The sequence below is a fragment of the Tachyglossus aculeatus genome, chromosome 12 (assembly GCF_015852505.1).
Source record: "Tachyglossus aculeatus isolate mTacAcu1 chromosome 12, mTacAcu1.pri, whole genome shotgun sequence".
Classification (NCBI taxonomy): Eukaryota; Metazoa; Chordata; class Mammalia; order Monotremata; family Tachyglossidae; genus Tachyglossus; species Tachyglossus aculeatus.
In genome coordinates this window covers 9,462,214-9,534,302 of record NC_052077.1, presented here as the reverse complement: position 1 = coordinate 9,534,302, position 72,089 = coordinate 9,462,214, and the positions used below count along the sequence as shown (strand labels likewise).

The window sequence follows — 72,089 nt, the reverse complement described above, 5'->3', positions numbered from 1 at the left end:
TGGTCTTAAATAATCATATGTAAATGTGGCAAATTATGCTATTTGATACAGGTGGTCTCTAATTCTCTAACATTCATTCATTCAATTGTATTTATTGAGCACTTACTGTGTTCAGAGCACTGTACTAAGCGCTTGGGAAGTACCATTCAACAACATATAGAGACGGTCCCTATCCAACAACGGGCTATGGCTTTAAATGTAAAACATATAATAAATAATCTAAAGACAGTGAAGCGACTATATCTCCGCAATTCCAAGGGTAGGAGAAAAATATTTCTGATGTTAATATCAAGTTTCATGACAGTAACTTCAATGAAGTAATCCAAACATCAGTGAAAAATGTACTTTCCTGGTAACTGTCCAACTTAGTCTAAGTTAACTAGGAAGATAATGTTCTGTCCATTTTGGGAAGAAGGCTCTGAATATTTTTTAGTTTCAATGGCCAGAAATTGAAAGTGGAAAAAAAATCATAAGCATAAATCAATCATATTTTGATAAATCAATCATATTTATAGAACTCTTAATACGTGTAGAGGACTTTACTAAGCACTGGGAGAGTCAATGCAACAGAGTTTGGTAGACACATTCCCTGCCAACAATGAGCTTTCAGTCTAGAGAATTAGAAAAGTTTTTGAAATTTGTAGTCCAAGTTACTTTAAATGCATTATCTTTGTGTAGCATCCAGTCATAGTTGCAGAAATGAAATATCTTGAAGATCTGAAAACAAAAAGAGCAACATTAGGATTTCCCAATTTGGACAAGAGTTCTTGTTCTGAATTTTTTTAAGATTTGCATTTGTTCCAATGTCATAGAAAAACAGTTGACTTTGTGTGTGAAATTTAACTACTTCCTCTGAGGTTGGAAAGAAAACAATGCAGAACGTTAATTTGTTATACCAGTGGCCTCTGTTGACCAATAAGAATATCCAAGCAGTTAGTACAGTGCTCTGCACATAGTAAGCACTCATTAAATGCTATTGATTGAATCACTGATTGATCCATTTCCAGGGTATGCTTTCTGAAAATGAGATTGCTTCCAAATCAATGGACTGTAATAACATTAGCTATTGACTTAGAGTGTTGTTCCTTTGCTTCTTATTGAATTAAAAATCTTCTGGGAATTTATGATAGAAGATATCACACCAGCTAAAGCTGCATCATGTAATAGAAAAAAGCCCTCTTCGGAATATCAAGGACTTTTTCTACTGCCAATATTTATTTGCTTTGGACCTTAGGCAAGACACAGTTTCTCTCTGTTTCTTCCCACCCGTAAAGTAGATCTAGTATTCCTCATGGAAATCCTTTGAGAACTAATCAGGAAATAGAAGTGAAAGAATCAGAGTCCCTTTGAAGAAAGGCAACCTGTCAACTGAAGGCACTATCAATCTCATTTATAATGTTAACTATAAAGGTGATATGAAAATTCATATACCAAATCAGGAAATACTTGGAATAAATAAAATTTCCCTACCAAAGTGGTATTCTGCAATCACCTTCTTAGAATGAATGCTTCCATGTCTGTCTCTTTCTCCTAGGGATACAAGAATGTATTGCAAAATAGTCCATTTCAGCTTTATCATAGAGTAAAAATATTTCAAAAGTGAAAAATATGCACTTTTTCCCCAAAGGACTTGCGGTATAGGATCAGTATCTTCAACTATTTCCCACATCTTTCAATCTCTATGTAAAAGTTGTCAAGATAAACATACCTTTTATTACTAATAATTTATTTATGTTAGAACACAAAGAAAATAAATCCCTACTGAGGTATGTGTGTATTGAAACTCCTTGTTTGTTTATGGATGAGTATAAATCTTGACTATCCTAGGTTTTTTATTGAATAAATTGATTTAATACCATCCCAGTTGTCAGAGGAATTAAACTCTTCATTGAGAAACACAGAGATTTCTCAAGAGTTTTTTGGACCACAGTTATTTTATTATGGGAGGAAAGTCCAAGATGGTAGAAGATGGTTACAATTAGAAACTAATTTAACTCTCAGATTTGTTCACATTTATTGCATGCCAACTTGGTGTATAGCATTGTTATAAGGCGTCTGGGAGAGGTGTAAAAGATATGTAAAAGAAAGTAAAAGATATGATCCCTACCCTTAGAGAGCTTACAGTCCTAATGGGGGAGATCATCTAATAAATTGAGAGTAGATGAAGGAGGAAAAAAAGATACAACTGGTGAACTTCATTCATTCATTCGTTCGTATGAATGGAGTGCTTACTATGTGCAGACCACTGTACTAAGTGCTTGGGAGAGTACAGCACAACAATAAACAGGCTGATTACGGGGCAGGGAACATGTCTGCTAATTCTGTTGTGCTGTATGCTCCCAAGTGCTTAGTACAGTGCTCTGCACATAGTAAGCACTCAGTGAATGCCATCAATTGACTGATTGAACTGGTTGTAACAGGGACTATGTCATCTAATATAAACGTGTGTGTGTGTGTGTGTGTGTTAGGGTGGCAGTTGTGTGTTGAATAACATCAACGGGAGCAGTGAGAAAAAATTGGCTAATGCCTTCTAGAGAAGGTGGAATTTCAGGAGGGCTTTGAAGAGGAAGAGAGGAGCAGCTGCTGAGTGGAAGAGTTGGGATTAGAACCCAGATCTCCAGACCTTTGCACTTTCCACTATAGTTTATCCAACAGTAATCTACCCCTGTAAATTTCAAGATGTCTACTCCTTCCTTTTCACCTTTTAATTTTAAATGCAGAATATGTGAAAAGCACAAGGTATGGCTAGATCCATCCAGTCAACAATAGAATCAGATATAGGAGTAAAACTTCTCACTGGATTAAAAGCCCTAATGATGCCATTCTGTCCCCCATTCTGGTCCCCAGTCCAGGCTGTACACAGGATACACTCTCTGATTCCTATTGAATGAGTTTGGCCTTGACCACTGTTCAAAACCTGTGAAACTGCTAGAACCAAAACCAGCAATGTAAATTCAACATTAATGAATTTCAATCTTCAGGAGTTACTTACTATATAAAAAATGATTTCCTAATTTCTTATCCAACATGTTCTATGTTTCGCGTTCTACTAACATGCTATTTAATATCCTCAGATCTCTGCAGTCTGATTTTACCATTTACAAATGAGTGATATGACAGGCTTTGATATACAGATATTGTTACATTCTTATCTGACCTTCCACAGTGAAATAATAAACAAGATTATCCCAATTCTAAATTTCTTCCAGTTGATTGATCAGGGAAACACATTAGCTTGGGTAACTAGAATATTATTTACTTCATTAATACTTGATTTATTGCTAGGAAGTGCAGATAATGAATGAACATTAATGAGGCAATTGAATATGTAATTGGAGGTTATGCTAGTGGATTGTAACGATAGGCCCAATAAATGTTCTTAAAATTGTATAACAATTTAGTCTCCATTTGCTAGTCAGTTAATTGATTAAAGTCATATAAATAAGAACCCAAACAAAAACTCCTCACCATTGGCTTTAAAGCACTCTACCACCTTGTGCCCTCCTACCTTACCTTGCTTCTCTCCTACAACCCAGCCCATACACTTTGCTTCTCTAGTTTGAACTACCTTGATCTTGCCTGTCTTGCCTCCAACCTCTGGCCCATGTCCTGCCGCTGGCCCAGAATGTCCTCCTTCCTCAAATCTGCCAGACAATTACTCTCCCCACCTTCAAAGCCTTATTTGAAGGCCCATCTCCTCCAAGAGGCCTTCCCAAACTAAGCCTCACTTTTCCTCATCACCCATCCCTTTCTGCATTGTCCTGACCTGCTCCCTTTCTCTCCCCTGCCCTCCCAGCCCCACAGCACTTATGTATAAATCTATAATTTCATTTATTTATACCAATATCTGTGTATTTGTATCAATGTCTGTCTCCTCCTCTCTAGAATGTGAGCTCATTGTGGGCAGGGAATGTCACTGTTTATTGTTGTATTGTACTCTCCCAAGAGCTTAGTATAGTACTCTGTACACAGCGTGGCTCAGTGGAAAGAGCCCGGGCTTTGGAGTCAGAGGTCAGGGGTTCAAATCCCGGCTCTGCCAATTGTCAGCTGTGTGACTTTGGGCAAGTCACTTCACTTCTCTGTGCCTCAGTTACCTCATCTGTAAAATGGGGATTAAGACTGTGAGCCCCCCCCGTGGGACAACCTGATCACCTTGTAAGCTCCCCAGCACTTAGAACAGTGCTTTGCACATCGTAAGCACTTAATAAATGCCATCATCATTATTAAGTGCTTAACAAATGATTGAGTGAATGGTGCCCCTCTTACCTTCTCTAGACAGCGACATTTCCATCTTTTCTCTCTCTCTCTCTCTCTCTACACACACACACACACACACACACACACACACACACACTTTTTTTTTTGGCTTTCAGCTCTGGGCTAGAACAGCTATCTCAATCTCACTACTATGGCATTACCCGAAACCAACCAATGGTATTTATTGAACATTTATTGCGGGTTGATCACTGTACTCCACACTTGGAAATGTACAATGTACTGCCAAGTGGAATCATTATCTGAGGGCCTAGAATCTCAAATTCTCAATCCCCTGGCTGCATCCTGGATTTGCCAGAGTCCTATTTATTCCCCAGGGGGATGTAGATCATGTCTTGTTTTGGAATCCCATAATGGGGGGTAGGGGGCCGGGGGTTACTGGGATCATTTTCAGGGAGTGGTGCTGCATCTAGGAGGATCAGTGTTTGACACAGAGTAAACACTTAACAGATACCATCATCATTATTATCAGTCCCTTGTGGGAACTTCAGTAATGGACCTGATCCCTGCCCTGCCATAAAATCCCAGGTTACTACCAAGCAGTGTGACCACAGTGTGGCCTAGTAGAAAGATCATGGGGCTGGATACCAGGAAATGTGGGTTCTAGTCCTTGTATTCCTACTTGCCTGCTGTATTTCACAGTTTCCTTGTCTTTTAATTGAAAATGAAATATCTGCTCTCTTAGGTAGCAAGCCCCATGTGGGACAGGGACTGTGTCTGATCTGATGGTCTTCCCTAGAATTTGACACAGACCTTGGCACATATTAAGGGTTTAATAAGTACCATAACTAACTTCCAAGAAATACAGACCCCTTCCACCCAGCCCCCACCCCTCGAGGCCACTCTAAGACAATCCTGGGATTTATGATGCAGTATTGGGCCTGCCAGGAGCTCAGGGACACTCTGGTGAAGATCCTGTCAGGGATGCAGAGGGAGTGGAGAACGGCCTGCTGTCTTTTCCAGAGAAGCAGACACTGGTCTCTTGATGGGAATGCAGCTTCACTGAAAATCTCCAAGGGGTGCGGATTACTTCTGAGAGAGTCGTCCTGTTATCAAAAGCCACAACCCTGCCAACAGTGAAAACCTATCGTGCTCATTTAAGATAATCCACTAGGTTCATTCAATCATATTTATTGAGTGCTTACTCTGTGAAAAGCACTCTGTGAAAAGCACTGTACTAAGCACTAGGTGATTAAAGTAGGGCAAGCAGTTATTTTCCCACATTTTGGAGTGTGTAAATGCAGCTCTCTGACCACTATGTTGTAGCTTAATACAGTTCTCCCTCACAGGACCCCTTTCAAAGTCTAGGAGATTCAGCTCAGTGATTTGGAGATGTCTTCCAATATATTTTCTAGCAGGAAAGAGTGTATACTGACTGGTACTTTTGGTGTGGAATTACACTTTTGAGTAGCCCTCAATTTTGGAATTCTTCTGAAATAGTTTATAGACTGTAAGATCTTAGTGGGCAGGGACCAAGTCTACCAATTTTGTTGAATTGTACTCTCCCAAGCACTTAGTGCAGTGTTCTGCAAATAGTAAGTATTCAGTAAATACTACTGATTGACTGATAACATTGTTGGTATTTGTGAATATTTGGAATTTTCAAGCACAGGATGCCCACTGGCTAGAGGTAATAGTGGAGAACAGAAAATTCTCAGTCACACACCCCATCCCAGTTAAGCCTCAGTTCCCACTGGACCTGAACTTGGGAATGCCAGGAACTAGGTCCACTAGAGGAGTGGCCAGTGTGCTACCATATTGTTCTGCAAGGGCCAGACTAGTGTCGACTCGAGACTGTAAGCTCATTGTGGGCAGGGAATGTGTGTTTGTAGTTATATTGTACTCACCCAAGTGCTTAATACAGTGCTCTGCACACAGTAAGCACTCAATAAATATTTGAATGACTGAATGAATGACCTACTTTCAAACCTTTTATTCATTCATTCATTCAATCGTATTTATTGAGCACTTACTGTATGCAGAGCACTGTACTAAGCACTTGGGAAGTACAAGCCAGCAACATATTGAGATGGTCCCTACCCAACAACGGGATCACAGTCTAGAAGGGGGTGACAGACAACAAGACAAAACATGTAGACAGATGTCAAAATCATCAGAATAAATAGAATTATAGCTATATGCACATCATTAACAAAATAAAGTAGTAAATATGTACAAGTAAAATAAATAGAGTAATAAATCTGTACAAATATATACAAGTGCTGTGGGGAGGGGAAGGAAGTAGGGCAGAAGGGGGAGATGGGGAGGAGGAGAGGAAAAAGGGGGCTCAGTCTGGGAAGGCCTCCTGGAGGAGGTGAGCTCTCAGTAGGGCTTTGAAGGGAGGAAGAGAGCTAGTTTGGTGGATGTGTGGAGGGAGGGCATTCCAGGCCAGGGGAAGGACGTGGGCTGGGGGTCGATGGTGGGACAGGTGAGAACGAGGCACAGTGAGGAGGTTAGCGGCAGAGGAGTGAGACCACCACCTGCAGTCCCCCATTTCAGACACAGAGCCATCAATCAATCAACCACATTTATTGAGTGTTTACTGTGTGCAGAGCACTGTATTAAGCACTTATGGGAAGCAACGTGGCCTAGTGGAAAGAGCAGGGGTTTGGGAGTCAGAGGTCATGGGGGAGTAGAACCCAGCCCCCCCACTTGTCAGCTGTGTGACTTTGCACAAGTTGCTTAACTTCTCTGTGTCTCAGTTACCTCATCTGTAAAATGGGGATTAAGACTGTGAGCCCCAATGGGGACAACCTGATTACCTTGTATCTACCCCAATGCTTAGAACAGTGCTGGGCACATAGTATGTGCTTAACAAATACTATTATTATTATTATTATTATTATGATTATTGTTACTTGGGAAAGTACAACACAACAGGGTTGGTAGACATGTTCTCTATCCACAGGGAGCTCACATCTAGAGGGGGGAACAGATACTGAAATAAATTGTGGGTATGTACATAAGTGCTGTGGGGCTGAGGGTTGAATGAATAAAGGGGTACAAATCCAAGTGCAAGGGAGACACAGAAGGGAGAGGGAGTAGGGGAAATGAGGGCTTAGGGAAGGCCTATTGGAGGAAATGTGATTTTAATAAGGCTTTGAAGGTGGGAAGAATGATGGTCTGTCAGATATGAAGGGAAGGGAGTTCCAGACCAGAGGCAGGATGTGGGCGAGGGGTCAGCCATGAGATGATATCAAGGTACAGTGAGTAGGTTGTTGTTAGCAGAGTGAAGTGAACATGCTGGGTTGTAGTAGAAAAATCAGTGAGGTAAGGTAGGAAAGGGCAAGTGGATTGAATGCTTGCCTAGGTGGGTGCCAGATCAAATGGCATAGTGATTCAAGCATGGTCACGGGAGTCACAGGATCATGGGTTGTAATTCTGGCTCAGCCACTTGTCTGCTGTGACCTTGGGCAATCAATCAATCAATCAATCGTATTTATTGAGCACTTACTATGTGCAGAGCACTGTACTAAGCGCTTGGGAAGTACAAATTGGCATCACATAGAGACAGTCCCTACCCAACAGTGGGCTCACAGTCTAAAAGAGTGGGCTCACAGTCTAAAAGTCACTTCACTTCTCTGTGCCTGTTACCTCATCTTTAAAATGAGGTTTAAGTCTGTGAGCCCCATGTGGGACAAGGGACTGTGTCCAACCTGGCTTGCTTGTATTTACTCCAGTGCTTAGTACAGTGACTGGCACATAGTAAGCACTTAGCAAATACCATAATTATTATTACTTTATTATTATCAAACTAGAAATGGTCTAGAAATAACTTTTGAGGGATCTTTTCGGCATGCCACAGTTGCTGTGTTCTATTGGGCCCTAGGAAAGCTGAATTAAGATGATTTCTGGGGATCCGGCCCATGAAACGTTCTGTTCTGTCATTCTCTCATGGTGGGTTTGTATATGCACAGCTGTCCCCATGGCTACCATTTTCTTTCTGCACAGAAAAGTGTTGTGCTACATGGTTCTAGATTATGCTTCACTATGCATTTAAATCGTTAGGGAACTTGGCATAATGCAGGGAATGTGTCTGTTTTACTGTACTCTCACAAGCACTTAGTATACTGTAAAGTGCTCAATAAATGCGATTGATTGATTAGTAGGATGGATGTCAGAGACAGAAACCATTACATGGCATCTTCTTGCCACTTTTGGATGCAACTGTTTTCTGGATGATTTTTGTTTGACCCAGTAATGGTGCTGCTTATGGTCTTATGTTGGGTCCCAAGTTCCTCACAAGTTTCATCCTGCAAAACTACATTCCCATGAATATTATTTTTGTACTACTGAACTATGTTCCACCATCTCATTGCTGATGATCCTTATCTTGCTATTTGGCATTTAAGCTTGGTTCAGAAGTGAGAGGAAGGAAGAAATTCTTCTAGTATTATAACCAACACAGCTTTTGTAGCATTTTCAATCATTTTCTTTTTTTTCGTGAACTCAATTTCTCTCCCTCCATTGTCCATAGCAGGCCTATTAGCTTTGAATGCATGCTAACTTTAGGGGGATACATTTTTTGCTAAATTTTCTGTTTGGTTCCCCCATCTTCAGTTTTGTACATATTTTTCTGTTAGTGTTTTGTTAAATGCTTTCATTGTATTGCTCTTCACTGTTTCAGGCATAGAAATGAGAGAGGATTGAGGAGTACAAAGTACAGAGAGAGGAGGGTGAGTTGCTGTTGCTGTCTTTTGCTGTTGAGTCTTGTCCGACCCATAGCGATGCCACTGACACATCTCTCCCAAAACGCCCCACTTCCATCTACAATCGTTCTGGTAGTGTGTTCATAGTGTTTTCTTGGTAAAAATACAGAAGTGGTTTACCACTGTCTCCTTCTGCACAGTAAACTTGAGTCTCTGCCCTCGGCTCCCCCCGATGCCACTACTGCCCAGCATGGGTGAGTTTTGACTTGTGGCAGATTGCCTTCCACTAGGTAGCCACTGGCCAAGCTAGGAATGGAATGGGTAGGTCTTTGCTTGACTCTCCCTCCCATAGACGTGACTGACAGAGTACTGGCAACTCTCCAGATGTGACCCTGAGAGGGGAGGAGGGTATCTGCTTTCTATTTCTCTAACACTGATTTTATGACACAGGTTTTGTTTTGCAAAGGATAGAACCAGGGAACCTGGGAACTGGGCTGGTTTGCCAAAACATTGCACAGGCACAGCTACCCTTAGCTCAACCCCAATCTTGACTCCTTACCTAACCTCAATCTTCCACCTTTTTGGATTTTCCCTCAGAGCTAACTCAATCGATCAATGGCATTTAATGAGTGCTTACTATGTGCAGAGCACTGTACTCATCATTTAGGAGGGTACAATTCAAAAGAATTAGCCGACATGTTCCCTTCCCATAATGAGAATACAAAGATCTAGGGTAATGACAACCCAACAGGTCTAACACTAGGTTATGAGGGGCTGGAAAATGGCCACCATGAGAGCGATGGGTGAAGTGAGAGGGAGAGGGAAACCTTCCCATCTGGCCTGCCAAACTCCAGTTAAGGGGCCAGTTACTCTGGCTGTAAATATTTTTGTCTGCCTCTGCCTTTAAAGTGTAAACTCCTCATGGGTGGGAATGTGTCACTCCTTTACTCAGTACTTCCCAAACACCTATTGGGGGGGTCTAGTAGGGAAGGGAGAGGGAGGGAAGGAAAAAGAAGGGGAAGAGAAAGGAAAGGAAGGGAAAAGAAAGGGAGGGGAAGGGAAGGAAAAAGAAGGGAAGGGAAGGAAAAAGGGGGAGGGGAAAGGAAAGGAAGGGAAAAGAAGGGGAAGGGAAGAAAAGGAAAAAGTAGGGGAAGGGAAGGGAAAAGTAGGGGAAGGGAAGGGAAAAGAAGGGAAGGGAAAAGGAGAAGGAGAAGGGAAGGGAAGGGAAAAGGAGAAGGGAAGGGAAAAGGAGAAGGGAAGGGAAAAGGAGAAGGGAAGGGAAGGGAAAAGGAGAAGGGAAGGGAAGGGAAAAGGAGAAGGGAAGGGAAAAGGAGAAGGGAAGGGAAAAGGAGAAGGGAAAAGGAGAAGGGAAGGGAAGGGAAAAGGAGAAGGGAAGGGAAAAGGAGAAGGGAAGGGAAAAGGGGAAGGGAAGGGAAAAGGGGAAGGGAAGGGAAAAGGAGAAGGGAAGGGAAAAGGAGAAGGGAAGGGAAAAGGAGAAGGGAAGGGAAAAGGAGAAGGGAAGGGAAAAGGAGAAGAGAAGGGAAAAGGAGAAGAGAAGGGAAAAGGAGAAGGGAAGGGAAAAGAAGGGTAGGGGAAGGGAAAAGAAGGAGAAGGGAAGGGAAAAGAAGGAGAAGGGAAGGGAAAAGAAGGAGAAGGGAAGGGAAAAGAAGGAGAAGGGAAGGGAAAAGAAGGAGAGGGGAAGGGAAAAGAAGGGGAGGGGAAGGGAAAAGAAGGGGAGGGGAAGGGAAAAGAAGGGGAGGGGAAGGGAAAAGAAGGGGAGGGGAGGGGAAGGGGAAAAGAAGGGGAGGGGAAGGGAAAAGAAGGGGAGGGGAAGGGAAAAGAAGGGGAGGGGAAGGGAAAAGAAGGGGAGGGGAAGGGAAAAGAAGGGGAGGGGAAGGGAAAAGAAGGGGAGGGGAAGGGAAAAAGAAGGGGAGGGGAAGGGAAAAGAAGGGGAGGGGAAGGGGAAAAGAAGGGGAGGGGAAGGGGAAAAGAAGGGGAGGGGAAGGGGAAAAGAAGGGGAGGGGAAGGGGAAAAGAAGGGGAGGGGAAGGGGAAAAGAAGGGGAGGGGAAGGGGAAAAGAAGGGGAGGGGAAGGGGAAAAGAAGGGGAGGGGAAGGGGAAAAGAAGGGGAGGGGAAGGGGAAAAGAAGGGGAGGGGAAGGGGAAAAGAAGGGGAGGGGAAGGGGAAAAGAAGGGGAGGGGAAGGGGAAAAGAAGGGGAGGGGAAGGGGAAAAGAAGGGGAGGGGAAGGGGAAAAGAAGGGGAGGGGAAGGGGAGGGGAAGGGGAGGGGAAGGGGAAAAGAAGGGGAGGGGAAGGGGAAAAGAAGGGGAGGGGAAGGGGAAAAGAAGGGGAGGGGAAGTGGAAAAGAAGGGGAGGGGAAGGGAAAAGTAGGGGAAGGGAAGGGAAAAGAAGGGGAGGGGAAGGGAAAAGGCGGGGCAAAGAAAGAGAAGGGCAAAGAAGGGGGAGGGGAGGGCAGAGGAAGGAGGTTCCCGCTGGCCCCGGCGGGGATCACGGGGCAGGGTCGGGGACCCCTGCCGGACCCACGCCCGCCCAGCCCAGACGTGCCAAGGAGCATCCAGCCACTCCGCCCTTAACTCAGCCCCGGACCCCAGCCCCTTCCCACGGCCCCCCACCCCCGGCTCCACACCCCTAGCCCCTCCCCCCCGGCCCCGGGATGAACTGTACTTTCCAAGCGCTTAGTACAGTGCTCTGCACACAGCGTTCAATAAATATGAATGAATGAGAAGGGGAAACCCCTTCCCTGTCTCGCAGCCCATCCTCCTCCTCCTCCTCCTCGTCGGGGCCTCTGCTTCTAGGAGGGGAGGGGGCGGTGGAGGGGGCGGGGGAACAGGTGGGCGTCCAGGGGGAGGGACAAGCTTGGCCTCCTCCCTCCCGAGCTGCCCATGCATCCCTCCCTTCGAGGGGAGGAAGACAAAGTTGTGGAAGTTGGCGGGAGCCGGGATGAGCGCACCGTTCCCTCAGGGGCCCGGGCGAGGAAGACCCTGAAGGCCCAGCAGTGAAGCAGCGGCGGCAGGGGGAGGAAGAGGGAGAGAAGCAGCAGCAGGGGGATCAGGAGGAGCAGGCCAGCAGCACGGGGATCAGGAACAGCAGCAGGAGAAGCAGCAGCAGGGGGATCAGGAGCAGAAACAGCAACAGCAGGGGCAGCTGGAGTAGGGGGGTCAGCAGGAGAAGGAGCAGGGGGATCAGGAGCAGCAGCAGGAGGATCAGGAGCAGCAGAAGCATCAGCAGAAGAAGCAGCATCAGCAGAAGAAGGAGAAGCAGGAGCAACAGCAGGGGGGTCAGCAGCAGAAGTTGCAAGGAGATCAGCAGCAGCAGGAGTAGCAGCAGGGGGATCAGCAGCAGGAGGAGCAGCAGCAGCAGGGGGATCAGGAGCAGCAGAAACAGAAGAAGAAGCAGGAGAAGCAGCATCAGGAGAAGAAGGAGAAGCAGGAGCAACAGCAGCAGGGGGATCAGCAGTAGAAGCAGCAAGGAGATCAGCAGCAGCAGCAGCAGCAGGGGGATCAGGAGCAGCAGAAGCATCAGCAGAAGAAGAAGAAGGAGAAGCAGCATCAGCAGAAGAAGGAGAAGCAGGAGCAACAGCAGGGGGATCAGGAGAAGCAGCAGTAGGGGGATCAGCAGGGGGATCAGCAGCAGAAGCAGCAAGGAGATCAGCAGCGGCAAGAGAAGCAGCAGCAGGGGGATCAGCAGCAGCAGGAGTAGCAGCAGGGGGATCAGCTGCAGGAGGAGAAGCAGCAGCAGTAGGGGGAGCAGGAGCAGCAGAAGCAGCAGCAGGAGGAGTAGCAGGGGGATCAGCAGCAGGAGGAGCAGCAGCGGGAGCAGGACCAGCAGCAGCAGGGGGGATCAGGAGCAGAAGCAGCAGGAGGTGGAGAGAAGGAGGAGAAGGGGCGAGGGTGCATGGCCCCCGGGGTCTGCTCGGGGCCTCCGCCGCCCTGGCTGGGCCAGGGGAAGATGCTGGCCGTGGGTGCCCTGGCGGGCTTCTCCGTGTTCAGCCTGCTCACCTACGGGTACCTCACCTGGCACCGCGGGCCGGAGGAGGAGGAGGAGGCGGGGGCAGGGCCAGGACCAGGGCCAGGGCCCGGGGAGGGTCCGGAGCCCAGCAAGCCCCCCGCCTCCCAGCCCCACCTCGTGTTCATCCTGGCCGACGACCAGGGCTTCCGCGACGTGGGCTACCACGGGTCCGAGATCAGGACCCCGACCCTCGACCAGCTGGCGGCCGAGGGGGTCAAGCTGGAGAACTACTACGTCCAGCCCATCTGCACGCCGTCCCGGAGCCAGCTGATCACCGGAAAGTAAGTGGGACCGCTCGGGGTTATTTCTCCCACGCCGGGACGGGTCGGGGGGATGGGGGTGGGGGTCCCGAAGCCTCAGGCGGAAAAGAAACAAACTAAAAACTTTGAGGAAGGGCTCTCGCTTTGACCTGCTTTAGGGGTTTGCGGTTTTAGGATTTGGAAATGCCTTTACAACAGACAGGAGCACTCCCCTCCTATTTCCCCCCACTAAGCCCCCAGCCCACCCTTCCTACCCCACCATCCTTCTCCTTCCTCTCCCACAAGACAGAAGTACTCCCCTTCCCTCCCAAAAAAAACCCAGCCCACCCATTCTACCCCACAATCCTCCTCCTTCCTCTCCCATAAGACAGAAATACTCCCCTTCCCCCTCAAAAAAACCCCCAGCCCACCCATTGTACCCCACCATCCTCCTCCTTCCTCTCCCACAAGACAGAAGTACTCCCCTTCCCCCTTGCAAAGCCCCCAGCTCACCCATCCTACCCTACCGTCCTCCTCCTTTCTCTCCCCCATTCTGCCTCTTCCACTCTCCTCTCTCTTAGCCAGCCCCCTGCCAGGCTGTGGTGCATGCCCATTCATCAAGTTCCCGAGATGTGGAAGGTCCAGATCTCTCTACCCAGGAAAGGAGAATTCGGGGAAGAGAACCCCAAGATGCCACCCGGAGGGAAGAGTAAGGGACAAGCCAGACAGGCGTTGGGCATGGTCCAGAGGAGAAGGGAGAGGGGTGGCACATTGGTGGCATCTTCGTTTCTTTTCTCTGGGTTTGAGAAATGGACCCACGGGGATACAAAGTTCTCTTCATGGATGACAGTTTCTCCTCCACTCATGGGCCTACTGCCTTGCTACTCCCCAGCCACGGTTTAACCTAAATCTCTCAGGGAGACTAGTGGTTCTTGTTCTTCCTCTGCTCCCTGCCTCATGCCCCAGACTTAAAAAGCGGGCACTCTGATACCTCAGGTAGTCCTGCCAACAGCCAGGTGTGGGCTCAATAGAGCAGATTCCAGGTCAAACTTCCTGACTCTGATTGCCTCTCACTCAAGACCTTCCATATCCTCCACATTGCCCGGAAAATAGTTGTCTTATAGTATTTGTGACACTGTTACAATTTGGACGCTCTCTATTCGTCATCCTGCAGCCTATCAGATGCTGAATCACAAAGAGCCAGTTTTGAAGGAGTGTCTCGTTTTGCACATTTGTTTATAAATACGATGGGTTGCCACAATAGTTTGAAGTAACTCAGGCTTTGGTAACTGGGCAACAAAGTGGCAGTGAAGTAGAAGGGTTTGTTTTTTTAATATACTTTGGATTTATGGGTGAAAGCCATAAATAGAACATCTAGTTTTAGAATAAAAAAGAACAAAAGTCCCAGAATGGTTCAGCCTCTCTGTCATGTGATCACCATTGCAGTGAACTTTTGCTTTCAGTGAAGTTGTTCTTGGAATTGAATCCTCTAAGAGTGGCCAGTATCCACTGGAAAAAATAAGGCTTATTTTGAAGGAATCTATGACCTGCAAAATCCTTTTGCTTTCAACATGATTTCCACCTCATAGCAGTTTCTTTTCTACTAGAAAACTAGCAGTTTCTCTTCTTTTTCCTTCTCCCCGGAGAAATGTGCAGAAATTTCACTTAAAATTTGTGATAATTGAACAAGTTTACACATTTTCTTAAAAAGGCCAAGGGATGTGGTAAAATACAGAGAGTATGTATTGGCTGGAAATTTAAAAAGTGTTTTCTGTAGTCAGATACCAAAGTTCTGTATTTCTATAAAGTTCTATATTTATTTTGCTGACCATTGCAAAAGTCCTCAATAGAAAACATGTGGACTTCAAAAGGAATGCCACATATTCCTGAAATAAGAGTACGAACCCTCTAGTTGATTAGGGAATTGAGATCCACCAAATGATTTTTTAGCTGGACTAAGACAACAGGGTTGATGGGTGGGCATTTTTCATTCTAGACATAGCCTTAAGTTTCTTTCAGGAACAACAGCAAAAAGAGAATAAATTACTAGCAGAGTTTACGAACAGTATCTTTTGATGCTTAAGTGCCTAAGAATCAGAGTGGTAAACTCTTATAGAACTATTATGTACAACAGCATACAAATGTGTATTTTAATAACTGGGAAGTAAAAGTTACTCTAGTAAAACAAATTTAAGTTCACCCGCTCTCAATTAGATTGTCAAAAATTATTCTTTTCCTACTAAAAGTGTTACATCCTCCCAAAATGCCCACATCACTCTTTTGGGATGAAAAGTACAACATTAATCATTTGCCATTTAAACTTATTTATTTCTCAGTATTTGATTGCATGAAGACTTTTGTTTTTTGCTCTTCCCCTTTAAGACAATCTGCTGAAAGGGAAATTTTCCTTTACATGAATAACGAAAGGAAGTGGTTAGGGAAGGCTAGTTCTGGGCAGAATATTAATATTACAGAGCCAAAAGATTATTGTCATGTGTCCTTTCCATGAGGTGTCAGAAGTGGTTTATGCTTTCCGGCTCCTGCCAAGGCAGAAAGGCAATGAAAATATAACATCTGAATTATGCTGATGAAAAGTGAAGCAGGTAAAGAGAACTTTTCTCAAACAAAAACAAATATCTTCTAAGCCTGCCATAGTATAGTGTAAATTTTTGAAACTGAAGTTATAATTTTCTATATATTTGGTTAATTGCATTTGCTAAGCTCTTACTATGTGCCAAACAAAACTTCCTCCATGCTGAGAAATACTGTCATCCACTTACCAACTCCCTTGTCTTCAGTCCCCTCTTATCACTACCAGTTTCAACAGTCTTAGTCCAAACAGGTCTATGTCACTGAAGAGGGGTTGGACAGATTCCAGATTAGATCTAACTATTTAGATCAATTCAGCCACATGAGTGATTAAGACAAAGCTTTGTCAGTGGATCTTGTTGCTGAACAGTTCGAGGTTTCATTTTCATTAGTCACAACTGAAGTTGCGTCCTCACCTTGATTTTCATTCATGAAGTCTGTAAATAATGAAATGAAAAGTCAGTCAATGGTCAGTCATTCAGTCAGTGGTATTTATGGACTGCTTACTGTGTGCAGGACACTGTACTAAGCACTTGGGAGAGTACAGTGCAACAAAGTTGGTAGACATGCTCCCAGCCCAAAACAGAAAGAAAACTTGGTTGTTGTTTTTTTCTTTTTAGTAAACTTTATTCAGTTCATGTTTCCTTTCCAGAAAGCAGTGGGATTTTGTCTGAAGTAGGGGAATTGTTAAAGAGGTAAGAGGGGAAGTTTTTGACAGACAGCAGCCTAACAGCATCAAATACGATTGAATAAATATGATTGAATTTCAGGCCGGAAGAAAGTTAGGAACCTGGGTTGAATTTGGAAGACTTGGCAGTGGTTTCCAACTTCCTCTTTGTGATTCAGATTTCCTAATTTAAAAAAAAACTATGGAAGGGTCAAGTCAAAGTCACCTCCCTGATTACCTATTACAACCCAGCCTGCACACTTCACTCCTGTAATTCCAATATACTCACTTTACCTTGAACTTGTCTATCTCACTTCTGACCTCTCATCCACATCCTGCCTCTCGCCTGGAATGCCCTCCCTCTTCATATCTGACAAACCATCACTCTCCCCACCTTCAAAGCCTAATTAAAAGCACACCTCCTCCAAGAGGTCTTCCCAACCAAGCCTTCATTTTTTCTTTTCCCATCCCCTTCTGCATCTCCCTTGCACTCTGATTTGCACCCCTTATCCTCCTCTCCCTCGGCCCCAAAGCACTGAAGTACATATCTGTAATTTATTGTTTATATTACTGTCTGTCTCTCCCTGTAGACTGCAAGCTCACGGTAGACTGGGGAATGTAGCTACCAACTGTGTAACATTGTATTCTCCCATGTGCAGAACATTATACTAAGTGCTTGAGAGAGCACAATACAAGAGTTTTCAGCCAATGGTGAGTTTTCAGTCTCCAAACTCCAAAGGGTGTGGTCCACAGTGCTTCCTAGCAGCTAGGAAGTCTAGGAGGATTAGGAAGAAGAAGCAGAGAAATAAAAACATGAGAAATTTATACATCTTGCGATAAAATGGATTTGTGGGGACTGCCTTCCTTAAGCCCTGAAAATTATTTGGGTCTCTAGTGTGGTGAAGACGGTAATGCCCTTAGGAAGATATTAGAGGAAAGCCTCTAAGGTTTATAGCTATATTTCAAACAGAACAATTCAGAAGTCAATATTATTCCTCGAAAAATTGCTTATTTAGAGATCGAATCATGTGTGTTTCAATGACTGTGGAGTCGTGGACACACAAGTAATTGAAAGACTTGTGTGATCAAAGCCTCAGGATTGAAACTTCTTTCTGCTTTGAAGTGAATCATATTCAGGTGATTCTGTTCTACATCTAGAAAGAGACATGTTTATCCAGGTGTAAGGAGCTGGAAACTATTCATTGTTCCCCCCAAAAATATCCCCCTAAGATCAAAGCTGGTTTAGGGACTTGAGGATATTAATCTGCACAAGGAGTTCAGTTTCAAAGCTGGCCTTCTGTGAAAGTCCTGTTTGAACTTTTGTAATTTAAATGAAATAAAACATTCTACATGTAAATTTTGTTTTCACCCTTAGTTTCCTGTGTGTGTAGAATCTACTTGTTTCTAATTTGCAGCTTCAGGTTAGTTTCCCCAGTTCCTGAGGCCCCCAGAGACCACAAGTCAACAATCAAGTGCTTGCTCTTTTTTGTAAATCCTTAAGTGTTTCCTTCTTGTGTCCCTAAATTTTGTCTCTTGTTTATTTCTGTCAAAAAAAAGTCAAGGTCTACTAAGGGACAAAGTTCAGTTTTAAGCTTATTATTCTTATCATTACTACTAATAACTGTGGAATTATTGTGTGCCAAGCACTGTTCTGCACCCCTTTTTCAGGACAGTAATCTCTGCTGACTTGAGAAGTGAAGGGCAAAAGAGTAGGGGGTTTAGCTATGTGTTTCCAGAATTTCTTAGTTAAAAAAAGATGAAAGGGTCAGAAGAGATTTGTATCATTTCTTTAGATCGAACAGCACTGCCTGACTTTGTCCCTCGCAAATATGCTCTCCAAAGGTTCCTGCAGGCAATATTAGTCACCTCTGATGGCAAGTGCTCTGAGAATTGAAAACACCTTGTGAAATTGCATTAGACATTGTCAGAGTGCATCTCTGACATTTCGTAGGGATATTTTTGCTTTTTATTCAGTGGTCAGTGAAGTGCTTTACAACTTTTGAAGGACAAGTATATAGTTTACAGTTAATCAATGGTATTTATAGAGCACTTAATGCAGAACACTGTACTAAGTGCTTGCCATACCAAGTGCTTGCCAAAGTTCCATTCAACAGAGACATAATCACTACCCACAAGGAGCTTACGGTCTACAGTGGGATTCTTAATGGTGGGGATCATATAAAATAGAGTGCTCTTCTGTTGTACTGTCCCAAGCACTTAGTATAATGCTCAACACAGAGTAAGCACTACTTACATGTTATCGATTTATTGATTCAATCTGCTTTCAGCCAAGGGAGCCAAGGATCAATCATATCAAAGCTGCATGTCATTTCTGCTAGGAAATAGGTGCTGTTTCACTTGGATTATCTTTCAATGTGGATTTTCTCTGACTCCTTTCAGATTACACTGAGAAGTATTAGAACTAACCTAACAATAAGCAGGCATATAGCTAGAAAACAGTGGTGAATTTTTTCCTGCTCAGTGGCTGTATTACCTGGCATAATCCTCTGCAGTGCAATGAACTCACTAGACTGTTTCTCTATTAAAGATCTGCTTCTCCTCTGTGAAAAATCAGTGAATCAAACAATAGTATTTACTGAGCGTTATACTGAGCACTTGGAAGAGAACAATACAACAGAATTAGCAGACACCTTCCCTGTCTGTAATGAATAATAATAATAGTATTTGTATGTGCTTACTATGTGCCAGGCACTGTACTAAGCGCTGGGGTGGATACAAGCAAATCGAGTTGGACCAAGTCCCTGTCCCATGTGGGGCTCCCAGTCTCAATCCCCATTTTACAGACAAGAGAACTGAGTCCTGGAGAAGTGAAGTGGCTTGCCCAAGGTCCCACAGCAGACAAGTGGCAGAGCCGGAATTAGAACCCATGACCTTCTGACTCCCAGGCTCCTGCTGTGTCGGCTGTGTCATGCTCAAAAACACAAGTACAGCTGCATTTACTTAATGAATTAATTGATTAGTCAAATAGTACTTATTGAGTGCTTTATCGTGTGCTCAAAACTGTGTACTAAGCACTTGAAGGAGTGCAGTAGAGTTAAGACATGATGCCTGTCCTCAGACCAGGTAACCTAGGGCAGGAGAAGGGGGAGGCTGACCCAAGGAAATTACAAATAGAAGGAAGAAGGTAATAATGTGGGTGAGTAATTGCTTAAAGAACAGAATAAGTAAGTCAAATGCTACAGGTGTTTTGTAAGTGTAAAACTGTTGAAGTGGTAGTTGGGAGGGTGTTACCTGGAGAGAAGAAACCACAGTGGGGAATGCCTTCTGGAGGTAGTGTGATTTCAGAAGGGATTTGAAGATGGTCTCTGAAAGTTTAATGGCTTCAATCCAAAGCTTGTCTCTTTCCCAGAAAAGGTGGGTGATCAGATGGACAGGGTAGGTAAGAGCTACATAGAGAAACCTCTTGTGAAATCTCTAAGGCTTTTTGGCTTCTCCGGGTGGTCTTAGTCATTCCTTTCAGTCTTATCATCTCTCTAGCTGTCTCTCACTGAACTAAATATTGGATTGCTTTTGAGGATTTTAATAAAACAACTCTTACTTACCGTGCATTGACTAGAAAACCTCAATTGTCAGGAGTGAAAGAAGGCTGAAATTTTGGCATCGGTGAAGGTATGTAAGTGTTGTAGGGTGAGGTTGGGGTGCTTAAAGCACCCCAAGAGAAGCAGCGTGGCTCTGCGGAAAGAGCGTGGGCTTGGGAGTCAGAGATCATGGGTTCTAATTCCAGCTCTGCCACTTATCAGCTGTGTGACTTTGGACAAGTCGCTTAACTTCTCTGTGCCTCAGTTGCCACATCTGGAAAGTGGGGATTGAGACTGTGAGCCCCATGTGGGACAATCTGATCACTTTGTATCTCCCTCAGCACTTAGAACAGTGCTTGGCACATAGTAAGAGCTTAACAAATACCAAAATTATTATTATTATTATTCAGTGACAGCATCGATCATGCCAGTGGAATGCTCTGAAGTGGGATTTTGTGATTCTTGTGTTTTCACTTTTCTGTTCTGTGCTTTGTCAGCTGTATATTCCATATCTTTTTTATGGTTATCTTTTTTCTGTTTCTCCCCTAATAGAATGTAAGTTCCCCAAAGACAAACTGGCCCATGTCTCACTTTTCCTTTGTAACTCTCTTCAGCACTCAGAACAGATTTGAGCGATAGCGAGCATGTAACCCCTCAGGTTAATTGACTGGTTCCTATATAGAATTTCTCCCCGATACACTCTCTCTAAGTACTGATCAGGTCTACTAACTCTGATGTTCCCTCCCAAATGCTTGGTACTGTGCTTTGCACAGTATGACCTCAGTGATGTTTGGTTTGAGCTGTGTGGAGCCTGAAATCCTCTTGCTCCTCACATGTTTGTCTTTTATATTTTTGCTCACCTTCCCTTACCTGTCTGTTGCCAATACAATATGGTCCCTTTCCCTCCCCACTCCCGCTCCACGTCAAGGATTGGTTGCTTATCTCATGTTATGTATTTCTTTCCCAGAGCCGAGTATAGTGTTTTGTATATATTAAGTGCTAAATCAAGATCATGAGTGCTGTGTGACTCAGTGGAAAGAGCACAGGCTTTGGAGTCAGAGGCTGTGAGTTCATATCCTGGCTCTGCCAATTGTCAGCTGTGTGACTTTGGGCAAGTCACTTAACTTCTCTGTGCCTCAGTTCCCTCATCTGTAAAATGGGGATTAAGACTGTGAGCCCCATGTGGGACAACCTGATCACCTTGTATCCCCCCAGCGCTTAGAACAGTGCTTTGCACATAGTAAGCACTTAACAAATACCAAACTTATTATTATTATTATTACTAGCATGAACCGCTTACTCTTTGTGGAGCACTCTAATAGATATAATAATAATGATTGTGGTACTTGTGAAGTGCTTTAATATGTGCCAGGCTCTGTACTAAGTGCTGTGGTAGATACAAGGTGATTATTTTGGACACAGTCCCTGTCCCACATGGGGCTCACAGTCTCAATCTTCATTTTACAGATGAGGTAACTGAGGCAAAGAGAAGTGAAATGACATACCCAAGGTCACACAGCAGACAAGTGGGGGAGCTGGACACAGGTCCTTCTGACTCTCAGGCCTATGCTCTTTCCACTGGGCCACTGTACTAAAAGCTGGGAAAGAGTACACAGGTGGGGAATAGACATGGTCCCTGTCTCTCAGGAAGCTCACAGTCTATGATTCATAAATACTATTGATAGATTCAAATTTTCTTTCCTTTGCTGTAGGTGTAATATATTCCTTATTTTTTTAAAAAAGCAATAGAAAAATTCCCTGAATGAAGTGTAACTCATTTCTCTAACACAGGCTGGCACCTGGTGAGTCCCATTTCAGACTGCCTCAAGAAGAGAGTTTAATCTGTCTTAAATTATTATGAAGTTGTAAACCATTATTTTCCTTAACATTTTAGATAGTCACATTTCTCACTAGCCAAGAAGAATTTCTCCAGTTGAATTACAAGACCTTCTGATCCAGGGCCCTTGTAAGCTTCTTTAGAGCAGAGTCCACATCCAGTACAGTGCTTTGCACACAGGGTCCTGAGGGCTTGCACTGTGCCAAGTACTTAATAAATCTAATAAACCATTTTTGTTCTGGGCAAGGGAGAAAAATAAAAGTGCTTTACTACATGCCAATCATTGTGCTAAAGAACTGGGTTAAATCCATGATAATCTAATCAGACATAATTCCTGCCTCCCATCATATTCACAATCTGAGATATTTTATCTCCGTTTTACAGATGATTAAATTGAGGCACAGAGAGGTCTCATTTCTTTCTCAAGGTCATATAGAATGCCAGTGGTAGATCTGGGATTAGAACGTAGGTCTCGTCACTCCCATTCATATGCACTTTCCATTAGACTACCCTGCCTGTAGACTGTAAGCTTATTTTAGGCAGGGAACGTGTCTACTGACTCTATTATATTGTACTCTCCTAAGCACTTAGTACAGTGCTCTGCACACAGTAAGTGGTCAATAAATACAATTGATTGATTGATAGATTGCCTCCTGATTTAAATCCCTAAGAGACAATGGGTCCGGTTCACATTCCAGTAGACTGTAAGGTCCTAGAGAACAGGGATTGTGTCTACAACTCTATTGTATCATATTCTACCAAGTGCTTAATACAGTGCTCTGCACACAATGCACGCACAATAAATACCGCTGAATGATTGACCACCAACATACGAGAACTCAAACACATGTCCTAGGTCTAGAAGCATGACATTGAAGGTTTGGCAGCACTGAATTTTGTTGGAGGGAATTTAAGGAATCTAGCCACAGGAGATCTCTACAAATAGGAATCATTCTCATCTGTCTGGTTTGGTTTATTGGACATCATGCCTAGAGCACAAGGATGCAACAAGATGACCTCTCCAATCCTGACATTTGATTCAGTGAATCACCGTGGCGAAGAGCTTAGCTTGTAGAGGTAAAAAAGAGGTAATAAGAACAGGAGATAGTGGAGTTCACCCTCCAGACTGTGAGCTCATTGTAAGCAAGGAATATGTCTACCAATTCTGTTATATTGTATATTGTGCTCTCCCAAGTGCTTAGTATAGTGCACTGCACTCACTAAACACTCAGTAAATATGATTGAGTTGCAAGATAACTCTGGTCTTGTCCTAAACCACTGTTTCTCAAAATAAAATTTAAACACACAAAATGCTTGAAAAAAAATTCAGAGCCTTCTAATTTTGTTAGCATAAATCCTAGTGGTTAAACAAAAACCCTCAAACTTAAATTCAAGAAGGATTAGTTGAGTTTGTCTTAAACCAACTTGTTGATGTTCATGTCCTGGAATTACTATGTCCATCGTGTCTGCTGATCCCTACTTCATTGACATTAGTGTGTTGAGGGAGCGGGACGAGGAAGAAGGAAGGAAGGTCGGGAAACCTGTTAGATTTTGGTGCTTCTTAAGAAATCAGAGGTTTGAGTTATGTCTTCTGTGTCCTGGACTCCCCAGCTTGCAAACAATAAATGTTTTTTGTTAGGTTTGACACATCAGGGACTACCCGTGTTCCATTAGCCAGGTGGGGCTTGTCGTGTAATGGTAAGGGACCCATTTGAACATGCTTCTCAGCAGGACTGTTTTTCCATCACAGATCCCTTGTCTGTGCCATTCTTGTTACCCCTGGAATGTCATCAAGGGGCATTCTGAGGAAGTGAGACCATGGAAACCTACCCGGATTTTGAGGAGATTTCAATGCTTCTTTCACCATTGAGAGTAGGCCTCCAGGAAAATAGTTCAATGTAACTTGACCTCAAAGCATCTCTAAGTAAATTCTTGCAGGTTTTGGTTCTGGCAGTCTCTTTAAGCATTTCTTAAATATTTTTAAAATCAACAAAGCCAGCTGATAGGAATGCTGTACTGTTTAATTTCAGTGTATGTTTTTTTTTAACTGATTGTGTAGTTTTCCTTCTTCATATTTGTAAATCATTTGAGGGTTCATCTCCCCTGCTAGATTGTAAGTTTCTTGGAGACAGGGACTCTGATCCAAGTATTATACTCTCCCAATAGCTAAGCGCAGTGCTCAATAAACTCTTTTGATTAATTCTTCCCTTAAACTCTAGTTATTGTTAGTTCCCAGCCCCTCTGTTTGTGCCAGAAGAATGTTAGTGGTGCCATACTTCTGCACTAATCAGTCAACCAATAAATGGTATTTACTGAGTGCTAATTATGTGCAGAGCACTGTTGTAAGTGCTTGGGAGAGTACAATACAGCAGAATTAGCAGACACATTCCCTGTCCATAATGAGCTTACAGCCTAGAGGGATAGTGCAGAAAGTCCCTGCTAGGGGTTGGACATTCTTGTGATCATTCTGGTAAATGTTCCCACATTAATCCCTGAGGAAGACACTCCCCACCTGGGAGAGAACTCCTTCCATACAAGGGCTTTCTCTCCAATCCCTCCCTGTCCCCCTGAATGGAGGGAGAAGAGCTGGACAGGAAAGCTCACTAATTCTTGCTCCGACAAATCAGTTAATGGTATTATTGAGTGCTTATTGTGTAATGAGAACTGCATTAAGCCCTTGGGATAATACAGTACAATTGAATTGGCAGACACATTCCCTATCCACAAGGAAATTAACAGTCTAGCCCTGCTAGGATGTGTGACACGTGGAAATACACTGACTAAAACACCAGGTACTTGCCATTGACTGGCCATAAGGCACCTGATAACTTTGGTGGTGGCAACGATGCCATCAGAATTTTAATTATTTCCATTTCCCTCCACAAGTTCCCATCTTGCCAGAAAAGCTGTAAAGGCTGACCACCAAGCCAGCATATAATCAATGTGGGTTTTCAGTGGTATTAGGGTTTGCCTTACAATTAGCTATTTTTCTTTGATTTATTGTTTGTGCTTTACTGCAAAGGCAAAAAAGATTTGATCCAAATATCTGTCTTAAGTTGTTTTATATTTTTTTGGATTATCCCCAGTTCCAAGATCCTCTCTAAACAACTTACATTCCACACTTCAAATTTTCAGATTGTTTGGTCTCTGTGCTTACTTTCTCCCCTGAGACCAAGCTTCTCTGATTCTGTATGCACTATAATTTCAGTCTGGTTTTTTGTGGTATTTGTTAAGTGCTTGCTATGTGGCAAACACTGTACTAAATGCTAGGGTAGGTAATCAGGTTGAATACAGTCATATGTCCCACATGGGTCTCATAGTCTCAATCCCCATTTTACAGATGTGGTAACTGAGGCACAGAGAAGTGAAGTGACCTGCCCAAGCGGCTCACAGCAGACAAGTGGCAGAGGTGGAATTAGAACCCAGATCCCTCTGAGTTCCAGGCCCATGCTCTATCCACTGGACCACACTGCTCTTTTTTATCATTTCCATCTAGTTCAGCCCAGTCCAACTATCTTACTAAATCATTCGGACACTTGTTTTTGTTATATCATTTACAGAATTGTCCAGGGAAATAATTATAATTACTTGGGGCACTGGGGTTGTTAGTATGCTTGCACTTGAGGTGACAGAAGAACTGAGAAGTTCAGTGGTACAGTGAGTACAGTTAAGGGCTATAAAGTATGTAGAAATTTGTGGTAGCAATTCTGAGCAACTCTTTCCTTTATATTTTACCTTTACTCAACAAAGCCAAGATGCCCCACTGGGCAAATGAATTTGTAGAGTGTGCAGGTAAACCCACATGCATGCGCATGCACACACACACACACAATTTTGATTTTTAGTTTACCCTTCTTCTTTGAATAAGCAGGCAGCCTATTCTCTGTACCGGGACTCCCTCCCCCCCTCCCCCGCCCCCGTCCCCTTACACAACTGTTGGAGCATTTTTTTCCATTAATTCAATTGACGTCTAATGCCTGTGTTATTTTCAGAGGGGCTTGGCCCTTGGTTGGCATCAATCATGCTGAGACAATCTCGGGGATGTCTTAGGGTTCTTGGTGTCAGCACTGATCACCACCATTGGGCTGGAGGAACTCTGACCAGAGCCTAGCATTTTAAATTCATTAGCCCCCCCACATCACAAATGCTGGCCTCCCATTCCTAGTGATTTCTCAAGGGGGTGAAGAACATGAGAACCAGAGCAGGACATGAGGACAAAGATGTGCTCATCTGATTTTTTTTTTTTTTTACGGCCTTAGTTGTCGAATTCTCTCCCAGAAAGATTTCAAAAATACCACCAACAACCCAAAACAATGATGGGGGAAAGCCCAGCTGTTTTATTTCAATAAATTCAGCCTTTTTTTTTTTCCAACTCAGAACACTAACTTCTCTTTATTCCCAGCCCCCAAAAAATCAGTAAACAGTTTCCAACAGTTGGAATGTCAGATCCCTGCTGTTGCTGCACCAGCGGCTGCTAATAACTGTGGTGCCAAGATTTCCACATCTGTACTGATATCATTGATGATTTTATCAAGGGAGAGGGGCCTTTTATTGCATTTACATTAGTTATTACCCTTTAAATCATAGAGGTGGTAGAACATCTGGATGTTTTAACATTTTAGTCCAAGACTTCCCTTAAGGGGCTTTTTAAAGGACATTCATTATTCAATTCTGGTCAATTACTTACTTTCGATCGTTTCTCTTCCCTCAAAGGATGTTGATTCCAAAGAGCCTTTCCGCTTGAGTGAGTGATTTTTCTAACAGTTGTGTGATTTCCGATCTCTCTTCTTGGGCCTCCTTCATCTCTAGGTGAAGGTTTTGGTCAGACTTGCTGGCCTTGTCACATAATTACTTCCATTTCATTAAAATTTTATGTCTTCAGTCCAGGATACTGAACCAGATGTTTGTATATCATTCCTCCTTGCCCATGCACACACAAAGTGCATTTCTTTTTCCTCTCCCATTACTTATTCCCTTAGAAAAGGAGCTGGCCAGATCACAGCTGTTTGTCAACAGAGAGAATAGTTTGCAGATCGAATTGAACTGTGGATTGCTTCAGCTATGTGTAGTTTAGTTTGGAGGATGTGTCCAAATCCTTGGAGTAAGATCCTTGTTACCTAATGACTGAAACATGAATAAATTAGAGGCCCATTCTGGAGGTTGTCAGACTTTTTTCTAGAGTCACTTCTGGGTTTCGGTGTATGCAAGCTTAGTTGATTAGCTTTTACTGCTACAGAAATAGGTTTGGAGTCCAAACAGCCTTCTACATTCAGTGTCCCCCACATCTTCCATCTGTCCCTACAATGCCCACTAATTAAAGTCCTGGTGTGTTCAGTCTTTCCCCAGTGGAAGAACCTTTCTACCAATCAACCTACGCATCAAGCAAAAACTCCTCACTCTCGGCTTCAAGGCTGTCCATCACCTCGCCCCCTCCTACCTCACCTCCCTTCTCTCCTTCTATAGCCCAGCCCGCACCCTCCACTCCTCTGCCACTAACCTCCTCACTGTGCCTTGTTCTAACCTGTCCCGCCGTTGACCCCCGGCCCACGTCCTCCCCCTGGCCTGTAATGCCCTCCCTCCGCACATCCACCTAGCTAGCTCTCTTCCTCCCTTCAAAGCCCTACTGAGAGCTCACCTCCTCCAGGAGGCCTTCCCCCTTTTTCCTCTCCCCCTCCCCATCCCCCCCACCCTACCTCCTTTCTCTCCCCACAGCACCTGTATATATGTTTGTACAGATTTATTACTCTATTTATTTTACTTGTACATATTTGCTATTCTATTTATTTTGTTAATGATGTGCATCTAGCTTTACTTCTGCTTATTCTGATGATGTGACACTTGTCCACGTTTTGTTTTATTGTCGGTCTCCCCCTTCTAGACTGTGAGCCCATTGTTGGGTAGGGACTGTCTTTATATGTTGCCAACTTGTACTTCCCAAGTGCTTAGTACAGTGCTCTGCAAACAGTAAGCGCTCAATAAATACGATTGAAAGAATGAATGAATGTTGGCCATTTTCACAACAGCTCTCTCTCTCTTTTTTTGTGGTGGTGGCAGATCCATGTTTCCCGTGTGGACATCATCATTCTTTTCACTCTATTTGGTCAACCTTAATAACATTCTTTATTCACAGTTCTACACATTGAGCTACTTGAATAGCATACAGGAATTCCAAAGAGGTCAGAGAATAGTTCATTTAGATTCAGTTATTTAATCAATCATATTTATTAAACACTTACTATATGTGGGAAGCAGCGTGGCTCAGTGGCAAGAGCACGGGCTTTGGAGTCAGAGGTCATGGGTTCGAATCCTGATCCACCACATGTCTGCCGTGTGACCTTGGGCAAGTCACTTAAATTCTCAGAGCCTCAGTTCCCCTATCTGTAAAATGGGGATGAAGACTGTGAGCCCCACGTGGGACACCTTGATCACCTTGTATCCCCCCCCAGCGCTTAGAACAGTGCTTTGCACATAGTAAGCGCTTAACAAATACCATCATCATCATCATCATATGCAGAGCACTGTACTACGTGCTTGGGAGAGTAGTATACAGTCATGATAATCAATAAACTTTAGAAGTAACTTTATTTCAATGGTGGAACATTGAAGCTTAATCTCTAGATTTTTCTCTTCTAAAACCATGAGGCAACACAGCAAGTCTTGTGAAGTGTAAATGGGAAGGTAATATAAAATACTGAGAATCAGGACTGTATTCTGATCGTCCTTTTAAAAATGTAGAGAAACCATAAAACTCCCTTGTTCTCATTTTCTTATAAGTAGAAAAGATAGTTTTTCATTCATTCATTCATTCAATTGTATTTATTGAGCGCTTACTGTGTGCAGAGCACTGTACTAAGTGCTTGGGAAGTACAAGTTTGTGATAGCTTCACATACACACATAATATGTATAATCATTTTAAATATATATACAGATATATATATATATGAATATAGAGCATACTGTAATTTCTCAATTGATTTAAGAAACATCCCTGGTGTGTGTACGTATATTGGTGATTCAATTTTCCTTGTTGCTATAACAATATTTTATTAAAATTGCTAACATAATATTACAAACAAAACACTGCAGCCACCTGTAGGTACAATGGGTGATCTTTAAATATTATGCTTAAAGGTGACTGATGAATATCATTTTTCTGTCAGTATCTCATAGAAGATCAATTTGCTCTCTTTCCAGAACTTGCAAATCATTGGCAACCACACTCACACTCCCGGTATCACACAAAATGCCAAGTGCTAAATTTCCCTCACAGGCATGTAGGAAATTTGGACTTTGGCAATGCAATATGTGTCACCGGAAGACTTCCATATTTTGGGAATAGTTTTATTAGGTCAAAACTGAGCTACATGCTTTTAACTCAGAACTAGAGATTTTGAAGGGAAAAGTTACAAATGTTGTGAGATTGTGAAATATTGAGAGGTCCCTGGCCACAGAACACAGAACTGAGCAAGTTTTCTTCATTGTCTGTCACTGGTTTGTAAGGTTTATTGAATACAAGTACTATACAGAAAATGCACCCAACAACTCCACTCTGCTAAGCCAATACAATGTATTTTGTTGAAAATGTTGCTATTATATATTAACATTAACAGTCACATAGCACATATAAATTGGCATAATGATTGACAAGCATTTAAGCATTTTATGTCCTTTAATGTTTTTCCTTGAGAGTTCTTGTGTTTTGAGATACACCAGGAAAGGGAATGGTTTTTGAGGGATATCGATCTCACCAGTCTTGCTGCCGACCTCTTGCCCACATCCTGCCTCTGGCCTGGAAGGCCCTTGTTCATACCTTACAGTAATTACTTTCCCCACCTTCAAAGCCTTATTGAAGGCTCATCTCCTCCAAGAGGCCTTCCCTGACTACTCCATTTACTCTTTTCCCACTCCCTTCTGTGTCACCCTAACTTGTTATCTTCCCCTAGCTCCACAGCACTTTAAGTATGTATCTACATTTTATTCATTTATATTAAAGTCTGTTGCCTCTTCTATACTAAGCTTATTGTGGACAGGGATCGGGTCTTTTTATTGTTCATTCATTTATTCAATCATATTTATTGAGCGCTTACTGTGTGCCGAGCACTGTACACTAAGTGCTTGGGAAGTACAAATTGGCAACATATAATAATAATGATGGCATTTGTTAAGCACTTACTATGTACAAAGCACTGTTCTGAGTGCTGGGGGGGATACAAGGCAATCAGGTTGTCCCAAGTGGGGCTCATAATCTTAATCCCCATTTTACAGATGAGGTAACTAAGGCCCAGAGAAGTTAAGTGACTTGCCCAAAGTCACCCAGCTGACAAGTGGCGGAGCTGGGATTAGAACCCACGTCCTCTGATTCCCAAGCCCGTGTTTTTGACACTAGGCCACTCCAGCAATGGGCTCACAGTCTAGAAGAGGGAGACAGACAAGAAAACAGAACAAGTAGTGTTGTGTTGTACTGCTTTGCACAAAGTAAGTGCTCAATAAGTATGATTGATTGATTTAAAAGGTGAGAAATGGAGGTCAGATGTGTAGTTGTCAAAGGAAAACAACCATCACATGGCTTCTTCAAGCATACTTTGTTGCCGCAATCAGAGAGAGAATATCAGTCTCACCCCATTTGATGGTAACATAATGATGGTATTTAAGCACTTACTGTATGTCAAGCACTGTTCTAAATTCTGGGGTAGATACAAGCTAATCAGGCTGGACACAATCCCTGTCCCACATGGGGCTCATTTTACCAATGAGGGAACTGAGGCACAGAGAAGTTAAGTGACTTGCCTAAGGTCACACAGCAGACAAGTGGCAGGGCAGGGTTTAGAACCCTTGACCTTCTGACGCCTAGGCCCATGCTGTATCCATTAGGCCACACTTTAGTCTCTTCAACTAGTCCTGTGAACCTACTCACATGGGAGCATAGAAACATTGTGGTGAGGAGGGACAGATTATAGGCTGCAATAGGTAGAGGCCATGGATATCTTGGGAACTGGTGTTGAAACTGTAGAAATCTAGCAATCTAGAAATCTGCTAGACTAGAAAACTGCTAGAAATCTAGCAAGTCCAGTCACTGTAAAATCCTCACACTTCCCCAAGTACAGCATTAATGGGTAAATCCTGGTTCATTTTACCAGTCAATAGTTCCTTCAGTCAAATTTTCATCTCCTGGGCTGCCATTTTGTTTCCTTGGCTCAGTGCATCTGGAATGAATCAATCAATTATATTTATTGAGTGCTTACTATGTGAAGAGCACTGTACTAAGTCTTTGGGAGAATGCAATGTAACAGAAAAGCAGCATGGATTTAGTGGCTAGAGCACAGGCGTGGGAGTCAGAGGGACCTGGGTTCCAATCCCAGCTCTGCCACTTGTCTGCTGTTTGATCTGGGGCAAGTCACTTATCTTCTCTGTGCCTCAGTTACTTCATCCATAAAATGGGAATTAAGACTGAGAGCCCCATATGAGACATGGGCTGTGGCCAACTTGATTAGCTTGTCTCTATCCCAGCACTTAGTACAGTTCCTGGCACATCGTAAGTGCTTAACAAATATCATAAAAATAAACAGAGTTAGTAGACACATTTCCTGCCCACGAGCTTACAGTCCAGAGGAGGAAGGGGAAAAATTAAGAAAATAGTGGCCCCAGGCACTGATAAGTGCTAGAAGGTATAAGCTTTCTGTGGGCAGGGGATGTGTCTGTTTATTGTTATATTGTACTCTCCCAAGTGCTTAGTACAGTGCTCTGCACACAGTAAGCACTCCATAAATATGATTGAATGAATGAGTACTTGGATTTTTGGCCAGTCTGGGCTGCATTTCTTTTAAAACATTTCACCAGAAACATTCAGATTTTCAAGATTTGTTATGCACATATATTGTCACCCAACATGAAGCTTGGGTTTCTATCTATGGCACTTAAATTGAGTTCAGAAGATTAATCACAATACCCCATTATATAATAGGATTTCCAGGAGGAATGTGTTGGTGGGTTGATATGCCTGGTTGAGTTCTCTTATTTACTCCTGAGTATTTTGTTTGAAAAGCAGAGTACTGTAATGGAAAGAGCATGGGCCTGGGAGTCAGAGGACCTGGGTTCTGGGTTCTAATCCTGACTCTTGCCACTTGCCTGCAGTATGAGCTTAGGCAAGGCACTAATTGTTTATGCCTCCATTTTCTCATCTGAAAATTGGAGATTCAGTACCTTCTCCTCCTCTAAACTGTGAGCCTCATGTGGGACAGGGACTGCATCTGACCTGATTAATTTATGTCTGCCCCAGTGTTTAGTGCAGTGCTTGGCACATATCATATCATATAATAATAATAATAATAATAATAATTTTGGTATTCATTAAGCGCTTACTATGTGCAAAGCGCTGGGGAGGATACAAGGTGATCAGTTTGTCCCATGTGGGGCTCACAATCTTAATCCCCATTTTACAGTTGAGGTAACTGAGGCCTTATCATTGAGAAGTAGCATGGCTCAGTGGAAAGAGCACGGGCTTGGGAGTCAGAGGTCATGGGTTCAAATTCCGGCTCCACCACTTGTCAGCTGTGTGACTTTGGGCAAGTCACTTAACTTCTCTGTGCCTCAGTTACCTCATCTGTAAAATGAGGATCAAGATTGTGAGCCCCACATAGGACAACCTGATCACCTTGTATCCTCCCCAGTGCTTAGAACAGTGCTTTGCACATAGTAAGCGCTTAACAAATACCAAAATTATTATAATTATTATCAAGCACTTAACAAATAAATACCAGAATTAATTAATCAATTGTCACTTCAACATCCAGTTGAAAGATGCATTTCAGTCTTATTGAGTGAAAACCTCTTCTGTTGTGTTTTTCCAAAAGCAGTTTGGGACTTTTTGATGAAACAGTGTTTTAGAGTTTTGAAACAACAAAAACCTGAAACAAATAAATGTGTCCCATTTGTACTGATACACAAACAAATGAGAGGACATGAACTGCAACAACAGATGTATGTTTATGACTTTGGCTACGTGTTCAACTCTGAGTGCTCTATATTGTTGGTACTGTTGCATGTTTCTGGAAAGATTCAGTTAAAGTTCCTTCTACTAAGTTGGAAGAAATAATTTCAAAGACCTAGTTGCACTTCCCTGGTATTATTTATGCATTTTATTACCAAGTTAATTCATTACATTGACATAATGCCACAATATCATGAAGGCTTAATCTGTCTAATCAACTTCATGGGTTTTTGGAGATCCTAAAGCTATCCAAATCGGAAGAAAAAGGTCTTCATGTAGATGAACATAGATGCAAAAAGAGGGAAATCTTTTACATCCCCTATGTGCAAGAAGGATTGTAAATTCAATCTGGGGAAATTATTTTTGAGAACTGTCATTCAGGCACTCATATGCAGAGCAGCAAAGCCTCAAACTTTTGATTGGCATCAGGTGGCATCGTCACACCTGGTGAAGCAGAGAATCTCGGCCTGGAAAACCACAACTTGCGTTACCCTCTGATGTGACTCATCTTAGCCTATCTCCTTGGGGATGGTTAAGAGGCTGCCGAGAGGAGGGAAGAGGGGCAGGTCCATTGTTGGTTGAATCACAAGGACCTCATCATTCATTCAGTCATTCAGTCATATTTATTGGACACTTACCGTGTGCTAAGCACTGTATTAACAGCGTGGGAGAGTACACTATAACAATAAGCAGACACATTCCCACACCGAGTTTGTCTCCACACCATCCACTCCAGCATTGTCTTATGCTAGTGAAAGCAAACTATGACTTTGTTTTTCCTCTCTTTCCTTAAGTACTGGGTGACCCCCTCACAGAGCTGGTATCTTGAAAAATGCTGTGTCAAATGGAATTGCCACTTCTGCATCTGCACAAACTTACCAGTTTGTGGCTTAAAATAGAAAAGTATTTGGCACATAATAAGCACTTAATTAATACCATCATTATTATTATTATTATTATAAAATTAAAAAGGGGGCAAAGGAGTCTTCAGCCCCACATTGGCTCTCCTGCTCCTATTTGCCTCCACCCACTGGTTCAACCAGTCTCCTTCCATGGACATAAAGCTCCCATACCTGATATCTTCCCAAAATTTGGGAAAATTCAGCTGGGGGATCCATCACAGGAGGGAACCACCAGGCAAATTAGTACTCCCATTGCTGTTGACATTACCAGTTCTTTTTAAAACGTAAAAATGACTTGCATCCATATTCTTGCTTTTCTTAATTAAGGCTTTATTGCCAGCATCAGCTTGACTGCTGCAAGGAGCTTTCAAATTCAAATTGTAGAGCCTTTGCTGAAAAGACAGATGGTTCTTCAATTTCTACTTCAACCACCATTCCCTTTGATGGTGTCCATCCTACTCTCTCCACTAAAATACATTGAGGACTCCAGAAGCACTTTGATGCTTATGCCACTACCATACCTTTTCCCCTGGCTGTAATGTATTTAAATATATGTCTCTCCCTGTAGACTGTAAGTTCCTGTGGGTAGTATCATGTCTATCAACTCTGTTACTGTAATAATAATAATAATAATAATAATAATAATAATAATGATGATGATGGTATTTGAGCACTGGCTAACACTGTACTGTACTAAGCACTGGGGTTGGATACAAGCAAATAAGGATGGACACAGTCCCTGTCCCACATGGGGCTCACAGTCTCAATCCCCATTTTACAGATGAGGTAACTACGGAACAGAAAAGTGAAGTGACTTGCCCAAGGTAACACAGCAGACAAGTGGCAGACTTTCCTAAGCTTTTAATATGGTACTCTGCCCACAGTAAGCACTCAGTAAATACCATTGTTTGATTGATTGAGTCTTTCCCATAAATTACCTTCCCACTAAATTCCATTTAAATTCAATTTTTCAACCCACTTTTAGGCAGGTGGATTACCTAGCCTCCCGGGATTTGGTACCTATAAGCATACCATGAAAGAAGGGGAAAATAGCAATTGCCATTAAGTGCTTACCACGTGCAAAGCAGTGGAGTGGATATGAACAGGACACAGCCTAAGATGAAGGGGGACTAGATACTTTGTCCCTCTACTTAAGGGTTGCCTTCATCTTAGGCTGTGTTCTGTTCATATCCACTCCATGGCCCCATTGGGAGGGGGGATGAATAAAGGGAGCAAGTCAGGGGGATGCAAATGGGGGAGGAAGAATAGGAGAAGAGGGCTTAGTCAGGGAAGGCCTCTTGGAGGAGATGCGCCTTTAAAAACACTTTGAAGGAGTTGAGAGTAATTGTCTGTTGGATATGATGAGAGAGGGCATTCCAAACAAGAGGCAGGACATGGGTGAGAGGTCAGCAGTGAGATAGACAAGATCGAGGTGCAGTAAGTAGGTTATCAAAAGGAATATTAAAAAATTGAGGAACAATTTTTTATGGTGTTCATTAAGTACTTACTATATGCCAGGCACTGTTCTGAGCACTGGGGAAGATACAAGGTTGGACATAGTCCACGTCCCACATGGGGCTCACAGTCATAATCCCCATTTTACAGATAAGGTAACTGAGGCACAGAGAAGTGAAGTGACCTGCTCAATGTCATACAGCAGACAAGTGGTGTTAGAGTAGTGAAGTGTGCTTACCAAGAGCAATAGTCTACAGGGGGAGAAAGACATTAAAAGAAATTACAGATAGAGTAAGTAGAGGATAGGGATATGTACATAAGTGCCATGGGTCTGGGTTGTATCAGAGTACATAAGGGATACACAGCCAGGAGCAGAGGTGATGCAGAAGAGAAGGGGGTGAGATAAATGAGGGCTTAGAGAAGGTCTCTTGGAGATGTGATTTTAGGAGGGTTGTGAAGGTGGGAAGAGTGATGTACTGTCAAATATGAAGGGGGAGAGAGTTCCAAGCCAGGTGGAGGATCTGTGCAAGGAGATAGCAGTGGGATAGATAAGATTGAGGTACATAGAATTGGTTGAAATTAGAGAATTGATGTGTACGGATTGGGTTGTAGTAGGCTTCAGGCTCAGCCATCAACCCTGTGTTTTCAGAATACTCAGAAGAGCGTAGAACTATACATTCATTTCTTCTATAATATGGGAGTTGCATTCTTGCAAAACCTTATCAGTCAGTCAATCATTTGCTGAGTGCTTATTGTATGCAGAGCACTGTACTAAGTGCTTGGGAGAGTACTATATGACAGTGAAATAGACAAATTCCCTGCCCACAATGAGCTTACAGTCTAGAGGGGGAGTCATTAATATAAATAAATAATTACAAGTACGTACATAAGCTTTTCTCATGTTAAGAAAAACCCAATACTGCAATTTGGAGATGGTATGACCTAGGGAATCAAGCATGAGATTGGGAATCAGGAACTCTGGGTTCTGTTCCAGCTCTGTCCGTGATCTGCAGCATTTGCTTGGGTAAGTCACTTAACCTCTCTGGACCCTAATTTCCTCATCAGTCAAATGGGGCTAAATGGGAGTGAAAATAATTCAGGTCCACACAAGATTTGGTTCCATTAAACACCTAAGTGCCAGAACAGCCCTTCTGCTCTGACATTTCAAAGGACTGTGTATTTGTTCAGCATGGTACCTCAGAAGCTGGGCTGGAATTTCTGGTTAAGGTGTTGTTAGGTGGAGGACCCTGGATTGGTGGGTAGGGGAGATTCCTCAGTAGCTTGGGAGCAGGGCTTTGGGGTGGGGAGTGGTCTCCATGAAACAGAAAAGGCGGGAGGCTGCAGCTCCGTGAAATAGAAAAGGTGGTGGGGAGGCCTGTGGCTCTATGAAATAGGAAATTGTGGGAGGTCGGGGGAGGGGGGACGCTGCGGATCTAGGCAATCACTAGTCTGTTTATTGTTGTATTGCACTCTCCCAAGCACTTAGTACAGTGCTCTCCATACAGTAAGCGCTCAATAAATACCATTGAATGAATACAGAGGGGAGAGGAAGACAAGGCAAGGCTCAAGTCTGTGAGTGTGAGACAATGTCCAGACGAGTGTCAGATGCAGGCATACAAAGGAAAGCCTTCCCGTTATTGATTTCATCTCTGAGGAAGGCAGACATAAATGCATTCGTGGGTGGGATGGGTTTGTTTAGTTTTTAAAGAGTTTTTCAGAAGCACTCTCTGCTTCATTGTCTGGAAATGGTTCGCTCAAGGGAGAGGGACAGAGGCCAGGCATGGGTAAGGGTTATGTTCCCCCCACCCCCACCTCCCATCCTGTGACCCCTTGAAGAAACAGACATCAAAACTCTGTGCAGAAAGACTGCCGCAAGACATCTCCTTACTTGGGAATGTCTGTGCGGTGGAGGTTACTGCATCTGGAGACATGGAATTGTTTTCAAATTTGTCCCAGGAGCTCTCCTCTCCAGAGACATAGGACTCTTCTGACTTCGGAAACCCACAGCTCCTCACAGTGGGCAGAGCCTGGTAACAATAATAATAATAATAATAATGAAGATGGTATTTGTTAAGTGCTTTCTATGTGTCAAGTACTGTTCTAAGCGCTGGGGTAGATACAGACTAGTCTCCCGTCCCACATGGGGCTCACAGTCTTAATTCTCATTTTACAGATGAGGTAACAGAGGCCCAGAGAAGTTAAGTGACTTGCCCAAGTTTGCACAGCAGGCACCCACTTCTGTCCTTCCTGTGTACAGTGCTCCCAAGGCTTCTGGGAAGAACCTCTCTCCGAGAGTTTTGAGATTGAGGAGCTGGAGAGTACAGATAATTCTACCCCTTCCCCGCCTGGCTCCTCCCAGGTTTGAGTGGGGTCTTGGAGCACGCGCTGTGTTCTTAGATTCATCTCTGACACTTGTGATCAAGGTGAATGGTGGAAGGTCAGTCCTGGTGGCATGAAGAGCTCAAGCTGGGTCGGGGTGAGAGGAAACAGAATGGCCCAGTGGAAAGAACACAGGCCTGGGAGTCAAAGGACTTGGGTTCTAATCTGATTTCCATCACTTGCTTGCTGTGTGATTTTGGGCAAGTCACTTAACTTCTCTGTTTCTCAGTTACCTCGATCTGTAAAAAGGGGATTACCACTATGAGTCACATCTGGGACAATAAGTGTGTTACACCTGATTATCTTGTATCCACCCAAGCACTTCCAACTAAGCCTGACACATAGTAAGTGCTTAACAAATACACTAACAAAAAGAGAAAGCAGGTAAGAGGAAGGATTGGAGAAGATCCTAGAAGCTGATTTGAGAGGTTTGGGCTTTGTGCAAGAGGAAGCTATTCATTGGAGGTTTGTGGTGGGGGAAATGATATGTTCCTGTTGGCACTTGATGTAAATAAGTACATCAAGTTGTACATAGGAGAGACAGAAGTGGGGTGGCACTTGAGGTAGCTAGGCCAGAAAGAAGGCTGTTACAGGAACCCAGCTGGGAGATGAGGAGGTCTTGAACCAACCTAATGGAATAATAATAATGATGGCATTTATTAAGCGCTTACTATGTGCAAAGCACTGTTCTAAGCACTGAGGCAGTTACAAGGTGATCAGTTTGTCCAACGGGGGGCTCACAGTCTTAATCCCCATTTTACAGATGAGGCAACTGAGGCCAGAGAAGTGAAGTGACTTGCCCAAAGTCAATCAATCAATCGTATTTATTGAGCGCTTACTATGTGCAGAGCACTGTACTAAGTGCTTGGGAAGTACAAATTGGCAACACATAGAGACAGTCCCTACCCAACAGTGGGCTCACAGTCTAAAAGGGGGAGACAGAGAACAGAACCAAACATACCAACAAAATAAAATAGGATAGAAATGTACAAGTAAAATAAATAAATAAATAGAGTAATAAATATGTACAACCATATGTACATATATACAGGTGCTATGGGGAAGGGAAGGAGGTAAGATGGGGGGATGGAGAGGGGGACGAGGGGGAGAGGAAGGAAGGGGCTCAGTCTGGGAAGGCCTCCTGGAGGAGGTGAGCTCTCAGCAGGGCCTTGAAGGGAGGAAGAGAGCTAGCTTGGCGGAGGGGCAGAGGGAGGGCATTCTAGGCCCGGGGGATGACGTGGGCCGGGGGTCGACGGCGGGACAGGCGAGAACGAGGTACAGTGAGGAGATTAGCGGTGGAGGAGCGGAGGTTGCGGGCTGGGCAGTAGAAGGAGAGAAGGGAGGTGAGGTAGGAGGGGGCGAGGTGATGGACAGCCTTGAAGCCCAGGGTGAGGAGTTTCTGCCTGATGCGCAGATTGATTGGTAGCCACTGGAGATTTTTGAGGAGGGGAGTAATATGCCCAGAGCGTTTCTGGACAAAGATAAACCGGGCAGCAGCATGAAGTATGGATTGAAGTGGAGAGAGACACGAGGATGGGAGATCAGAGAGAAGGCTGGTGCAGTAGTCCAGACGGGATAGGATAAGAGCTTGAATGAGCAGGGTAGCAGTTTGGATGGAGAGGAAAGGGCGGATCTTGGCAATGTTGCGGAGCTGAGACCGGCAGGTTTTGGTGACGGCTTGGATGTGAGGGGTGAATGAGAGAGCGGAGTCGAGGATGACACCAAGGTTGCGGGCTTGTGAGACGAGAAGGATGGTAGTGCCGTCAACAGAGATGGGAAAGTCAGGGAGAGGACAAGGTTTGGGAGGGAAGACAAGGAGCTCAGTCTTCGACATGTTGAGCTTTAGGTGGCGGGCGGACATCCAGATGGAGATGTCCTGAAGGCAGGAGGAGATGCGAGCCTGGAGGGAGGGGGAGAGAGCAGGGGCAGAGATGTAGATGTCACACAGCTGACAATTGGTGGAGCCGGGATTTGAACCCATAACCTCTGACTCCAAAGCCCATGCTCCTTCCACTGAGCCACACTGCTTCTTAATAGAAGAACTAGATATTATATACATTATTGTATGTAGAATTATAATTATATTATAATCATTATCATTATTATTCCGGGCTGGGAGGAAGGGAAGTTACAAGAATCATTAAAGGGGAAGAGCAAGGAATATATAGACAGGACTTTCGTATGTCCTACCAACTGGCCAGGAGAACACTGATGTTCTCCAGACTTTACTACCAATATCTTTCATTTATAAATATATTTTCATCCCAAAGGCTACCAAATCATTTCAGTAATTTACACATGGAGATTCACTAAGGATATGTACTAAATTGATATTCTTGGAATAGTATCTTTGTCGTGTAATAATAATAAATGAAACATTTGTTAAGCATTTACTATGCCAAGCACTGTACCTTGAATGTAATCAGGTTGCACACATCCCCTGTCCCACATGGGGCTCATAGTCAAAGTACGAGGGCAAAATAATTCTCTTCATTTTAAATCTATTCAGAGAGATGAAAATCTCCAAATCTGATTTATCCGCTTCCACACCATCCAGATCCAAAACTTCAAAAGCTATCAGTTATTCCCAAAAGTCTTTGTCTGGACAAGTCTTTTTCAGGGTTGTTGATCACACCCAACCCCCATATCAGTATCTTTCGCTGGCTTGGGTTCATATTCCCTTCAACATTTTAAAGGCCTCCATCCCCTCCTTCTCCACAAAACCTTACAAAAATTGGGTGATCTTATGGTATCTATGGTATCTTATGGTATCTATTAAGCACATACTATGTGCCAAGCACTGCACTAAGAAGATAATAGATTGGGCCAAGTCCCTGTCCCTCATGGTCTCACAGTCTAAATAGGAGGGAGAACTGGAATCCCCATTTACAGATGAGAAAACAGAGAGAATTTAAATGACTTGCCCAAGATCACACAGCAGGTAATTAGCAGAGTTAATTAGCAGATAATCAGATAATTAACAGATAATTAACAGGACTAGAACCCAGGTCTTCTGACTCCTATTGCAACCTTCAGTGATTTTATTAACTCACTGGTTTGTTCATTCACCCCTGCCTTGGAAATGAGCAGACAAAAAGAGAACTGGAGATATGGGGAGAGGGAAGCTAGTCTTGGTGGAGCCCAGCAAGATTTTGTTCTGATTAGCGCGTATGTATTCCAGTGTTTAGCACAATGCTTGGTGCATAACAAGGGAGTCAGAAGGACCTGGGTTCTAATCCAGGTTCCGCCACTTATCTGTTATGTGACCTTAGGCAAGTCACATAACTTCTCAGTGCCTCAGTTACCTCATCTGTAAAATGGGGGTAAGACTGTGAGCCCTGTGTGGAACAGGGACTGAATCCAACCAGATTTCCTTGATCTACTCCAGTACTTAGAACAGTGCCTGGAAAGTAGTAAGTGCTTAACAAAAACCATTAAAAGAAAGGCTTAATAAATTCCCCAATTCTTCTTATTTTTCACTTTCTTTTCAATTCAGTTCCTTTCCTCTTCCAAGCAGTAAAATAACTCTTCCTCACCCTTGCCCAATATAACCCCTTCTCTCTCCAGCTCACAAACTCACTAAGGTTATTCACATCTTTTCAAGATGTGGAGGAAGCATTTTGGGCCATTGGAGTGTCACTGGGTGCTGTCTGCTTTTCTGTTTTTATACACAGCCAGGTAGGGAGAGTGGAGCCCATAGCAGGGGTGATTTATAGAACTAATCTACTTTGACAAGCTCACAGATATTTGATTTGTACATTTAAGTGGTGACGTGCCTATAACAACCACTTATTTAAATGCTTAAAACTCAGTGTATTATATCCCCAATACCCAGGGTTAACATTTTTCATTTCAAGTCATTCTGTTCACTCCCTGAAAATTCACAATCAAGGGTGTAACAAAAGAATGTCTCTGGGAAGAAGGGAGGGGAAAGATTGATTGCCATTTTATGGACAGAGAGCTCAAAATGACTGGCCTAAGATCGCGCATTAATATGATCTAGGATAAAGCAGTGTTGCCTAGTGGAAAGAGCATGGGCCTGGGCTGTGACAGAAGACTGTGGCTCTTACTCCTACTTTGCCATTTGCCTGCTGTATAACCTTAAACAAGTCCTCATCTGTAAAATGGGGATTGAATACTTGTTCCCCAACTTACTTAGAGTGGGCTCCCCATGTGGTACAGGGGCTGTGCCCAGCCTGATAACCTGGTCTCTACCCAAGTGCTTAGAACAGTGCTTGGCACGTAGTAAGCATTTGACAAATATAATAATAATAATGGTAATTATAAAAGGTACGGAGAGCAGATATCATTATTACCATTTTACAAATACAGAGATGTTGTGAAGTCTAAAATGGGATTTGCATCAGCCTATTTTCTGGTCTCCCCACCTCCAGTCTCCTGGGTGGAGTCCACACTCTATGCTACTGCATGGATCACCTTCTTGAATCATCACTCATCATACTACTTTCCCCTCCCCAACAACCTTCCGTGGTCAACCACCCCACTCCACGTCAGCAGAAACTCCTGACCATCTGTAGCCAGGCTTACTACCAGCTCTCTCCTTAACGATTAGCTCTCTTCCCCAGCATTATTTCTCAGCAATCTCTCTTTGCTCCTGCCAAGACTCACTGTTGAGATTCTCAAAAGACACATGTGGTCTATTTGCTTGAGAAAAAATGCTACCGTAATATAGTAATCACTGGCATGAAGGGCCGAGAAGGCATAAAAGCACAGTCCCCAAATCTCTCAGCCCAATTGGTGGACAGACATTCAACATTGCACAAATGATTTAGCGAAAATAGAGGCGAAGGTTCCAGAATACAAAGTCTCCCTTGTTGATCAGAGAAATGGAGCCTCAACTTACAAAACCTCTAGATGTAGCAATAAAATACAGAGGAAGAGGGTCTTAGATAAGCATATGCACCTCTGAGTCACTATGAAATATTCTGACCTGCATATCCTATGGACAAGGAAAGCATACATTCATTCATTCAGTCGTGTTTATTGAGCACTTACTGCGTACAGAGCACTGTACCAAGCGCTTGGGAAGTACAAGTTGCACTCTACATGCCTCTAGGGTGACTTAGCCCTGGGGGATGGTTAATGGGGTTTGCGTTTTGGTTTTTCAAAGCGAGGTCTGTGTTATTGCACAATGTTTCTCGGCAAAATGATTCAGAGTCCCATTCCTCTGAGGTTGTTATGCCGCTTTCTCATTACCAAATCCCACTGCCTGCCAGTGTTGAAAGTTAGTCTGACGTTTCCAGGCATCTGCTGGGTTAGGAATGGAAGACGGGTTTTCCATTTGTGAGCTGGCAATAAAGGGAGGAGAGAAAGGGCTGGGAAGACAGGGTGTTGCGAGGCAGGGGGGAAAAGGGTCAGGGAGACATGAGTGCACAAGGGAAGGAGGGAGAGAGGAAATGTTCTTTCTTTGTGGAGACAATTTTCTTTTTGAAGCCACACAACAGCTGAAGTCATTCAAAGGGAGGGAAAGGAAGAAGATGTTTCAGAAGCATGCTTCTCCTTCCAGACAGTCATGAATTCCTACTTCCATACAGTCACTTTTCAGGGAATTTTCTTAAAATATCGTGTCACTTCCTGAGAACCTGAATATTTTGTGTCTAACATTCCTGTGGCCCCTTCTCCATATGGCATCCAGAGTCTCTGCCTGGAATCCCAGATGGAGGACTTGCTCCTCTAATGCTTTCTAGACTGAAAGCTCATTGTGGGCAGGGAATATGTCTGTTTATTGTTTTATTGTCCTCTCCCAAGTGCTTGGTACAGTGCTCTGCACACAGTAAGTGCTCAATAAATACGACTGACTAACGCCAACCTAATTGCTGTACCTGGATCTCATCTACCTTGCCACCAACCTCTCACCCATGTCTTCCTCTTTATTCATTTGTTCATTCAATCATATTTTTTGAGCACTTACTGTGTGCAGAGCACTGTACTAAGCGCTTGGGAAGTACAAATCGGCAACATACAGAGAAGGTCCCTACCCAACAATAGGAGTAAAAGGGTTTGGCATGTGGTTTGATACACTGCGTAGCCAGGGGTATTATTATTATTATGGCTATTATTATGGCTATCATTATTATATTTCTCAAGGGCTTACTTTGTGTCAAGCACTGTTCTAAGAGCTGAGGGAGATACAAGTTAATTAAGTTGGACACAGACCCTATCCCCCATGGGGCTCATAGTCTAAAATACCTTATGCGTTCAATCCCACTGAGATGTAAGTGCTTATTGTCGGCCCGCTGGAGAACAAGTGATCTATCACCACCAATCATATTTATTGAGTGCTTACAGTGTGCAGAGCACAGTATTAAGCACTTGGGAGAGTACAATACAAGAATAAACTGACCCATTCCCTATAGATGATCACTCTCAACTCCAAAGTCTTTATAAAAGCACATCTCCTCCAAAAGGCTTTCCCCAACTAAGCCCTCATTTTCCCTTCTTATTCCCTTCTGTGTTGCCTTTGCACTTGGAGTTGCACCTTTTATACACCCCTCCCTCAGCCTTATAGCATTTATGTTCTTATCTATAATTTATTTATAATATTAATCTGTGTCCCCCTCTAGATTGTAAAACTGTAGAATACGAATAACTACAATTCTTAAGCTCGTTGTAGAGAGGGAATGTGCCTACTAACTCCGTTATACTGTACTTTCCCAAGCGCTTATTACAGTTCTCTGCACACAGTAAGTGCTCAATTAATATGCTTGATTGAATGGCAAAGAGAGACCAAAATCCTTCTTGTGATTCCACAGTATTTCATGCGGGAGTGCTTTTGAGCTGTGATTTGAAATCCTACTAGCCTGTTTCCCTGGAATGCTGTGATGTATAGGAAAGAAAAAAAAATCTGCAGATTTAAAATGTTATAGACTGTAATGAGAAACTGGAGAAATTGAATCTCTTACACTCCTAGCTGTGGAAGCGTGGCATGGAGTTTATGAGATATAATGCTAATGACTTCCAGGAGATCAGCAAAAATCAGTTGATCAGTGTATTTATTTAGGGCTTACTGTGTGCAGGGAACTGTAATAAGTGTGTGGGAGAGTACATTATGATAGAGTTGGTAGACATGGTCCCTGCCCACAGTGAGCTTACAGTTTAGGGGAAATTAAGGAAAAAGGGAGGAAGTTTAAAATGCAGTGGGGCGGGGGTTGGGGGGGCAATATAGGTTAACTCTGAAGAAGAACTTCCTGCCATTGTGTGCTAGTAAGAAATTAACTGGAAATAAATGTGTGAATGCTCTGGAACATTTTCTCCCGAAGATAATCATCTTTCTTTTTGAAAAAGGTGGGTTCCAACATGTTAGGAATAGACCAGATATAGACGATTCCTTGAAAATAGTAAAAGCCATAGCTCTAGTGGATCAGAAGAAATTGGGATTCAGGCTACTATCCAGAATTGGCAGCAGTGGTCGTTGACTCAGAATGCCCTGCCTTTTCATGCCAATTTAGTTTTTGGCAATTGGACATAGATCTGCTGTAGGTGATTAGGGTGTGAGCTCATTGCTGAAATGACTGTACTCTGATCTGCAGGCCATGGATAAAAAAAACTCAATCAAAGCTTGCTCGCCTGGCATTTCCTCTGGCAACCAATAGCCAAGGAGGACATGATGGGCTGCCAGTAATCTCTGCTCACTTTGGGTAAAATCTGTCTTTGCATCAAATGAATCAGTCAAGCAATAGCATTTTTTGAGCATTTACTGGGTGAAGGGCACTGTACTAAGCACTTGGGAGGGTATTGTAGAACAGAATTGGTAAAAACATTACCTGCCCATGAGTTTACAGCCTAGAGGAAGGCTAGCCCTTCTGGTTTAGCTGGGTGCACATGTACTAGGGACTGTAAAACCACTGTCTTGGGATGTGTTATTTTCTCACATGGCTGACACTCCGTTGTTGGTCTTTGGGACTATAGAATTTGGGGCTGTAAGACCAAATGTCTGATGACATTAAGTTGCCAAAACACCTTCAGCAGTGCGTGGGCCTGGGACTCAGAAGGTTGTGGGTTCTAATCCCAGCTCTTCCACTTGTCTGCTGTCTGACCTTGGGCAAGTAACTTCACTTCTCTGTGCCTGTTACCTCATCTGTAAAATAGGGATCGAGACTGAACCCCACTTGGGACAGGGACTGTATCCAACCTGATTTGCTTGTATATACCCCAGCGCTTAGTACAGTGCCTGGCACAGAATAAGCACTTAACAAATACCACAATTACTATTATCATTATTTCCTACTAGACTTTCCAGTATGTTCTATTGAATCTAGTTTCCAGTGTGACTCATTCAGAATGGTGGGTCCCTCACAACCTGGCCCTCCCAGACAAATGATCTGAAGCATAATTTGCAAATGATCCAATTAGAAAAACCTTTAGCTGTGCAGTAGGCGGTAATCTGAAACAAACCATGCTTGCAGCTATTTTCACGGTTGTTTTGTTATTACATAAAATGACAGCACATATAACCTCACAACCTCAGAGGAACCTTCAAAACCACTCCAAGCAAGAGAATATGTAAGGAAGAAAAATTAAACTCTAGCTCCCCAAAGGAAGGATAATGCCAAGCTATACCATTGTACTCTCCCACACAGTAGGTCCAGTGCTTTATGCTCAGGAACCACCATAGAAATACCATTGACTGACTGGAAAGTGACTCAGTTGTTGAAAACCACCATGACACAGAGGAGCATGAGTCAGGAATCTGAGAAGGAATCTTCCCTCAATCAATGTCATATTTATTGAGTGCTTACTGTATGCAGAGCACTGTACTAAGTGCTTGGGAGAGTACAAATAACAGAGTTGGTAGACACATTCCCTGCCCCCAAGGAATTTACGATCTAAAGGTTCAAGGAATGTTCAGTGCTTCTAGAATGTCAGGCAAGGTCACCAGATCAGGTCCTATGAGCACACTGTATGCAGTCAACTTCCACGTGTCGAGAGAAAAGGATCAGATTTAAACCTTTTCCTCCCTCTTCTTCCATTTTGGGTTTTTCTTGTTTGGTATAAAGTCAGGCCCCTCACATCAGGAATTGCTGTTTAGAATTTCACCATGATGAGACAGCCTTGCATGTCTCTTGCAAGTAAGTTCAAATATGTGAGATTTCAGAACGTTTTTCTCTCGTGTTTTTTAACCAAAAGGGCATCTTAAATTCAACCTCAGAGTCTTTAAACTTGTCTCAGCCTGACATGCAAATGAATACATTGCCAACTCTAAAAGCATGTGACTTTTATTCATAAAATAATACGACTTCATGCTTTTTGTGCTATTTAATTCTTACGGGCCACATATGAGCAACAAGACTAATTCTGGTAATTCAATAGATTTTTCTTTTTTCTCCAATTATTTACTTTGTATTAGAAAGTCTAAACACGGGTCTTATCTTAAGGAGACTGAATTTGATTCTGACAGAGCACCACATATTTGAAAGAGATGGCACATGAACTTCCTAGTGGTGGAGTGTTTTTTTACTGCAGCATTATTATTCTTTTCATTTGTTGAAATTTCAAGATCTGAATTGAGATGAAGATTTTAAGTTCTCTTGAAGAAGATGTAGCTGTCACTAGTTGAAGAGGACATAGATGTGTAAAAAGGCAAAAAAATAAGGCCTTGTTAACTTTGTAGGAAACAAAATTTCTTCATATGTAACCTTATGCTTCTTTTTTATGCTGATCCATTTTCTTCTGCTTATGTCAGTCACTAAAAAGTAGATTTATAATTTAAACTATAGAGAAATATCCTCATCCCTGGGATTAGTGATGGCCCACTTACTATTATTTATAGTCAGGAAAACCTATAATAAATCTGGTGCTGATTCATACCAGGACTCTAGTGAGCCTCTAAATTAAAACAGCTAATACTGTGCTTATATTTCTGAGAGTGCTTTCAGCAGCTACTTTTGAAGTGAGAATTTGAAAACAGGAATCGTAGGGTTTTAAAAGATTTTAATAGTAATTAGTATATGTAAACTCTTCTTGTATTGTGGTACTGAGCTGCTCTCTCCCAAAGGTCAAAGAGCTTGACCAAAATGAACCCGTTAACCTCTCCAAGTCATAGGGAACAAGTTATCAAATACAATATCCTTCGGTCTATTTTCAGAAATCCCAATGACAGACTGGTTGTGTTCACTGGAGAAAGGGCTCTGGTTCAAGCATTGGTTGTTCCAGCCAAACACATATACATGGATAGAATATGAAGATTAACTCTGCATTTTTACCCGGCAGAAATTCTGACTGGTAAAACTGAATTTAACATACTTCTCAGACATTTGTCTCAATTTCATCCCAGACTCTCTTTGCCCTTGGAAAATAGAGGTGCAGCTGTTTTTAGGATAAAATAATGCTTTATTTATCACTTTTCCCAAGGATCCAATGCAAATAGGGTGTGGTGTAGTACATACTCAACAAATCAGGAAGGTATACACAGCTACCCCTAACTCCTGTTTTTCTTTTGGTTTGTGAAGAAAATGTAGTACAATCTGAAAGAACAAAAATCTCATTCAATCTCACTTCAGTAAGGCAGTGGAGAGTCCTAATGCCAATTAGAAATAGAATCCCCACTCACTTCCTGAAACACATACTTTATCTTGGATCACTCTCCATGCACCTCTTTTTTTTTCCTCTCCCTCTTTCTGTAGTAGAGTAGCCACTCTGGGTTGCTTTAGTCAGAATCCAGTTGAGGCCTTCAACAGTGACTCTGTCCTCAAACTAATTTAATCAATCATTGCATTTATTGAGCACTGACTGTGCAGAGCACTGTACTAAGGACTTGGGACTAATTGCCATATTCTGCTGCTATAGCACTGATACTTCAGAAATGTCAAGACAAAACTTAGTCTGCCTGGTATCATGCAGTAAAAGAAGAATAGCAGTGTTACCTTTCCAGTCATTATTCTGGCCACTATAAAATGTACGGCAAATAATATAATCAAGTATGACTTTTTAGCATTTATAGCCTCATGCAAGTGCTTCCACGTAATGATTAGTCTTAAAACTAATATGGTTAATGAACAACTTAATGTAAGTTGACAAGAGACATCAAAACCAAATAGCACTTTGCTATGGACTCCTAAAGGTGTCTGAGCACGTGAAATCAGCATCAAACCCCAGGTGCTCTACTGCTTTCTGTAATGTAAAACTCACAGTTGGTCTCATTCCCATTTGCAGCAAATTGCTAATGACCGAAATAGAATCTGCCAACTGAGAGCTGGACTCACATTTTGCCTAGAGAGAAAACGTCTAAGTTATTTGGGAAAAGGAAAAACTGCAGGATTAATGAATAATGTCTTTATGGAGTAATGCCTTTTGAGCGTACATAAAGCTTCTGGAAATGTTCTCTTTTTTCCCTCCGTGGGGGACTGAGAAATTTTGTGAACTTAATTTTGTGTAAAGGCATAAGAGATTGTTTGAGGTTTTGCTTGCCCAAAGAGTATGTTATTTTTAAATCCTCAGAAATTGAGGATCTTTGTTTCAATTCATCATCATCATCATCATCATCACCACCAGCATCACAGTATGCAGAGCACTGAACTAAGCATTCATTTATTTCAGTTAATGTTCAGATCCAAACCTATGTCATGCCCGATTCTTGTTTTCCTAAAATACAAGGAAGCAATGTTTAATTTTAAAGACATTCTATCGTGTCCAGTTTGCTTTTCCAAAAAAAATTCTGAAATATTACATAGGAAATCTTCAACATGGTTTAAAAGTGGCATCAAAAGCTATCCATGACCCATGGCTTATGCATGCCAAGTTTGAGAATAATTTCTACATCCTGAGACCCTATTAGCTTCTAACCATAAATTGTTATGCTTTGTATGCTTTGTGATAGTGCTTTCTAAAATGTTCTAGGGTTTATAGTTCTACTTAGAAGTAAAAGATTAGGTGGGAAAATTTTGCAATCACACAGTAGTTCAATTGGCATACAAAAGCCATTCAAGAGTCCTTACCTTTCCCTACAGAGTAAATAACTATTGATTTTACCAGTTTTAACTTTATTTTTTGTTGGATTTTTTTTTCATTTTGGCAAGGCCCAGAGGTAAAGATTCTTAGCCTGCATTAAAATACGTCCTTACCTAAATTGTAAGCTATTGTGAACAAACTGGCTTTCAATTTGAGTAAAAAAAGCTAGATTACTGTTGGGCGTTCAAATTTTAGGCCTGCTAATTATCCCTGTTCAGCTTGTTGGCATTCCCTAGCTCTAAAAGTGCAACAGCAAGAGTGTACATCCCATCTGTGGTTAATACAGCAAACCGAATAACTGGAATAAAACCAGGATTTCCTGACACTTGGATCCCGGCCTTTTCAAACATGCTATCTCCATCCTGGCACCTGGTGTCAGAAAGGACCATTTCTGGCTAGTTTCCTTGACCAGACGATTGATCAGTGAAGAAGACAGCAAGTGATGTAGAAACCCAAACTGCAAATTGGTCCGTTTTTTTTTTCCCTATAGCCCCTACATACCTCTGTTTGTCAGTCCCCTCCATCTGTTTATCAGTCCCCTCTGTCTAGTAGCCTCCTCTGCTCACTTACTGCTCAGTGGCATAGTGGAAAGCATACAACTCTGGGAGTCAGAGGACCCAGGTTCTAATTCTGGCTCCACTACTTGCCTGCTTGGTAACTTCGGCCATGACGGTTAGAGGATGTGATTAGAATCAACAATGTTTTCCAAACATCTACTTTGTGCAAAGCACTATAGGGGATGTTAAATCTTTCAAAATGTTTCCTGGTTAGTTATCACTCTGAGGATAATCACATTGGACACAATTCTTGACCTACTTAGAGCGACAGTCTAAGTTGGAGGGAGAAAAAGTATTGAATCCCTATTTTACAGATGAAGAAACTGAAGCACAGAAAATTTAAGTGACCTACCCCAAAGTTTCACTATATTGTACTCTTCCAGGTGCGTAGTTCAGGACTCTGTATACAAAGGTACTCAATAAATACCATTGATTGATTGATGGCTCTGATCTGCATGGCATGGCAGGAATTAATTGCAAAAGCCCTCTTGGAGGAAATGGGATTTTTTTTACGAGGGCTTTAAAGTTGGGAAAAGCTGTCATCTGGCAAGCTTGAGACACTAGATCTAAATATTCCTTTGGTTAGGAGAATTGGAATCTTCTCTGGTATTAAGCTCGATTCGTTATTCCTAAATTGGATTCTGGCAGGATCCAGTGCCTGTTGAAAACAAGGAAATGAATAAAAATACCAAAATAAACTTTTTCATTATGGTGTCTGTATGTTTAAAGACATCAGAAAAGTGGAAAGAATCATACTATGCTTAATGCAAATGAGTCTTCTGGAAATATGGTATTTAAGTGCTTACTGTGTTCCAGGCACTGTACTGCATGTTGAGGTAGATACAGGAAATCTGGTTGGGCACAGACCCTGACCCATATGGGATTCACAGTCTTAATCCCCAATTTAGACATGAGGTAGTTGAGGCACAGAGAAGATAAGTGGCTTACCCAAGGTCACACAGCAGACAAGTAGTAGAACTGGGATTATAACCCTGGTCCTCTGACTCTCGAGCCCGTGCTCTTTCCATCAGGCCACATTGTTTTAAATCAGAGAACACCAGATAGATTAAATACTCAAGTATTTGAAAGATGGATTTTTCAGTATGTAAATACTATGATCTGATAGCAATTTTCCCATGCTATTGGAGTTGCCAATTACCAATTCAGAAGTTCAGAACAAGTGGAATGGTGAAGGGCATTGAATTGCTATTACCAGCGATGAGGAAATCCATCCACCAATCAATCAATGGTATTTACTGAGAGTTTATTTTGCGTAGACAACTGTGCTACATGCTTGGTAAAGTACAGTTCAGTACAGTAAAGTTAATAGACTCCATCCCAGTCATTTCAGTCAGCTCAGCTTCATTGTTGGGGTCAATTTCACAATTCTATTGCTAATTGTTCATTTCAGTTCCATTTTATTGTGCCTCATCCTCATCTAAAATGAAAATGGGTCAAATAAACCTGGAGCTATGACCCTTTACTGACTGCAGTTCTCAAAAAGATAAACATCCCCTTTTTTCCCTTAGGTTTGTGAGAACTCAGGTTAATCAGAGCCTTTTGCATCTAGTGTAAAGTTTCTCTTAATCATGAAAATGATGGTATTCACTGGGTGCCAAACATAGTACTAAGCACTGAGGAAGATACAAAATAATCAGATGGGGCGCAGGCACCCAGGTGAGCATTTTGGGAGGTGGGGCGTGTCTATGATTATGGCTTAGAAAAGGAGGGGAGGTGTGGGTGAGTATTCCTGCTGTATTAATGCTCATACTCCCCCCTAGACTACCATCTCCCTGACAGCAGGGGTTAACCCTATTGTACTCTGAAGGCAGTGTGCTTAGTGGAAAGAGCACAGACCTGTGAATCAGGGAATCTAAATTCTAATCCAGGCTCTGTCACCTGCCTGCTGTGGGATCTTGACCAAGCCACTTCACTTCTCTGTACCTCAGTTTCCTTATAAGTAAAATAGGAGTTAATTAGCCTTCTCCCCCTTAGACTGTGAGGCCCATGGGCCTGACCTCATTATCTTGTATCTTCTTTATATCCGTTCATTCATTCAATCATATTTATTGAGCGCTTACTGTGTGCAGAGCACTGGACTAAGCGCTTGGGAACTACAAGTTGGCAACATATAGAGACGGTCCCTACCCAACAGCGGGCTCACAGTCTAGAAGGGGGAGACAGACAACAAAAAAAACATGTGGACAGGTGTCAGGTCATCAGAATAAATAGAAGTAAAGCTAGATGCACATCATTAACAAAATAAATAGAATAGTAAATATGTATATGTATGGATATTTATATAATACTTTGCAACTAGTAAGTACTAGTATTTATTAGTATTTGTTAAATACATATTTCAAGTGGCCCTAAAGGAGCTTCCAACAGTTGAAGAAGCCCACCCTGGTTGGTTAGACTTGGAGTTTCCCAAGTGCTTAATACAGGGTATTGCACTGGTGTTTAATTGAAGATCATTACTATCATCGTCATCATCATCAATTGTATTTATTGAGCACTTACTGTGTGCAGAGCACTGTACTAAGCACTTGGGAAGTACAAGTTAGAGACAGTCCCTACCCAACAGTGGGCTCACAGTCTAAAAGGGGGAGACATTACTACTCCAAGTGGTTCTGCACTTATCATCATCATCATCATCATTGATGGTATTTATTGAGCACTTATTAATAATGGTATTCTGTGCAGAGCACTGTACAAAGCACATGGGAGAGTACAATACAACAGAATTGGTAGACACATTCCCTGCCCACAGGGAACTTGTGGTCTAGAAGGGGAGACAGATGCTAATATAAATAAATCACTAATGATACATATAATTATATTATGTATTATATAATTCATATATTACATTATTATTAGAAGAAGCAGTGTGGCTCAGTGGAAAGAGCACGGGCTTGGGAGCCAGAGGTCATGGGTTCTAATCCCAGCTCTGCCATTTGTCAGCTGTGTGACTTTGGGCAAGTTACTTAACTTCTCTGTGTCCGTTATCTCATCTGTAAAATGAGGATTAAGACTGTGAGCCCCACATGGGACAACCTGACCACCTTGTATTCCCCCTACCCCAGCGCTTAACAGTGCTTTGCGCTTAACAAATGCCATCATTATTATTATTATGTATACTTTTATCCATTATATATTACATAATGTATAATAATAATTTAGCTGTTAGTAACTGCTTTGGCTCACATTCTTTTTAAGTACGGACTTTCCTTCAGATTCTTCCACATTTCTCTGCAACTAAGAATCACCGGCTAGCGCAGACTGCTTCCCAAAAGTTGCTTTCATAACCACTGGTGTTGTTTTGGAAACAGATCACAGGGTAAAATCCTACTTTATATCTTGATTAAACTTAGACAAGGCAGACCTATGGTAATAGATGTGATCTGGGCTTTTCCTTGGTGAACAAGCATATGCTTTTTAAAAACACCCTTTTAAATTACATAAGGATAAAATTAATTCATTTAGAAATGTAATCAGAAACTAATGTCTACATGCGTTAGTCACCAACCAGTAATTATAGACAAAGATCAAGATGAAAGATATTATATTTTAGTGCCAAACTGAGTCTTGAGAAAGTAATAACATTCTGGCAAAAAGCTTTGATATTTATCATAGCTTAAATTTCTGAACTATTGTGAATCATTCATTCATTCATTCAATCATATTTGTTGAGCGCTTACTGTGTGCAGAGCACTGTACTAAGCGCTTGGGAAGTACAAGTTGGCAACATGTAGAGACAGTCCCTACCCAACAGTGGGCTCACAGTCTAGAAGACTATTTTGTGCACTTTTCTGTATGTCAGTTTCCTCTTCTGTAAAATGAGGAGTAAATACCAGTTTTCCTTCCCCCTTAAACATTGAACCCCAAGTGACACAAGGACTGTGTCAGACCTAATTGTATTTAATCTATCCCAGATCTTAGTGCAGTATTTAGCACATAATAAGTGCTTAACAAGTACTGTTATTATTATTATTATTTTGTGTGGTTTGGAGCTGGTATATTAAACCCTATGGCTGTGGTCCTCTGTAATTCTTGTTAAGGCATAGATTAACTGGTCCAACTGGTATCTTTTGGAATTAGTCTAATGGTGGAGCCAGGTGGATACTAGGAGTACAGTGGAGTGTTGGTGGGGTCAACTGAACAGCTGGAGCAGAGAAAGCTGGGAGAGGAGAGACAGGGGTTCTGGTAAGAGATCTGACCTTGGGAACCTCAGATCTGCAGCCACTCCCTGCTCCCAGCCCTTGCTGAGTAGAGACCGAATCAGTCAGTCAGTCATTAATTGAACACTTATTGTGTGCAGAAGATCAGAGAGCCAGACCTTACAGGCCTCTCCCGGACTTCTCTGCTGAGACCCCCAGCTCACTCCAAGCTTGCCCAGCCCCCTCTTCCTTGCATTTAGTAATGCAATTGTAGATTGGTTAGAAACTCCTGACTCCATATCCAGGAGTTTCTGATAATCCACTCCCATACTTGATGCATTAATGCAGTCAAGGGAGCCTCATAGGCATATTGGCAGAGGAAGAATATATTTGGCTCTGATCCATCAATAGATAGTATTTATTTAGTGCTTACTATTTGCAGAACACTTAACTAAGCACTTGGAAGAGTGCAATAGAACAGAATTAGAGGACATGTTCCCTGCCTTTAACAAGCTTCCAGTCTAGAGGGGATCAGTCTACAGTGTGATCTCCAGGTCTCCTCAGATGAAGTTCTCTCTGAATCCCAATGAACCATTACAACCATATCTGTTGAGCTCCTTGTGTGAGCCCTGCAACTAGGACAGAGGCCATTCATACCAGTCCTGCCTGTCCCCAGGGAAATCCCAGCTGAATGGGATAAATTGCATTGAAGAGGGAAGATCATTCAGGTGATTCTGATTACCTGGCCCCAAAAAGGCCCATCAAGGTACCCCTCATCCCCACCTCCCTAAACTGTGAGGGATGCTTAGAATGGATTTGTGGCCACTTATTTCTTGGCTCAGTTGGCACCCCCCTCCAAAAGCATCCAATAGCTACCCAAGTGCCCATCGATCATTCAGAAGCACTCAGCCAGTGCTTCTGGCAAGACACCCCACAAGATTTTCCCAGATTCCATATCATCTCTCTTCCCTTCTACACTCCAGCTTTCCCCATTCACTTCACTTCTCCCAAGCTCATCTTCTCACTGTACCCTTTTTTTGACTCTCCTACCTCCAGTTCTTTCCCTCTCAACATGCTCCCAGCCTAGAATCCTATCCCTTTTCAAATCCACCAGACCAGAGGAGCCCTAAAAACCCATCTCTTCTAGGAAGCCTTATCTCTCAGCCCTAATAATAGTAATAGTGATATCAAGTGTTTACTATGTGCCAAACACTGACCTAAGGTCTTGGGTAGGTACAAGTTAATAAGTCCCTGTCCCACTTGGGGCTCACCGTCTGAGTAGGAGGGAGAACAGATATTGAATCCCCATTGTACAATGAGGAAACTTAGGCAGAGAGAAGTGACTTGCCCAAGGTCACACAGCAAGCATCTTACAGTCTGGTAGAGGAGGCAGACACTAAAATAAATTACATATAGGGAGAAAGAACAGAGTTTAAAGATATGAACATATGTGAAAGCTGCTGCCCAGAATTAGAACCCAGGTCCTCTACTCCCAGGCCCATGCTCTTTCCAGTAGGCCACACTGCTTCTTCAGCCTGTTCAGTTATGGATTTGTACCCATATTTGTACACACAATTGGCATTTATATATATATTTCAACCATCTTATCAGTGGTATATCTATTCCCAGCCCAGCTTTTATGTATGCATCAATATTTAGATTGATAGATTAGTGTGTATAATAATGTTGGTATTTGTTAAGCACTTACTATGTGCCAAGCACTGTTCTAAGTGCTGGTGTAGGTACAAGGTAATAAGGTTGTCCCATGTGGGACTCACAGTCTTCATCCCCATTTTACAGATGAGGTAACTGAGGCACAGAGAAGTTAAGTGACTTGCCGAAGGTCACACAGCTGACAAGCAGCAGAGGCGGAATTAGAACCCATGACCTGACTCCCAAGTCCATGCTCTTTCTACTGAGGCACACTGGGTAAGCTCACAGCTGATAAATACAGAGAACAAAGAGAAAGAAACAAAATAAGAACAAAAGGGGAAAGACAAGGACAGTGGAAGAATTAATGATACTGAATTGGAAAAAAGAACACCCAGAGAGGAGAAAGAAAGAAAAAAAAGAGAGGAAGAAGGAAATCTGCCTGTCTCCCTACTAGATTGTAAACTCTTTGTAGTCTGGGTCTTGAATTTTCTGCATGCCTTGATCTACTCTACCAAGCCCTGAGCACAGTGTTCTGCACATGGTAGGTGCTTAGTCGCCACTTTTATGTGCCATATCTGATTAGGTGGGATCGGGTATTAAAGAAGAACAATCTCTTTTCTCCAGGGTGGGCATGACTGGGACAACCTACAGAGTCAGCCTTTTAAAATATGTTTGCTGCGGGGACTCCATAATGCTGTTTAAGCCTTCAGCCACATCACATTTATTTTCCTGGCATAATAATTTAAAAACACCAAAAAAGCGACTAATGAAATGATTTATCAAGGCTAACTGCAAAGTTGTTTTTATATATGCATTATGATGCACCATTTTCTTGATACATCTTCATAATCATCCCCCTTTTGATGATCAAAGAGGGTCACTTCAGTATGCCAAAGCCTCAATAATCATCATGATGAAATGTTTTTATTAACTTTTCCTGTGAGGCTAATAACTTCCTAATTTGTACTGTGACATACACCTATCATTCAAAAATCACGCGAAAGGATTGTTTTGCTTCTGAAGTCCAGTAGCTTTGATTTAGCCAGGGCCAGATTAATCAGAACGAGAATAGGGCTGAGGGTTTTGCATTCCAGTGCTGGACTGTAAGCTGCCTCTAGACTGTAAACTTGTTGTGGGAAGGGAATGTTACTACTAACTCTGTTCTATTGTATTCTTCCAAGTGCTTGGTACAGTGCTCTACACTCTGTGCCAAACAGTTGGAAGAACACAATAGCTCAATAAAAATAAGAATAATAATAATAACAATAAATGAACAAGCACTTAATAAATACCATTTCCCTCTAGAGTGCAAGCTCAATTTGGCCAGGGAATGTGACTGCTAATTCTGTTGTATTGTACTCTTGCAAGTGCTTAAAACAGTGCTCTGCATATACTAAGTGCTCAATAAATATCATTGATTGATTGATTAATACATGATTGGGACTTTATTCCATCATTTGAATTTGCACCCACTTCTCCTAGAACACAAGGGTTACAGGTTTCAGAACACCTTGTTAAGGAAAACTCATGATTCTGTTCCTACCTGTTCCAGCACCACGAGCATGAATGCACAAGTTTTACTGTTATTATTATTATTGTATTTGTTAAGCACTTATTGTGTCGGTCACTTTTTTCTAAGCATATTTTCTAAGTGTATTTACTGGAGTAAATACAAATTAATCAGATCGGACACAGTCCCTGCCCCACATGGGATACATGGTCTAAGTAAGAGGGAGAACAGCCATTGAATCCCTGTTTTACAGATGAAGAAACTGTGACACAAAGAAGTTAAGTGACTTGCCCAACATCATAAAGCAAGTGTGTGGAGGAGTCAGGATTAGAGCCAGGTCTTCTGATCCCCAGGCCCTTGTTCTTTCCACTAGGACACATTACTTCTCAAGACACAGTTCCTTTCTTCATGGAACCAGCTGTCCTGTTAAGTGTTTATCCAGGGAGAGTTCTCCGTGGAGGTAGAGGAGGCAGCTGAGCAAGGAATTGCATGTAGGAAAGACATGATATAATGTTAATATTGATGATATTTATTAAGCACTGTACTGAATGATGAGGTGGATAGAAGATAATCAGTTTTAACACAGTCCCTGCCCCACATGGGGCTCAAAAAGGGAGGATAACAGGTATTTTGTCCCCATTTTACAAATAAGGAAGCTGAGTTGCATCTAGTCTGTCTAGTAAGAGAGCTGACACACAGCGTCTGGGTTTGGTTTATTCTCCCTTCATCCACTAGAGTGACCTTTGGTGGATTATCTAAACTCCTCTGCTTATATCTCCACCCCTCTGCCCCTAAAACCATCTCTTTCTCTACCGTTTCACACCCCCATCCCTCAGTTTCACCAAAAGGGTCACACATGGGTCAAATAATAGTGGTGTACCTGAACTTCACCCACCTCATCCAGATCTGGTGAGAAGTAAGTCCATCAGGTTCTTGAAGGGATCTATCTAAACATGATGGAAATTTCCAACTCGGGAGAGAAAGAATGGGTTAAAACCCATAAAAATTGACAGAAGCCTACAGCTATTATCAGGGAATAATTCAGGAGCCAGGTTTATGTAAAAAACTCAATATCTCAAGGAAGGCATATTGCAGCCTTATGTAGCATTTTCATAAGTTGGCAGGGGAGCAAGGCTATTGATACTAACAGATTTGGCATTGACTGCAGTGGATACCATTGTTCAGACTGAAGTTTCTCTTCATGTGGCTACCAGATGGTGAAAAATGCCATTTCCCTTCAGAGTTCATCAATTTACTCTTTTAAAATGGCAGATAAATCAGTAATGAGTTTATGGGCAACCCTAAGAGCAGATTGTATAAAAACCGCCAAATCCACCGTGACTTTAATGGTGTTTTGGTCATATCTGACCCATGAGACAGCTAATTTGAACAAATGTGAAAGTAGAAATATTTGTCAGAGCTCAACACTGAAGTTCTCTAAGGGCTCTGGTCACATAGATCCAGATGGAATTTATGCCATGAGATTGAGTGTTCATAGCTATTAGCAACTTTCAGGCAATCAGTGGTATTTATTGAGCATTTACTGTGTGCTAAGTGCTTGGGAGAGTACAATACTACCGAATTGGTAGACATGTTCCCTGCCCATCACACTGTTCCTCCAAGAATCCTGTTGCTTTTCTGTCAGAGACAAAATTTTCCCAGTTTTGCCATAACATGTGCTTTCACTATATGTTTTGGGCGAACGCTGGTAGGAAATTAGGAAGCATTCCTCTGACCACAAAAACCTCTCTGGAGACAGCAGACAGCAGTGTTGCAAATGATTTTATGCGGACATGTAGAGTCAAGCATAATGAGTATTGCACCCATATTGAGGAATACTAACCTCAACATGGGGCTTTGCAAAAATGCACTTTCCATATAATTTTTTTAATGGTATTTGTTATGCATTGTGACTAAGAACTAGAGAAATACTAGTGACTAAGTGCTAGAGAAGCAGCGAGGCTCAGTGGCAAGAGCCTGGGCTTTGGAGTCAGAGGTCGTGGGTTCAAATCCCGGCTCCGCCAATTGCCAGCTGTGTGACTTTGGGCAAGTCACTTAACTTCTCTGGGCCTCAGTTACCTCATCTGTAAAATGGGGATGAAGACTGTGAGCCCCCCGTGGGACAATCTGATCACCTTGTAACGTCCCCAGCGCTTAGAACAGTGCTTTGCACATAGTAAGCACTTAATAAATGCCATTATTATTATTATTATTATTATTGTTATTATTAAGTGCCAGGTACTGTAGTAAGCGCTGGGGTAGATATAAGCTAAACAGATTGGACACAGTCTTTGTCCCTCATGGTGCTCACAGTCTTAAATCCCCATTTAAATCCCCACAGAGAAGCAGCGTGGCTGAGTGGAAAAGAGCCCGGGCTTTGGAGTCAGAGGTCATGGGTTTGAATCCCGGCTCCACCACATGCCTGCTGTGTGCCCTTGGGCAAGTCACTTCACTTCTCTGAGCCTCAGTTCCCTCATCTGTAAAAATGGGGATTAAGACTGTGAGCCCCACGCGGGACAACTTGATCACATTGTATCCTCCCCAGCGCTTAGAACAGTGCTTTGCACATAGTAAGCGCTTAACAAATGTCATCATCATTTAACAGATGAGGTAACTGAGGCCCAGAGAAGTGAAGTGACTTGCCCAAGGTCACACAGCAGGCAAGTGATGGAGTCGGGGTTAAAATCCAGGTCCTTCTTACTCCCAGACCCACAGGCCATGTAGGTTGAGTTCCCTTTGTGAGGAATTGACTCTCAAATTTTGTATTTGCTTAAGTTGTTTAAGCAGCGGTCCCTAGTGGAAAGAGCCTGGACCTGGAAGTCACAGGATATGGATTCTAATCCTGTCTCCGCCTCTTGTCTACTGCATGATCTTGGACAAGTCATTAATTTAGGGGCCTCAGTTTACTCATTTGTAAAATGGACTTTTTACAGATGGCCTGGTGGATTTTTTGCAGAAGCAGCGAGGCTTAGTGAATGGAGCATGGGCCTGGAAATCAGAAGATCATGAGTTCTAGTCCCGGCTCTGCCACTTGTCTGACTTGTGACCTTGGGCAAGTCACTTCTCTGGGCCTCAGTTGCCTCATCTGTAGAGTGGGGATTGAGACTGTTGACCTCCGCGTGGGACAGGCACTGTGTCCAAACCATTTGCTTATATCTACCCCAGCGCTTGGTACAGTGCCTCACACATAGTAAGTGCTACAAATACCATAATCATTACTTAAATCCTATTCTCTTCTACTTAATAATGGTGGTATGCTAAGCACCGACTATGTGCCAGGCACTGTACTAAGTGCTGGGGTGGATACAAGCAAATTGGAGCCCACATGGGGCTCACACTCTTAATCCCCATTTTACAGAGGTAAATAAGGCCCAGAGAAATTAAGTGACTGTGAGCTCCTGTGTGGGACAAGGGAATGTGTCCAACCAGATTATCTTGTATCTATCCCAGCTCTTAATACAGTGAGTGCTTGGTAAATCATAAACTGTTAACAAGTACCATAATTAGTAGTAGTAATAATATAAACACAAGGATGCTTTCACACCAGAGTTGAAATATGAAATATCCCCCACTTCTAGACTGTAAGCACCTCTTCCTGGCCCCAAGACTATGAGCTCATTGTGGGCAGGGAATGTCACTGTTCACTGTTGTACTGTACTTTCCCAAGCACTTAGTGTACAGTGCTTTGCACACAGTAATAAATGTGGTTGAATGAATGAATGAATGAATGAATATATTTGGAAACCAATTGATCTTCCTAACACATGCCCTTATCTGAAGTAAACTGTACTCCTTTTGAGGGGCAGGCCCTATCTTGCATTGCTTGAATCAAATGATGAGATCCTGTGGATGTTATGGTTTCAATAAAATATAACATGGAGAAATCCACTATCTACTACTAATAAGCTAAGTCATTTTGCTTTCCAAGTTCCACTGTGACCTCTGGTGTGTTGAAATAGATAACTCAAATTAACCCAACCACTTTTTGGCATTAGCTTTTAGGGTAAATCTGCAGTCAAGGCATAGAAAACATCTGTGGGTTTTGAGTTGTTGTTTTTTTTTGGGTTAGTGTAAAGTTATGTATACTAGTCATAATGACCACTGATATTTGTCGGTATCAGTACTGCATTTTGTTTTATGTTTGGGTTAGTGCAAAGTTGCATACACTAGTCATAATGACTGTTGACATTTGTCAATGTCAATATGGAATTTTGTTGGTTTTGTTTGGATTAGTGTAAAGTTATGTACACAAGTCATAATGACTGTTGATGTTTGTCAACGTCAATACTGCATTAGCTGCTAATCTACATTGCACATGGGGAGAAATTCTTTGGGTCAGGTTTACACTCCTTCCAACCCATATGTTGAGAGGCACAGAGTCTTGCCAACGTCCCAGGGCAATCAATTGGCTGCATCAGGTCACCACCCTGGGTCAGTCATGAGCGACTGAGAACTAGCTCCAGACAACGGTGTCCCTCATTTTGTTGGAACTTGAGAAAAAGAGGTTTTCTGGAGCTAAATCAGCTCTCCTCGGCTGTCCTCAAAATCAAGGAAGATGGGTCCAACACAAGTAGAAAGGTTGCCCAGTGGCTGATTTGCTCTCAAATGCCAGGGATCTACCCCCCACAAAACAGTGGTATGCTATTTCAGCAGGACATCATGCTTCTGTTGAAAGATGGTGAAATGTGCATATCCATGTTGGAAGGCTGTTTCTGGCAATTAAATAAAGCTCCCATCATCAAATGCTATGTCTTGGTCCTTTAAAGTGAGAAGATGCTTATTGCAGCAGACACCTAGAGTTTAGATCAGGTCTGAGACATCTTAATACTACCTGCATCAAACTCAAGAGCAGAATTTAGTGGGCTTCATAGATGGGAGGACTAGGTCTCCTCATGAGATTCCAATTTGCATTAGGTGGATGACTTGGATATTATTTTGAATATAAGGGCTATTGAACTTGGGCTCATTCAAACCTTTGATTGAACTACACTATTTGGTCAAGAGAAAAACTGCTGTGGCTCTGAGTAATGCTACAGTGCTATCTAGGTCACACTTCGTAAAGATTAGGTTCTTAAACAAAGTTCTAACCAGGCAGGACCTTCTGTATTGAGTTTATTTGCTAGTCAAATCAGTGGATGGTATTTTAGTGCTTACCATTCTGGTAAGCACAACCATGTGCCAATACCATGATCTTGCCTTGGGCATAGCAAGGCAGGAGGAGCAAGAACAAGGATGTAGTGGTTAGTAACAGCAGTGTATTGGAGTGAAGTGACCAAATGAATCATTGAATGTGTGTATATGTTGTGGATGGCAAGAGCTTGGGCTTGGGAGTCAGAGAATGTGGGTTCTAATCCTGGCTCTGCCACTTGTCTGCTGTCAGACGACCTTGGGCAAGTCACTTAACTTCTGTGTCTGTTACCTCCGCTGTAAAATGGGGATTAAGACTATGAGCCCCATGTGGGTCAGGGACTGTGTCCCTGTATCTACCTAGTGCTTAGAACAGTGCTTGGCAATGGTAAGCAGTTAACCAATACCATTAGCATTAATATTATTAAAAACCACTCTTTCCTCTCCATCCAAACTGCTACCATCCTAATACAATCACTTATCCTGTCCCACCTGCATTACTGCATCAACTGCTTTGCTGACCTCCCAGCCTCCTGTCTCTCTCCACTCCAGTCCGTACTTCATCCGGTTGCCCGGATCATTTTTCTACAAAAACTTTCAGGACATTTCTTCAGTTCTCAAAAATCCCCAGTGGTTGCCCATCCATCTCCACATCAAACAAAAACTCACCATTGGCTTTAAAATACTGTCACCTTGCTGCCTCCTACCTCATCTCGCTACTCTCCTATTACAACCCAGCCCACATACTTCACTCCTCTAGTGCTAAACTTCTCACTGTGCCTCGATCTCGTCTATCTCACTGCCAGCCCTTGCCGACCTCCTGCCTCTGGCCTGGAATGCCCTCCCTCCTCGAATTCAACAGTTACACTGCCCTCTTTCAAAGCCTGATTGAGGGCATATCTCCTCCAAGAGGCCTTCCCTGACTAAGCTCCCATCCTCTTCTCCCATTCCCTTCTGCATCACCCTGACTAAGCTCCCCATCCTCTTCTCCCATTCCCTTCTGCATCACCCTGACTTGCTCCCTTTGTTCTTCCCCCTTCCCAGCCCCACACCAGTTATGCACATATCTGTAATTTATTTATATTAATAGTTTTCTCCCCCCCCCCCCAGATTATAAGCTTGTTGTGGACAAGGAATGTATGTTTAATATTGTATTGTACCCTCCCAAGCGCTTAGTACAGTGCTCTGCACTAAGTGCTCAATAAATACAAATGAATGAATGAATGAGTGAATGAATGAATGAATGAGTCAGACGAAGCTGGGTTCTACACCTGGCTCCACCACTTTCCTGCTATGTTACCTTGGGCAAATCACTTGATTGATCTGGGCTTTAGTCTCCTCATCTGTAGAGATTAAAAACCTGTTCTCCCTCCCCTAGAGAGACCGAAAACCCCAGGTGGGACAGGGACTATGCCAATATGATTGTATCATATCTACCCCGGTGCTTAGCACATTGCTCAAAACTTAGGAATTGCTTAACAAATCTACCACAATTAGGGAAGCAGCATGGTCCAGTGGAAAGAGCTTGGGCCTGAAACTCAGAGGACCTGGGTTGTTATCCCAGCTCTGCCACTTGCCTGCTGTGTGACCTCGGGCAAGTCACTTCACTTCTCTGTGCCTCAGGTTCCCCATCTGTAAAATGTCCTACTTAGACTGTGAGCCCCATATGCACCAGGGACTGTGTCCAACCTGATAAACCTGCATCTACCCCAGTACTCAAAAGAGTGCTTTACACGTAGTAAGTGCTTAACAAATTCCATTAAAATTATAATTATCGTTTTTATTATCATAATCATTATTAATTTAACAATTTGATATCTTGAGATTCAATTCACTATGGATTGAGAACAAAAGCTGAATTGAATTGATTTCTGGTTCAACATTTGTAAGTCAGTCTGGAAATGTGTTTTATAAGGTTTCCCAGAACACATGCAGTACTTCCAGTTCCTATAGAGTTTAGGCAACATTTGGTTACTTCCCAAAAAATTCAGACTTTACAGATTTTTGTTTGAAAATCGAAGTCAACTTTTGGGCCCATCGTGAACCAATTGAAAACTCATGTACTAGAGAGTCAATTAACTATTTTCATCCTTAGGAAATCCATGTTCTTTCCTGGCAAAGTGAGATGTGATGGAAATAATGTCCATTTTGATTTAATCCGAAAAGTTGTTTCTTTTTCCCCCTCAGACCAGTTTTTATAGTGCTTTGCAGAAAACCATGTGTTTAGAGCCTGGGAGGGGCAAGGAAGGAATGAAGATATGTATCTGTCCCTATTTGTCTTGTTGCCCTTTGGACATCAAGTTCATTCATTCATTCAATCAATCGTATTTATTGAGCGCTTACTGTGTGCAGAGTACTGTACTAAGTGCTTGGGAAGTACAAATCGGCAACATATAGAGATGGTCCCTACCCAACAGCGGGCTCACAGTCTACAGTTTTTTAAGTTAGTGTAGCAAAAGGGGCAGACAAAAGAAAGTTTTCCCTTCAATTACTTTTCTTTCTTTTCAATCAATTAATCAATCAGTAAATCAATGCCATTTATTGAGCACTTACTGTGTACAGAACTCTGTAGTAAGCTCTGGGGAGAGTACAACATAAGAGTTGGTAGAAACATTCCCTACCCCCAACAAGCTTACAGTCTATTTTTGCAAAGCCACTTGTCAGCTGCGTGACTTTGGGCAAGCCACTTAACTTTTCTGTGCCTCAGTTACCTCATCTATAAAATGGGGATTAAAACTGTGAGCCCCACATGGGACAACCTGATAACCTTGTATCTATCCTAGTGCTTAGAGCAGTGCTTGGCACATAGTAAGCACTTAACAAATACCATAAAAAGAAATCCTCTCTCTTCTGCTTGTTTCCAGTGCAACCCATTTTTAATGGCATTTGTTAAGTGCTTATTATGTGCCAGGTGCTTTACTCAGCCCTTTACTTTTCTAAGTACTTCTTACTTAAGAAGTAAGTTAGTTACTTCGAACTTCAGAAGCAAAAGATACTATCTTTATGAAATTTGTGCCAGGTGCTTTACTAAGCCCTTTACTTTTCTAAGTACTTCTTACTTAAGAAGTAAGTTAGTTACTTCTAACTTCAGAAGCAAAAGATATTGTCTTTATGAAATTTGTTAAGCACTTACTATGTGTCAAACACTGTTCTAAGTGATGGTATAGAAGCAAGATAATTGGGTTGGACACAGTCCCTGCCCAAGTAGAGTTCACAGTCTTAATCTCCATTTTAGGATTGAGGTAGCTGAGGCACAGAGAAGTCAAGTGACTTGCCCAAGGTTACACAGCAGACCAGAGGTGGAGCTGGGAGTCTGACCACCAGGGTCATGCTCTTTCCACTAGGCTACTGTAGAGACCGTGACCTATATTAAGGAAAACCTGCTATAAAACTTGGGTCTTGAAAGTTACTCAATGCAGACACACTACTATTACTTCAAACACCACATCGCATCGTAGCCAGACAACCGTAAAGTGTCAGAAGACCATTTCTTCATTCTGTAGTGGCGTTCTATGCAAAATGTATAGTAGAGATGTGTGTTTTAGGAGTTACAGATCTACCAAAAGAAAAAGACTGAATTTAAGGTGGAGATAAAACTGACTGCAAGTTTCAATTCAGATACAGTGCAGTCCATAGACTGTAAACTCATTGTGGGCAGGGAATGTGTCCACCAACTCAGTTATATTGTACTCTCCCAAGCACTTATGAAAGTGCTCTTCATGCAGTAAGTGCTCAATATATAGGATTGATTGATTTATTGATTGCAGAAGAATTTAGACATTTTTCATAAAGGACCTTCTTTCTTGGGTTTTTCAAGAAAATAATAGGAGAAGGTTTTTTTCTGTAGCCCTTAGAAATGGCATAGAAGAAAGGTTTGTGATAAAAATGTGGGTACCCTGTGCATTCTGCAGAATTCTGCATTCTGCGTCATAGCAGTATATTTTCATTATTTTTGTTTTTATGAAATTCCCCTTATGAAGATCAGTGACATGCCTCCATGAACATGTGTTAACTCGCTTATTCATCTATTTCCTCTTTCCATATTCATGCTACCAGTTATACCTTTGTTCTTTCTCCTTCGTCCCACTATTTGTAAATAATAAGGCTTCTCTTTCCCCCCATTATAGTATAAAATCTATGAGGGCAAAGAATGTGTGTTCTACTGTCTAGTAGTGAAAGTGGTATTTATATAGTGCCTGCTACATACAAGGCACTGTATTAAGTGTTGGGAAAGAAATACCTGGATGTTAAATCAATTCTGTGACCTTCATGGGGCTCACAATCAAGTAATCGATTCTACTTCTGAGGAATTTACTCTCTCAATCTACGACTCTAGAAAATTCATTCAATCTTATTTATTGAGTGCTTACTGTGTGCAATACACTGTACTAAGTGCACTAGCTAGTCTCTCCTGCTGTGGGGCTGGAAGCAGGGGACCGGGAGATGATTAAAGGGAGCAAGTCAGGGTGACATAGAAGGGAGTGGGAGAAGAGGAAAGCAGGGCTTGGTCATGGAAGGCCTCTTGGAGGAGATGTGCTTTCAGTGAGGCTTTGAAGGTGGGGAGAGGAATTGTCTGTCAGATTTGAGGAGGGAGAGTGGGACGATCTACTCTAGAATCTACTCCCTAGAGTACTGGGATCTTCTCTATCACTCTAGAATCTACTCTGCCGAATCTGCTCTACTTCTCTACAATCTACCCTCTCGAATGCTAGAATCTCCTCTAGAATCTTTTGAACATTTACTTCAGTGCTCTGAATGTTTTAAACCTTGTAATTAATTCCACTGATGGATCGGTGAATAAAGATGTCTATTTAGGTATTGCTTATAGGATATGAAACATTCCTGGTTCTAAATACTAAATCCCTTTTTTCCTTTTTTTCCCTCAGGTATCAGATACACACAGGCCTCCAACACTCCATCATCAGACCCACGCAGCCAAACTGCTTACCGCTGGACAATGTAACCCTGCCTCAGAAACTGAAGGAAGTTGGCTACTCCACCCACATGGTTGGGAAATGGCACCTGGGCTTTTACCGAAAGGAATGCATGCCCACCCAGAGAGGATTCGATACCTTTTTCGGCTCCCTTCTGGGGAGCGGGGATTACTACACTCACTACAAATGTGACAGCCCCGGGATGTGCGGGTACGATCTTTACGAGAACGACGATGCTGCCTGGGAGTACGACAACGGGATCTACTCCACCCAAATGTACACGCAGAGAGTGCAACAGATCCTCGCCAGCCACGATCCCAGAAGACCCCTCTTCCTGTACATCGCCTACCAAGCTGTTCATTCGCCCCTGCAAGCCCCGGGGAGGTACTTTGAGCACCATAGGGCCATCATTAACATAAATCGGCGGAGATACGCCGCCATGCTCTCGTGTCTGGATGAGGCGATCCACAACGTGACCCTGGCCTTGAAGAGGTATGGCTTCTATGACAACAGCATCCTGATCTACTCGTCGGACAACGGGGGCCAGCCGACGGCCGGAGGGAGCAACTGGCCCCTCAGGGGGAGCAAAGGTACATACTGGGAGGGGGGGATCCGGGCAGTGGGCTTCGTCCACAGCCCCCTCCTGAAGAACAAAGGCACCGTGTGCCGGGAGCTCGTGCACATCACAGACTGGTACCCCACTCTGATCACACTGGCGGAAGGGCAGCTGGACGAGGGCGTCCGACTGGACGGCTACGACGTCTGGGAGACCATCAGCGAAGGCCGCCGCTCCCCTCGGGTGGACATCCTGCACAACATCGATCCCATCTACACCAAGGCCAAGAATGGGTCCTTGGCCGCGGGCTTTGGCATCTGGAACACGGCCATCCAGTCCGCTATCAGGGTGGGCCACTGGAAGCTCCTGACGGGAAACCCGGGCTTCAGCGACTGGGTGCCTCCTCAGGCCTTCAGCAACCTCGGGCCCAACCGCTGGCACAACGAGCGCATTTCCTGGTCAGCGGGCAAGAGCGTGTGGCTATTCAACATCACGGCCGACCCCTATGAGCGGGTAGACCTCTCCGCGAGGTATCCGGACATCGTGAAGCAGCTTCTGAGGAGACTCTCGCAGTTCAATAAGACCGCCGTCCCCGTCCGGTATCCGCCCAGGGACCCCCGGAGTAACCCGAGGCTCAATGGGGGGGTGTGGGGACCCTGGTATCGGGAGGAGGAGAAGAAAAAGAGACCGGGGAAGGGCAAAGTGGAGAAAAAGAAGAAGAAGAAGAAGAGTAAGACGAAGAAAAAAGTCTGGTGGAAAAAACGACCATTTCCACTCTGCCATTCAGGCCTCGCTCGCGGGTAAACTCAATGAGGTGGGGTCGGGTGGAATCCAGATGACGCTATCCTGAGCCCTTGTCTCTTGTGAACCAGTTGGCAACAGTCAACTCTGTGCCCTCACTGTCTGCTTTGCTCCTCTTCTGGGCCAGAACAGAGAGCTCTCCCGCTGGGCCTCAACCCTCCTCACCAGCTGGAGAATTACAAAACACTGACATGAAGAACCTTCTCCCCTAGAGGGTATTATTAATGAGAGCTGCACTGCAGTCGGCATTGTGGGAGTTAGCTGTTTCCTGGCTCCTCATCAAATGTTGGGAGGGGAGGGGACAGTAGCTGCTGTCTGCATTAGGCAAAACACAAGTCTGTGCAAAAATCCTTCAGGGAGTCCACCGTCGTTGCCGTATTGTCACTTTTGGTATCAGCCAGCTAAGAACTAGGGGGACTATGGAGTCTAGTGGTTAAGGTCTCAGCCCAGACTCATGGGGCTAAAAAATGGCAGGTTTTTCTTGTGTGGACAGGGAACATGTGCTGTGAGAGTGTGTCTGCAGGGGTCCCTCCTACTTGGCTGGATTGACAGCTGCTTTTTTTTTGTTGGGGGGGGGTGGTTTACATTCTTGGGTTTCCCCCGGACCACTACTGCTAGCCTGCCTGTGGTCTGGGGGTGGCCCTGAGTCCATCTAACCTGTGAGGTGAGGCTGAGCATAGAAACGGGAAGTGCAATCAGTCATCCAGTTGGGCAGATTGACTTGAACAAGTCCCCGGGCCGGTCAGGGGTGAGACTCACAGGGTGCAGTTCCACATGAATCTCATCCTCCCCAGGGAACAATCCCTATTCAAAATGGGGTTGGTTTTTAATGGTAGATTGTTCTGGGCATACTTTCAGTCCAGACTAGATTTTTCTACTGAAAAATCCCCTTTAGAAAAGATATTTGCCTCATGTAGATACCTAGGTTTTGGTGAATCAGAACCTGCCAGAACTCCAGTGACTGGCGCTCCCACAAAATATCTTGAGAGGCATGCACTCAAAACCTATCACCAGAACAATTGGAGAAGCACTAAGTTAGCACTCTTGACCTTGACTTGTGGATCAGGGAGCAACAGCCTAAATGTCTTCCCAAAGTGATAGGGCTTCCCTTTGCATCATGCCTATCATATGCATCGAAAAGGAAATTTGGGGCCTTTTTACCAGCTGCATTTGTCCTTCCTGCAAAACCAGAAAGCTTTAAGTCTATTCCCGCATGAAAAACCAAGCACGTGCCTCAAATCATCACATTAGGAGAAGGCCAAAAGAAGCCTTTGTTCACACTGCCAGAATAAATAGAATGAATGTTCATACGCTTTTAGAAAGACACGACACTCGCCCAAATAAAATCCAGAATTCTTTTTTACAAAGAAAGAGATTAATTATTTTCTTGTCATCTGTGAGGATGCAATTGACCATTTGGGGTTTTTTGAGGTTTTCCCCTGAAACGCTATTGGAAGAATTTTATTTTACTTTCTCAACTGTACCAAGCACTGTAAAACCATAATTGACTGTAAACACTGCCAGAACACATAGACTACAAAAGGAAAAATGATCCGGGTGGCAATTCTTTCACTGCTGCCAATCATTGTGAATGTATCAAGGCGATTATTTTGCTTTGTGGTCACTTGGAATAGTGTAGTTCAGTGCCTGGATAGCAGCTGGACAATTTTGTTGCTGGACAATTTTGTTCTGTCGAAAAAGGTATATGATAAACAGTTTATTTATGTATCTATTAAAATGATTTATTTTTATGGTGTTAGCAAAAGTTATCTGACTCATCTTTCCTCTCATCAAGTGCTTTATCTGAACGCATCAAGAACCTATAATAATAATGATGGCATTTGTTAAGCGCTTACTACGTGCAAAGCACTGTTCTAAGCACTGGGGAGGATATGAGGTGATCAGGTTGTCCCACGTGGGGCTCACAGTCTTAATCCCCATTTTACAGATGAGGTAACTGAGGCACAGAGAAATTCAGTGACTTGCCCATAGTCACACAGCTGAAAATTGGCAGAGCCAGGATTTGAACCCTCTGATTCCCAAGCCCATGCTCTTTCCACTGAGCCACGCTGCTTCCCATAACTTCCCATATAACTGTCTGCTACTTGCCAAAGTGAGTCATTTGGCCATCTTAAAATGGTTAATGGCAGCCTGTGTCTACCTTCTTCTTCTTTATGGTATTAGATAAGCACTTACTATGTGCCAGGCACTGTACTATGTGCTGGGGTAGGATATAAACTAATCAGGTTGTACACAATCTATTTCCCATGTGAGGCTCAGAGTCTTAATCCCCACTTTTTTTTTTACAGATGAGGTAATTGAGGCACAGAGAAGTGAAGCGACACAAACAAGTGGCGGAGCTGGGATTAGAGCCCAGATCCTTCCGACTTCCAGAACTGTGCTCTATCCACTAGACCACAGTGCTTACCTTTGGGCCAGTGGCATTCAAAACACTTAGTAGTGTTCACACTGACTGGGGCTTCCAAATTTGGGATGGTGACTAGCCAAACATTCCATGCCAACTGGGGTTCACTCTTCATGGCCGACAACACCAAATACACTTGTACGTTGTTGGAGCATAAGGCATAATCAGTGCATATTGACTTATTTGGACATATATTCGTATGTGTTTGCTCTGTTCCTTTTTATATTATTCCCCTTAACTGTCCATTTGAGATTGCAAGCTCAAAAGGAATAGGAGAGTGTGGCTATTTCACTTCTTTTGAACAGTATTCAGTGCAGTGCTAAGTACAGATGGGGTTTTGGAGCATGGTTTGAGATGACGACTTGTCTGCTGTGTGACTTGGGCAAGTCACTTCACTTCTCTGTGCCTCAGTTGCCTCCTCTGTAAAATGGGGATTGAGACTGTGAACCCCACGTGGGACAGGGACTGTGTCCAACCCGATTGCTTGTATCTATCACAGTGCTTAGTAAAGTGCCTGGCACATAGTAAGTGCTTAGCACATACCATAATTATTATTATTGTGACGTTGTGCAGATGGGGAATGGCTTCACGGGATGGCTTTTGTTCAGTCCACTGAATGGTTTTACTATTATTTCTTGTAAAACACAGATACACTTATTTTAGAAAACCAAAAAGATTCTATAATTCAGTAAAATGCCATTCAGTAGATATGGCCTATTTAAACAGTGAATTTAAGTAGCTTAAGCAATGTTAGTTTAAACACATTCCCAGTTAACCAAATGTCCTAAGGTTTGAAACTAAAATAACGTTTGGCCCAGCTAATTCATTTGAAGTCCGTTGTTATTGGGCTCCTGTG

General features: G+C 42.9%; 1 protein-coding gene across 1 annotated transcript; it reads left to right on the top strand.

The window, feature by feature from the left end:
• The first annotated feature begins 12,837 nt into the window (after nucleotides 1-12,837).
• ARSJ (arylsulfatase family member J) lies at nucleotides 12,838-70,554 on the top strand. The gene is made up of 2 exons (XM_038755150.1): nucleotides 12,838-13,232; nucleotides 67,404-70,554. The coding sequence occupies exons 1-2, from the start codon at nucleotides 12,838-12,840 to the stop codon at nucleotides 68,809-68,811; spliced, it is 1,803 nt and encodes a 600-aa protein (XP_038611078.1). The 3' UTR covers nucleotides 68,812-70,554.
• Nucleotides 70,555-72,089: the final 1,535 nt, after the last annotated feature.

Excerpts from the sequence above, each read along its gene's own strand:
- ARSJ (XM_038755150.1), top strand. The coding sequence starts at position 12,838 with ATGGCCCCCGGGGTCTGCTCGGGGCCTCCGCCGCCCTGGCTGGGCCAG. Across the intron at positions 13,233-67,403 it reads AGCCAGCTGATCACCGGAAA|GTATCAGATACACACAGGCC; the intron begins GTAAGTGGGACC and ends TTTTTCCCTCAG.